This window comes from Phoenix dactylifera, chromosome 4 (genome assembly GCF_051530095.1).
Source record: "Phoenix dactylifera cultivar Ajwa chromosome 4, Ajwa_hap1_PhDact_Kaust_v1.1, whole genome shotgun sequence".
Taxonomy (NCBI): Eukaryota; Viridiplantae; Streptophyta; class Magnoliopsida; order Arecales; family Arecaceae; genus Phoenix; species Phoenix dactylifera.
Window position 1 is genome coordinate 32,198,309 of NC_143193.1, and position 72,089 is coordinate 32,270,397.

The 72,089-nt window shown below is 41.3% G+C and overlaps 1 protein-coding gene and 1 long non-coding RNA gene across 2 annotated transcripts; both read right to left on the minus strand.

Moving 5' to 3' along the window:
* Nucleotides 1-18,429: 18,429 nt before the first annotated feature.
* Nucleotides 18,430-20,324, minus strand: LOC148703836 (uncharacterized). Its single transcript, XR_015977114.2, has 2 exons — nt 19,851-20,324; nt 18,430-19,779 (listed from the first exon to the last, which is right to left on the minus strand). It is a non-coding gene; the product is annotated as an uncharacterized LOC148703836 (long non-coding RNA).
* A 7,063-nt stretch (nt 20,325-27,387) lies between these two features.
* Nucleotides 27,388-33,666, minus strand: LOC103695876 (cysteine proteinase 1-like). Its single transcript, XM_008777310.6, has 4 exons — nt 33,011-33,666; nt 32,761-32,880; nt 28,308-28,554; nt 27,388-27,883 (listed from the first exon to the last, which is right to left on the minus strand). The coding sequence occupies exons 1-4, from the start codon at nt 33,485-33,487 to the stop codon at nt 27,612-27,614; spliced, it is 1,116 nt and encodes a 371-aa protein (XP_008775532.4). The 5' UTR covers nt 33,488-33,666; the 3' UTR covers nt 27,388-27,611.
* Nucleotides 33,667-72,089: the final 38,423 nt, after the last annotated feature.

Consider the following 72,089-nt stretch of genomic DNA (forward strand, 5'->3'; position numbering starts at 1 on the left):
TTCAGCAGGTCCCAAGAAGCGAAAATGCCAGGGCCGACAGGTTGTCCCGCTTGGTGGGTGCAGAGGCGCACAACTTGTCGAGGGCGATCTACCTGGAGACCCTGGATGCCCCGAGCATCGGCGAGGCTGGAGCGGTGATGGCGATTGATCCGGAGCCGTCTTGGATGGACCCGCTCGTCGCCTACCTCGCCGAAGGGATCCTCCCTGAAGACGAAGATCAAGCTCGGCGACTTGTCAAGAAGTCCGCCCACTACGTACTCTATGAAGGGAGGCTGTATCGGACCTCGTTCACCGCCCCCCTCTTAAGATGCCTCCACCCCTCGGAGGCGGCCTACGCCCTTGGCGAAGTCCACGAGGGTATCTGCGGATCGCACTTGGGGGCTAGGTCCTTAGCGCACAAGGTCATGAGGCAAGGCTATTATTGGCCTACCTTGTTGGAGGACTCGAAGGATCACGTGCGGAAATGCGACGCTTGCCAGCGCCACGCCAACGTCCAGAGAGTCCCTTCTGTCCCCTTGGCACCGATCACCGCGCCCTGGCCCTTCGCACAGTGGGAAATGGATATCCTCGGACCATTCCCCGTCGCTTCAGCCCAGCGGAAATTTTTGATTGTCGCAATCGACTACTTCACCAAGTGGGTGGAGGCGGAGCCGCTGGCCACTATCACGGAGGCGCAAGTCCGGAAGTTCGTGAAGAAGAACATCATTGTCCGATTTGGGGTACCTCGGGTCCTCATCTCGGATAATGGTCGACAGTTCGACAACAAGCATTTCCGTGACTTCTGTGAGGAGTTTGGGATCGAGCATCGGTTCACATCTGTGTCGCATCCCCAAGCCAACGGTGAGGCCGAGGTCACAAATCGGACAATCCTCCAAGGAATTAAGGCGCGAATCGGTCGGACAGGGCAAGCCTGGGTCGAAGAACTCGAGAATGTCCTTTGGGCGTATCGGACCACGCATCGGACCCCTACCGGAGAAACGCCTTTCAGCCTAACCTATGGCACGGAAGCCGTTGTCCCTGTGGAGCTCGGACTCCCCTCGCCTCGGGTGGCCGCGCACCGACCCGAGGCCAATTCGGAGCAACTTCGAGGAAACCTGGACCTCTTAGAAGAAGCGAGGGAAATGGCGCAGGTTCGGATGGCGATGTATCAGCGGAGGGTGGCCCGATATTACAACTCCAAGGTCCGACCGAAACTTTTCAGAATCGGAGATCTGGTGCTAAGGCGAGCCAAAGCATCTCAACCCGCGGAAGGTGGGAAGCTGGCGCCGAATTGGGAAGGCCCGTATAGGGTTCGCTGGGTAAACCGACCTGGCTCTTACCAGTTGGAGGCCCTAGATGGTCGAGAAATTCTAAGGAGCTGGAATTCCGCTAACCTGCGGGTGTACTACCAGTAGAGCGACAAAGCCAGGAAGACAGTTCGAAAAATGTACAATTCTTTTCATTTCAATAATTCTTGGTTACAACGGTGTGTTCGTGTGATTACAAAGAATTCCCAGAGGAGAATTAGGGAGTAAAGAAAGCAAGGAAGAGGCGGAGACTCCGTGGAGCTGAAGATCTGGGATCCCTAACCCTCCATCCGAAACAGCTGCAATCCCGTCGGGCGTGAGTGCTTCTCCCCGGAGGCGCCATCGACGCCTCACGCAAAAGATGAAGAGCCGGCGCGGACGAAGAAGAAGTGGACGAAGGAGAAGTTCACGCCGCCTCCAGAAGAACGCCGCCTCCAAGGGATATTCCGGTCCTCCCCAGGGTTAGGGAGAGAAGGAATACAAGGGAGAAGAGCGCGAGGAGGCGCGATCCCGGATCAAGCGTCTGGCGCAGAGCTCAATCGGGAGGCTGAACTGCAAGGAGGGGAGATGTGATCCCGGATGAAACGCCTAGAGCGGCGTTCCGCCGGGGAGAACCTTCTTGTTGATCCCAGATGAAACGGCTAGTTGGCGGAAGTCGCGAAGGGCGCGCCTCCCGTTCCTTCGGCAGGGGTCTCGCAGCCACGCGCCGGAGAGGAGGTCCACGATCCATGGCAACCAGAACAGCTCCGGCTTGACAGGCTCCACCGCGCCTGCACATATATTTATAGCCAAACTGCGGCCCCCCGGTCGTTCCGAAGCGGGTGGCTCCAGTAAATGCGGGCGCACCGAATCCGGAGCCGTTCCGGCCCTCGAGGCGTATCCTCCCACGATCTCCTAAGCGTCATTCTCCTTAATTGCATTCTTTGTGCAGGACACTCCGGGTGGCATGTATCCCTCGGTCCACGTATCTCCGCTCGCGCCCAGGCCGCATCCGCCTCGAAGAACGCGCGTATCGCGGCCGCTTAACTGACACTCCTTGCAAGCAGCAACTGGCGGTCCGATTTCCCAGGTAACGCTTAAATTAGCATTTAATGCCCCTCTGGTGTTCCCCAGGCGACGCTTGGAGAGGAGGAGAAACATGATCGTAGCTGGCCCCGGAGAAATCCCGTCGAGCAGCAAGCGACAGGCGCGTGACCAACGAGCGGAATTTCCCGAGGCTCGGCCCTCGGATGCCAGGCTAACCCGATGACCATCCCGGGAGCAGACTAGCCTGAAGCCCCGACCGGTCGCCTCGGCTTGCGCCAGCCTTGGCAGACCAACGAGCGAAATTTTCCGAGGCTCGGCCCTCGGATGCCAGGCTAACCCGATGACCATCCCGGGAGCAGACTAGCCTGAAGCCCCGACCGGTCGCCTCGGCTTGCGCCAGTCTTGGCCGACCAACGAGCGGAATTTCCTGAGGCCTGACAACCCTCGGATGCCAGGCTAACCCGATGACCATCCCGGGAGCAGACTAGCCTGAAGCCCCGACCGGTCGCCTCGGCTTGCGCCAGCCTTGGCAGACCAACGAGCGGAATTTCCTGAGGCCTGACAACCCTCGGATGCCAGGCTAACCCGATGATCATCCCAGGAGCAGACTAGCCTGAAGCCCCGACCGGTCGCCTCGGCTTGCACCAGCCTTGGCAGACCAACGAGCGGAATTTCCCGAGGCTCGGCCCTCGGATGCCAGGCTAACCCGATGATCATCCCGGGAGCAGACTAGCCTGAAGCCCCGACCGGTCGCCTCGGCTTGCGCCAGCCTTGGCCGACCAACGAGCGGAATTTCCCGAGGCTCGGCCCTCGGATGCCAGGCTAACCCGATGATCATCCCGGGAGCAGACTAGCCTGAAGCCCCGATCGGTCGCCTCGGCTTGCGCCAGCCTTGGCAGACCAACGAGCGGAATTTCCTGAGGCCTGACAACCCTCGGATGCCAGGCTAACCCGATGATCATCCCGGGAGCAGACTAGCCTGAAGCTCCGACCGGTCGCCTCGGCTTGCGCCAGCCTTGGCAGACCAACGAGCGGAATTTTCCGAGGCTCGGCCCTCGGATGCCAGGCTAACCCGATGATCATCCCGGGAGCAGACTAGCCTGAAGCCCCGACCGGTCGCCTCGGCTTGCGCCAGCCTTGGCCGACCAACTAGCGGAATTTCCCGAGGCTCGGCCCTCGGATGCCAGGCTAACCCGATGATCATCCCGGGAGCAGACTAGCCTGAAGCCCCGACCGGTCGCCTCGGCTTGCGCCAGCCTTGGCCGACCAACGAGCGGAATTTTCCGAGGCTCGGCCCTCGGATGCCAGGCTAACCCGATGATCATCCCGGGAGCAGACTAGCCTGAAGCCCCGACCGGTCGCCTCGGCTTGCGCCAGCCTTGGCCGACCAACGAGCGGAATTTCCTGAGGCCTAACCCTCGGATGCCTGGCCTAGTGCCGGAAGAATTTCCTGAGGCCTAACCCTCGGATGCCTGGCTTAGCGCCGGAAGAATTTCCTGAGGCCTAACCCTCGGATGCCTGGCCTAGTGCCGGAAGAATTTCCTGAGGCCTAACCCTCGGATGCCTGGCCTAGCGCCGGACGAATTTTCTGAGGCCTAACCCTCGGATGCCTGTCCTAGTGCCGGAAGAATTTCCTGAGGCCTAACCCTCGGATGCCTGGCTTAGCGCCGGAAGAATTTCCTGAGGCCTAACCCTCGGATGCCTGGCTTAGCGCCGGAAGAATTTCCTGAGGCCTAACCCTCGGATGCCTGGCCTAGCGCCGGAAGAACTTCAAGAGTCAGGAGTCGGCGAGACGCTACCAAGAGTTAAAAAGAGGAAGGACGAAAGTGAAATGAAGAAACATTCTACTTGCATTAACTTTCATTGTCTCAGGGCCGAGACCCATACAACCTGGCAAAACGCCAACATACAAAGAGAAGGACAAAGAAAGGTACAGAGGGTCAGCTTGGAGGAACCTCCGGGTCGGAAACACCGGGCACATCCGCAAGGGGTCGGGAGGCAGTTGGAGAATCAGCGGGCAATGGCATCGGAGGGGAGTCGAGAAGGGAGACCCCACTCAGGTCAATTTCGGGGTATTTAGCCGACACCCTTGCCAGGCCTTCATCGAAGCCTAAGACAAAGGAGTCGGACCCCGCGTCCGACATGTCACGGACGAACTCGTCAGACTGACGATAGGCCCGTACCGCCTCCAACATGTCACGGGTGAACTCGGCGGACTGACGATAAGCCTGTATTGCCTGACGCCCGATTTCCGCACTCTTCTCGGCCAGCGCCGTCTCTGCTCGCTCCATAATCTGAGCTTTTGCCTCCAAGACCTTCGCCACGATCCGGTCGTCCGCCTCGGAGGAGACCCTCAGCAGATCAGCCTGAGTCTCCTTGTGCTTCGCCTCGGCAGCAATGCGAGCAACCTCAGCCTCCTCCAGGCGCGAACGAAGCTCCCGGTCGCTCGCGCGGGACTCCTCCAAGGCCGACCCCAATTCGGCCACCTTGGCTTCAAGAGACCGGGTTCGGTTGCGGGCGTTGTCGGCTGACTGCTGGGCCTTCTCCCACCTCTCCCGGAAGTCAGCAGCCTTCCGGGACTGCTTTTTGGCCCGCTCCTCCGCCTTCTTGATCTCGCCCTCGAGACTCGAGGCGACCTTGAGTTGCTCCTGAGTCTCCAACAGTTGCCTCTCGAGGGCAGCGAAGCCGAGTACCCGCTCTTCAGCCACCTGGAGCCTCGTCTCGAGGTCCCCGGTCGTCCTCCCCGCTGTAGCTCGGCCTCCCTCCTCTACAGCCTTCAGTCGGCTCTCGGCCCTCGCCAGGAGCCTCGCCTATTCCTCGTGGCTCTCCTCCAGACGGATCATGTACTGGGCGAGCTAAGAAACAGGAAAAATGAGGGCGTCAGGCGGGGATCAATAGAGCCTATAAACGATGAAAGCGACCAAAAGGACACTCACCGACATGAGACAGACGCAGCTGGCAGCTCCGACGTCAGGAATCCCCATCTCCCGGACCCGCCTACGGTCACTCTCCAGCAGAACCGTTTCAATGAGGTTTCGGGCGCCGGCAAAAGTGAAGGCCGACCCCGACTTCTTCCCGAAGCCGGACGGTGGTTCTGCAGCCTTACCCTTACCTATCGCCTGGGGGAGAGTCATGCTGACCGTGCTTGGGGCGGGGGCCGCTCCAGAAATCGACAGGGTCCCGCTCGGCCGGGGCCCCGGCGCGCTCCTCCTTGTATCACCCGAAGCCGACCGAGCCGAAGGCTGAGCTGGGGACCAATCGCGTCCGACCCGGCCGTCTCGGGCGCGCCCGGGTGACGCCTCCGGAAAAGCGGCAGTCTCATCACCGGAGGGCTGATGCGGCGTTAACTGTTGGTCCGAGCCCGCGGCGTCCCCCTGATCGGTGGGTCTGGACCCGTCTGTCGGCGTCAGAGTCGCCTGCTGACGGGACTTTTTCGCCGGGGGGACCCCGCTCGGAGGAGTCCGTTTCTTCTTCCGGACCGCTTCCAGTAGGGACACCCTACTGATAGCCTTTGCCTTGTCCGACCGCATGACGTCGTCGACTTCTGCAAAAAGGATGGGGTGGTTAGAAACTGATGGAAGGAAGAAACGAAAGAGGAGAAAAGAGCTGAAAAAGAAGAAGCGGTGGCGGGCTCACGGTCGATGGGCACCGAGCTCAGACCGACGTTCACCAAAGTATCCTTGAAAATAAGGCGAGCCACCGGGGGGAGCCGGCCCTCGGCGACCAACCCCTTCAAGACGGCGACGCCATTGGATTCCTCCCTCGACAACCTCGATAGGCCAATCGGGGACTTCATCGGCGTCTCCCAGGTTGCCCCGATTCCCCAAGAGGGATCTACGTCGATGAAGAAGAAACGCTCCTTCCAGCCATGAATGGAGGAAGGAGCCTCCTTGACGAGGCCGCACCCTCGCCGCGCCGCAAAGCACCACCACCCTCTGTCCTGCGGGTGGCCGTTCAGGCCGTAGCATTCCCAAAAGACATTCAGGGTGGCGGGGACCTCGTGCATGCGGCAGAGAACCTGGAAGGCCGTCAGGGCGCGCCATGAGTTCGGCACCAGTTGCGTCGGCGCCACTCTTAAACCCCGAAGCACCTGCACGACTAAGTCCGAGGGGGGAAAGCGGAACCCGGCCTGGAGGATGCCCTCATTGATGGCGACCTTCCCTGGAGGAGGATGGGACATCCTCTCCTCAGGCCCCGGGAGCGTAACGTTGCAGGCTTCGGGAAGGTGGTACCGAGCCACGAACCTATCTAAGTCTACGGAGGCCAGCTCCGACTGAATGCGGTCCGCTCTTACTTCGTCCATACCTAATGGCCAGTGAATCTACGGTCAGGACGGGGTCAAGAAGGGGGAAAGGACCGGAACGACTGGAGTACACTAATACGGAAGGAGAAAGTATGGAGAGCCCTAAATTGAAGAATGGGGCAACTCACCGGAAGGGAAGGAAGAACGGCTCCGAGAGCATCAAAGAAGGAGCGAGCAAACAGTCCGACGGCAACGACAGCAGCACAAGGGAGAAACTCGAAGATGCCTGTGAAGAGAAAAGCGGACGGGGGAGGGCCCCCGGTTAAATAGGCGGAAAGGCGGGTGACGCCTCGGTGACGCCAGGGGACGCCTGGCTGCCGAAGGATCGCTCGCGCCCCAAAGGCGAATCGACGCCATTAAGGAAGGATGTCCGCCGAAATCCGCAGACTGCCAGATCAGCGACAACCGCCATACGCCATAAAGAAGGCGGGGAGCTCGAAGCGCGCGCGCCTTTCCGAGGGATGGCGGCAATCTCGAAGCATCACTCCCTTCACCCGTTCCCCTCCTGGTTCCAGGCTCGGAAGTGGGGGGCTACTGTTACGGAGGAACTCAGCCACCATGCCCCACGTGACCGGCACGCGCGCCCAAGAAGACTACAGCTGCCCCTTGATCCAGTAACCCGACCCCGAGTCGGATATCTTCGGCCTCGCAGCCCGACCCCGAGTCGGCTGCCCCTTGATCCAGCAGTCCGACCCCGAGTCGGATATCTTCGGCTTCGCAGCCCGACCCCGAGTCGGCTGCCCCTTGATCCAGCAGTCCGACCCCGAGTCGGATATCTTCGGCTTCGCAGCCCGACCCCGAGTCGGCTGCCCCTTGATCCAGCAATCCGACCCCGAGTCGGCAATCTCTCGACAACGACAGGCTGTTCCCCTGAAGCACGCCGCGACCCTCTGCTCCACTACTCCCTGCAACGGTCGTATCCGGCGCTGCTCCACGATCTCCTGTAACAGCCGTACAAAGCGGAGCTCCACTACGCCCTGTCATGGCCGTACCCAGCGCTGCCCCACGACGCCCTGTAACGGCCATGTCAGTGGCAACTCCATCGTGCCACACGATGACCAACCCCCCAGAAGGACCCCCCAGCCTGGTATATATGCGGCTGGGGGGAGAAGGGGGAGGTAAGCAAGATCTTCCAGAGCATCCTCTTACTTGCTACTACTATCTTTCCTTCACCTTCAATCTCCTCTGACTTGATCGTCGGAGGGCCCCCACTACCCCAGTGGTGGTGCGAGGCTTGTTTGCAGGTCTCCCGGTGGAAGGTGGAGCGCAACCAACTCCAACCAAGGCAACACAAACGGAACCCCGTTCACACCGCTGTGTCAATCGTTCTCGGTTTGGACCACCAGCAACATATATATAAAAGGAGAAAGAGATGACAAGTCTGACCTCGTGGTGTAGTCTAGTTCGAGTAATTAAGCCCAAGGGGTGTTTCACCTAATGCCCTGAGCCAACTGGATCAGGAGTCATTGGTCGAAAACTCGCTACGTGGACCTTACTAGAGCCTAAGGGGGTTGGATTATTGTAATCGTCATATGTATTTAAAAATAAAAATAAGCATGAATAGGGTTGGTCGGACTGAACCCAGTGACATGTGGTAATGGTTGGTTTGACTCCATTAATTTGGAACTTTGTGAACTTTGGATGTTTAGTTGGGATTGATAGCTCCTTCTCTATATGCGAACCATTCTTGACAAATTTAGACAACATGAGATATTCTAAAAATTTGATGGATCAGGCTCTAATAAACTGTAGTAAACACTTATGAACTTGAGTAGTGCACCTAAAATTCAAGCGGTACCATGTTGTGGTGGAGGTATTAGTGCTCTAAGAAAATCATTCTGTTTATGCATACTACACTTTAGTATTACCCTTGCTTTGATAGTTGCCATGTTTGAGAAAAATATATATCACGTGTATTGACTTAAATGTTATTATATATCATTTTATGAATGATGTTTGTGGGTAACATCACTGCAAATCCTCACGAGACAACACTCATCCACTAGGATAACCTAGGGGTTTAACGGCTTGTTGCACGTGCTAAGTGCAATCGTGATTCCTACGAAAGTGAGTACTTATCTTAATTTTATGCAATTAGTTCTAATAAAACATCAAAGGATCAACCAACACTTTTTGTACTCTCATGTTATTGTTTACTCTTAATTGCTAGAGACTAGCAATAAGCTAGTTGGGGGGTGTGATGAGAGCACAAAAGTACGATCTAAGTACCAATTAACTTAGCCTAATGCTAGCAAAATAATGATAAATAATAGGTGTTAATATTTGCATGATTAAATATTTTATCCTTAGCACTTATTATAATTTTTATTATTATTTTATTCATCTAAAAAGAATGCATCTTCCCAACTGCAGAACAGAGTCCATGACTCTCCTTCCGTGCACCCGAGCGACTTCCCATATTCCGCGATGCAACCCAAGCTTCCAGCCATCTGCAGTCAATTGACTTTGTGATTCCAAATCAGCATCACCCCAAGCGCCAGCATAAGTTGTTTTCCATCTTCACTGTCCACGTTCAGCGCATCCATCTCCTCCTCCCTTGAAGTCTCCCAGCATCTCGTGCATCCCAGCTTCCTCCAAGCGTCCAACCGTGATCTTCACCTGCCACATCCCAGTGCGTCATCCAAATCCCAAGCCCATCGCGTTCGTCTTCTCCGAATGTCCCGCAAAGCATCCTCCTGCAAGCCTCCCGGGATGCTGGCTCACGGCATCCGCGATCTTCCGGAATCCCGGATCCACGGCGTCCGATCTTCTTCTCCCACATATCTCACGCATTCCATCCCGCCTGCAGCCATCCGTGAGCCAGCGATCAGCCCCCTCCAGCGTCCGCGGCTTCATCCGTCCGCAATCTCCCAGCCGAGATCAGCGTCCATGCCCTCCGCATCAGTTTCTTCAGCATGCGGTTCATCCGTCCGCGTTCACAGAGCAGATTAGTGCCCCATCTTCCGCGATCAACCCTCTCCATGAATCAAGCATCCCGTGTGCCATCCTTTCCTTCCGTTCACAGAGGCCATTCCTCCGCCCTAATCCTCTCACGCGGAAAATCGTATTCTCCACTTGATAGGTCGGGAAGGCTATAAAAGGGGGCGGAAGAAAGAAAGAAACAGGGTATGCCTTGTTTCTGAAAAGAAAAAAAAAAGAAGAAAAAAAACAAGGGAGTTGATGTCAAAGGATTTGATGTTTGTAATGGCTTGCTAACTCCCTTAGCAAAAGGTGATGGATGAACCCTTGTCATGTTGCTTTCTTCAAGTACACTCTAAACTTTTATTCTAGTTGATTTATATCCATTGGTATGTTTTGGATTCTTGCATATTTATTTATTAGATAGATCTTGTATGGTTTATATATATTGATACATGGATTGTTTTGATTTTTGATTTGTCGTAGACGTAACCGGCACGATAAATACTTGGATGTTGAATTCATATTTTCAAATTATATATTCCATGATTAGAACTATTCTATCTAATTATCCTTAATCAAGAATCGCAGAATTTAATTGTTGAAAACAACATTGTCAAGGGGGAATCCAGATCCCTAGCTCTCTCTATATTCTTGAACTTTGTTTAATTACCTATTATTCTTTGCTTTTAATTTCTGAAAATCAACGGAAAATTGCATCTGAAATTACACTAATAATTCATAGACCGCTCCCTGAGGATTCGATCTCGGACTTTCGAGTATACTACTTGTGCGATTCTCTTGCACTTGGGAGAGCATTTTTGCGAACGCATCAGTCACCAATGGTGACCACACTTCCATCCTTCGCCTTTAGAAAAATGAATTGTGATTCATCTCCCATCATGTATCTTGAGCAGCTATTGTCCAAGTACCATTTTCTATTTATGTCATAGACTGCTAGACACCTACAACACAAAAAATTAAGTCTTTAATTTAAGTACCCAAGCTTTCTTGGGTCCTTGAAGGTTAGTAATTATGGTTTTTTTAGGAGCCATACCTTTTTAATAGTTAATTTACCTACTCTTCTAGACTTGCAGGTGAAGAATTTGTGACCTATTCTACCCTAGTTGAACAAGTTATACTAGTAGAATAGTCATTTGATGATTTGACAAGTATTTTTCAAAAAATTTTATTTTTGCAGGGGGTTATAGCTAAGACCGGCCTTGTTATATACAACATGTTGGCTATCTAAAGTTATTTGCACTAAGCCTAAAATAAATTTATGTACAAGAGGTTTTAATCTCTCTACTTCTTTCTTCATATTTTTATTTTCATCAATTAGAAGAAAAAAAATTCTTGGAGAATGTCATCTTTTTCTTTGGTTAGATTTTGATTTATCTTTTTGAGTTTTTTGTTTTTCTGTCCTAGTTTTCTTAATTAATACATAAGATCAAGCATAACATCTTAAAGTTCTTCTATAGTGAAATGAGTTTGTGTTTTAAAAAATACCTCCTACTCATTTGCCATGGGGCATAGTTTTGCAGTCTCTTGTGCCTCTTCCTCCAAGCTTAACTCCAAGTCGCTATCATGGCCTTGTTTTTAAAATTTTTGGGATCCTTCTTGAGGAGAGGATAGTCTGCTCTGAACTGTCTAGGCTTCTTGCACTCATAGCACACACCATATGATTCTTTGCCTTCTCCTTGCTAGTTTCTCCTTTGGAGGTGGGCTTCTTCTTGAAACTTTCCTTTTTCTTCCTCATGAACTTCTAAACTTTTTCGTAATCAGGGCTATTTCCTCACCATCCTCAGCTCAGATTCCTCACTTCCCTCTTCATCCTTAGGTATTGACTTGAGGGCAATTATCTTCTTCTTTGACTCCTTATTGTTGTACTTCATTGTGAAATCGTGTGTCATCAGGGATCTAAGCAGCTCCTCCAATGGTAGGATATTGAGATCTTTTGCTTCTTATATGGCAGTCATCTTCTCTTCGCAGTCCTTAGTAGTGACCTAAAAATCTTCCTTACAAGATCACTGTTAGTATAAGCCTTTTTCTAGGCTTTTCAAGTCACTTATAATATTTGTAAATTTAGCAAATATTCTACTAATAGATTCACTAGATTCTATTTTAAATAATTTATATTTATGAACAAGCATATTTATCTTAGATTTCTTAACTTGGTTTGTTCCTACATATGTGATTTCTAATCTATCCCATATTTCTTTTGCTGAAATTCAGGTAGAGATCCAATTAAATTCATTTGCACCAAGAGAACAATAAAGAAGATTCAAAGCTTTAGTGTTGAGCTGAGCCATTTACTTATCATATTCATCCCACTCCCATTCGGGCTTAGGAAGGGACACTCCATCAACAACCTTAGTGCATGTGTGAGGTCTGCTGATTATGACACCCCACATGTCATAATCTAATGCTTGAATAAAAATGTACATGCCACTAAATAGTAGGGACAGTTGGTTGACTGACCCTCGGCAAAAGAAGATCTGATTTGGGCTGCCATTGATCCTTTTCTCTTTGACGATTAAGTCAATGGGGGGCAAGAGTACTAGCTTTGATATCCCATATTGCCTAGAAAAAAATTAACAAGCATGTGTAAAAAAAGTGATTTTTAAAGTGCAGTGAGTGTCAAAGTGAAAATGCAGATATGAGAGGAATGAGAAGACTCACACAAAGCAAGCAAACACACAATTTTTATAGCGGTTCACTGCCAAACTTAGCACTTACAACCACTTTTCAAGAAATCCTTCTTGAAAATTCCACTATAATCTATCCGAAGATTACAACCTTATTGTTTTACTTTGGCTTACAATCAACCCGATTGATTTTCTAAGGGAATCAACCAAACCCACCTCAATCAAACTCCTAGGCTTGATAGTAATACAATCCAATTCATGATTTGGATGGGCCTTTCTCCAAGTTTCAACCTTTGAAACTTGTTACAATAAAGAATAAGATTTTACAATTAAAACAACTAAAGCTCCTTAATAAGCTGATTGAGACTTGATGGAGCTCTTATGGAAGCAGTGGTTGGCCTTGAATAATGCTTAGAAACTTTGCACTTAATACTCTTGATATGTGGAAGATGCGACCTTTAAGGCTCACTCTTAATGCTCTCTTTTTTTTTGTTTTTCACCTTCTCCCTCTTTCTTCTTTCTTCGTGTTGTCTTCCTTAACTATTCCCATACATTTGTATCTTGAAAAATAGTTAGATTATTTATAACCATTAGAGAGGCTGAAATAGTTGTTGAGAGTTAAACAGTCACTTTGATTTTGCAGAAAAACTAGTTGTTATTATTGTTAGGCGCAGATTGGCGACTCGACTTCTTTAGGGGGAGACTCGACTTCTTCAGGGGCCGACTCATGATCTTCATGGATCGACTCGAGAAAGTACTTATATTTGTTGTGTTCTATCTTCTATCTGCGGCTGTTCTGAGGTCGACTCGACATATGCTGAGGTCGACTCTTACTCTATAGGAGTCAACATGTGATACTTCATGGTCGACTCGTAAATGTGCAATTTTTTATCTCCTTCTATCTTTCGCCTAAGACTATTCTAGGGTTGACTCGACTGATCCAGGGGTCAACTCACAAAAGCATGCAAGTCTTCTTAATTGTGCTAAAGTCGACTCGTGCTCTCCTGGGGTCAACTCCTAAAACTGCCCAAAACTAAGGTCTTTTGTTTAAGCATGTGGATGTTTAGGGGTCGGCTCCTACTGTTCTTGGGGTCGACTCTTCTTGTACTGAACTTCATAAATTTGAATTACATTCTTTCCACTTTGAGGGTTTTGGGTTCATAATATCTTATCTATCTATAAACATAATTGTACACTCCAAACATATGATTAGTGAACTTTTTACTCAAATATTTTGTGTCATCAAAATCAAACCTTTTGGGTCATCACCAATATTCAACACCAACCAGCCATGAAGTTAACTTCAATCAACACCCCATGGTCATTCGCCGAGACAAACATTCTTAGTCCCCTCCTGCAGGCTACTGGGTAGAGAAGCTTACTTATTGTCACCATCGACTACTTCACAAAATGAATCGAGGCAGAACCCTTAGCTCGGATTGCTGAGGAAAATTGCGAAACTTCATTTGGAAATCCATCATCTATCATTAAAAATTCTTTGGGTTCACATCACCGACAAAAACTAAAAATTTGACACTTTTTGAGTCAACAAATTTTTTTCCAAACTTGGCATCGACAACTGGCACCCCAGTCGACCATCCTCAAACAAATGAAGAAGCTAAGCTAACTAACCACACTATTTTGCAGGACTTAAAGACCAGGTTTGATTGATCTAAGGGCCTCTAGATAGATAAGTTGCCTAGTGTTCTATAGGTCAGTCGAACAACTCATCGGATCTCGACCAGGAAAACTTCTTTTAACCTCCCCTCTAGCACTGAAGTTGTCATTCTTGTGAAGATCGGCATTCCATCCTACTAGGCGGAGACATATGACGAGCAAGCTAAGATCGAGAACCACCACGTTGACCTGGACCTTCTAGATGAAGCCAGAGAATGAGCTTGGATCAAGATGGCCGCCTACCAGCAACAAGCGGCCCAATACTACAACTCTTGGGTCAAGGCAAAGCTCTTCCAACAGAAGGACCTCATCCTTAGAAAAGCTGAGGTCATCTGACAAGAAGACCATGGGAAGCTTGCACCCAGTGAAAGGGACCATACAAAATTGCAGAAGTCGTCCAACTTGGAACATACCAACCTGAACAACTCGATGAAAATCTAGTACCTCGAGCATTAAATTTTGATAACCTCCGATTGTTCCCCCAGTAAGAGTTGTATTTTTGAACTTTGTACTCCTTGATTGCTAATGATAAACAAAGCTTGTCTTTATGCTCCAAAAAAGATGAGTATTGCAAGTTGGATACATCACCGTCGACCAAGAAATTCTCAAAAGTGACAGATTGGGTGAGCTTGCTAAAGACCCCCCATCAAGATTCTCGTGGGCCTAGCTAGAAAGTCAAAGCATCGAAGCACGGACGGAATATTTAGTGAATCTCCCAAGAGACCACCAACAATGTCACATTCAAGTGCCGCAAATCGGATGAGTCTCCCACCCAAGAGACCAGCAATCCGTTATTCCCATGGGCCTAACCAAGATGCCAAATAGCCAAATCATGGACGAAATATCAGACAAGTCTCCCAAGAGTCCACCGACAATGTCGCACTCAAGTGTTGCAGGTTAAGACAAGCTTTTGAAGAAGCCACCGGCCTATTACCAGCCAAAAGATGATGAAAGACCTAGTAAAGGTTAGGCTTGTATGGGAGGAAGCACGCTCAGCTTGATCAACCGAGTGCTAGCTATCCAAAAAAACCTAATCGATAAAATACATGGCCAGCCAAATGACCCATCTTTTCAAGCGAGGGAAACCAAGCATTGGGACGAAGAGTCAAACTCCTAACAAACGACCAAACACCCGATGACCCAAACATCCCACCTTTTCAGGCGAGAGGAACCAAGCACTATGATGAAGAGCCGAACTCCAACCAAATACTCAAAGGGCTGAATAACCTGCCTCTTCGGGCAAGAGGACAAGGCACCAAGATCGAAAGCCGAACTACACAACATTGACAACGTAGGCATGACCCACCGACCAAAGATCAACTACGAAAAGGGGAGCAGGGTTCGAGCTAACCACAAACGCACCCCAGAAAATCTAACATCTTATCAAGTCCAAACAAGGACACAAAGAACTTCAACATCTTATATGTGACCTACATGCCTCTGCCGAAAAAAAGCCCAAGTCTACAACATTGGCAAAGCGATGCTAAGAATAGGGGCTAAGGTCCCCACACAAGGTAGGCAATTCTTGCCTCGAACTCTGGCACATCGGCCCAAATGAATGACGAGCTGCCAAGGCAGCCTAAACAAAGCTCGGCCAACTTAGGCACATGAAAATGAGCTATGCAACTTCCTACTATCTAAACATCATAGTAAACAAAATAAGAGGCATGAATAAAAAATGGTTTCATTAATATTTAAAAGTTACAAGGCAAAAGTAGCTTGACAACCTAGCAATACAAGCATGTGCTGAGTTATGCCCCGTTCGATGTGATGTTCGCAGCGGAATTCGAATGGAACGTCGTTCATCGCATGAACGCGCCTCGGATCGTAGAATTCAAAAATTTTTCTAGATCCAAATCCAGAAGATCTTTGAATTCATTAGGGAGGAGAGATTAGGATCTGAGGAAGGTTGATTAAGATTCACAAAACTGAAACTAAAATCAGAAGAAATTAATTTGAAGATCTCATCTTCAAAAATTCTGCAGGTGAAGAACACCGCAGCCTGATGATCTATCTAGGTTCCTGTTTGAGCCACACAATTGTCCGGCCTCTACAGGTATCTACATGAGGATCTAATCATCTGAGATAGGGTCTTACCGAAGTGCTAGCTCCTTGCAAAGACCTCTCATGACTATCATATAGATTAGAAGATAAAAATCTGCAACATACCTCCTTAAAGAAGAATCCTTTCTTCTTCAACCTTACTCGCGATGGAGGAAGAGGAAGGAGGAACCTTGCATGTGGATCTTCCTTGCCTTGCTACCGTGGAAGAAGAGGAGGATGAAGACCCCTTGCTGCCGTGGAGAAGGAGGAAGAAAGAAGAGGAGGCGTGGAGAGGAAGAGGAGAGAATTAATTCATAACTTCTCCCTTGCTACCCTCTTATAGATTGGGTTTAGGGCTCCTCCTAATCTTATTAGGAGTATGGGACTATAACTCACCCTTAGATTAATGCCAAGTGTTCAATCCTTGTGCTCATAGATGCATGACATGTGTCTATTTAATCAATTGATTAATTTTCTAATCATATTAGGATTCCTAATCTCATTAGGAGAATTAATTGATTTGGGAGCATGCATCCTACGACGCCATGTGGACTTTAAAGTCCGCATAGTGTGAACATGACTTAAGTCATATTCATCCTACAACGACATGTGGTCTTTAAAATCCGCACAAACTTTGGTTTAATCAAATTGACCCAATCATGAACCCAAATCAATTTGGGTCGAACCCAATTTGATTTGGCTCATTAAATCAGCCCAATTGCAAACCAATTGCAATCAATTCCACTTAATTCTTCTTCCATTAACTCACTAACACTTAGTGGGTTAATTCAATCACCAATCATATTGATGATTGATTTCTATTATGATTCCAAATCACAATTATGATAGTCTGACTAATTAAATCCTCTATGTGTATGATCTCGTAAGTTCTATTCTGACTGGTAGTGAGAAATATTGAGATCTTCATCTCAATATCACTGAAACTCCTTTCAGTGGACTGAAACGATTTCAGTTCTACTCTTAGAGTTCACTGATCACCAAGTGAATGCCTTCGAGTCTCACAATCCACTAGTGACACCTAGCAGTATGTGGTGGCAACCCAGCAGAATGGAATATCTGAACCTCTTGGTGCAGTTAGCGTATGATACAGTCCCTCTATCATGGATCCCGACGTGACGGAGGTTATGGATATCTCGTCAAACCCCATCGTCTGTCATATGTCAAATTTATACGACTTTCAGTTCGAGATATGGAAAACTCTTTTTCCAAAATATCTGGCCAGGAATTTATCGAACTCAGTCTCATAAATCACATAGGATCACTTCTAATCTATCAAGGTCGATAGATCCCATCTAGATGCAACCCTATTCCAAAATGAACCTACTGCAGCCAATTCGCACTACAAGGACCCGAATGACTAGGGCCCAAGTTCACATGCTCGTCAAACTACAGCAACCTCACAGTGAATAGCTGACTAGGGCCCAGGAATGACCGTCTATTCGAGGGTGGGCGGTCGACCCCACGGGTTGTGATGGAGAGAGCTCTGAGGCAGGCAGCAGAGATATCTATGATGACCACGTCGGATCCACCTGGGAGGACTAGGGACACCTGGGGTACCTGTACTGCTGTTTCAGCGTCCAGGTTCAGTTTCTTTTCTTGGGTACCCCCACCCCCTGGTTATCTTAAGGTGAACTTTGACGGTGGTATGGCGGAGGATGGTGCCTCTGGGGGCGTGGGTTTCGTTATCAGGGACCACCGGGGCACTTTTATTGCTGCTGGGGGACGGAGTACCTTCGGTGTTTCGGCGGTGGGAGCAGAGCTGCAGGCTGCTTGGGAGGGTGTTTGGTTTGCGAGACGAGTCCTGGGGGCCGAGAGACTCGTTCTCGAGGGTGACTGTTCTACGGTGATTGACTGGATGCGTGGTGTGGACATATATGGTGATGATCACCCTCTTATACGGGACACTCGGAGTTTGGTGCAGGAGCTGATCTCCTGTCAGGTTGCCCATGCTTACCGAGAGGCGAACAGTGCAGCAGACTGGGTCGCCTCTTATGTTGCCCGGCACTCTGGGGAGGTCTTTTGGTCTAGTTTAGATGGCGTTCCACACGCCTTATTTTGTTTGCTTTTCTTTGATATGTCTGGCTGTACTCACGTTAGAGGTATATGAATGAAATACCGTTTTGAACAAAAAAAAAAAAAAAAAATAGCTGAGGCATCGCAGGTCAAAGGACCAGTCATACAACTGCAGCATAAGTAGTCACTGACGAGTGGATAGACATCCATGTGACTACTATCTTTGGTCACGTTCAGTACCTTGTTCTCTAACAAGTACTTGCATAATCACTCCAGTGTCTCTACACCATGGACTCGAGACTCGTCCATCTGACTAAGTGATCTGTGCACTAATCTCAGCAAATCGATCACCGTCCCTCGTAATGGATCCATCGATCAGGAGCATTTAGAAATTAATCCCTAATGACACATGCCTCAAATTCTTAACTCCTTGAAATTATGTGTCATCATCTATTAATTTTTTGGACGATTCATGGACACATACAAACATGAATGAAAAATAAATTGCCCAATCTTATTTATTAATAAGTATCAAATTACAAATTTATGCCCCATATTACAAATATGCGTCAACCATGTTGGCTTCTAAGGCATACTTCTAATAGCATGAAGAAGATCCAACTGCACCAAGTCCTATGGGGCTAATGACTGCGAAGAAGGTCAAACTCGTTGGGGGTAGATGACACCGGTAAGGTCACCCGACTCTGGAAGCCATCCTCTGCATTTTCCCTTGCCTCCGTTGAGGCACCAAGAAGCCAAAGAAGAAGACGTGCACCAAGCTCTATTGCTCAGGACTTGGTGGGGAGACCTCGGCAGCTGGAGGAAGGTCAGTAGTACACATAGAAGGACCAGGGGCATCTCCATCCCACTGCACCAACTCGACGGTACGCTCCTCCCATTCTATAGCCTCGGCCTCATCTCCCTCCTCCTCGGCTTCCTCCTCCTCATCCTCGGGCAGGATAAGGTTGCTAATGTCGAACTTGGGGAAGCGCCCAGCAGTTATAAAAACTGTACAGGTAAGAATCTGTGGAAGCAAAAGCAAGGCCTTTTGGAAATATTGGAAGGCCTTGTAGACCTCCATAGCACGACGGACTCTCTCTTCAGATGAAGCTGCCCACTACTTAGACACCTTTTGCTTCCTCCTCGCCTTGACATCCTGGAGCTAAGCCACCTAGCATTGAGTCTTTGAATACTTCAGCTATGTGACAACAACCTTCAACTTGGCCCCTCGTTCATCCATTCCCTTCTTCGTCTTATCCTGCTCTAGATCTACCTTCCAAGCGTGCAACCGAAGCTAGCGGTATAACTCATGAATAAGTGTCGTCTGAGCAATGCTCTAAAGAAGAAAAATGGTTTGTAATGAAATAGCTCAGCTGAAGATCCATGGAAGACCAGAAAATGCTTGCCTTGATAGCAGCTTGGTAGGCCCTATCAAAAAGGGTCCCCGTGTTTCCATCCTCAAGCTTCTTTCGATCGGCGGGGAGAATAATTCCCCTTACCAGCTCCCAAGCCACCTTTGGCTCCATAAGAACTGAGGCAGAGGACTTCACAGCTCAGTTAGTGTGATAGACTTCCTCGTTAGGGGCAGAGCATGGGGGAGGCATCGGTGTCTTAGAAGTAGCGGACTAAAAAGTTGGCAGAATCTCCATGTCAGGGTCCGCTCGGGGGACTCCAAATGAAGCCCAACTAGCTCAGGGGGCTAGATCAGTTACAACTACGCCTTGACCCGGGCAAGAAGGCGAAGCCTCATGCGGCCTCTTGGGGAGCGATGGCAAGGTGTCCTCCAATGCCACCTTGCATTTGGCGATGGCCGCCTTCCTCACTAATGATTTGTCAACCATGTCTGCGAAGACAAAAGTAAAGTAAGAAAAAGTTAGCAATAACCAAAGAATTGAAAAATGAAGAAACTCTTACCCTAAGGTCAAGCAGGGCTTAGCCTGGCGTTGACCAATATTTGCTCGGCTAACAGCTCCCAAAGAGGAGGGGCTTTGATGTTGCGCAAAGAGTCCAAGATCTACTGCTTGGCATCCAAGACAGTAGGGACTCAATTCATACTTTTATTAGGAGAGCCCCAGTAGGTGTTGAATTTCAAGGCTTCTTAGACAAAACAAAAAAGAAGCAGCTCTTTTAGCCATGAACTAAAGGAGGACCACCCTGAATCAACTGAAAACCTTCCGAGCCAAGATGTACCACCAACCTCGCTCGGTAGGATATTTCTTGAGGATGTAGCATGCATGAAATAGCTCGACAATGGGTTGTATACCATACAAAGACAGAAAAGACAAAAAGTCAATGATGATCTGCCATGCATTTGAATCAACTAGGCAAGCGGTAACTAATAACTGCTGAAAAGAAGGATAACAAACACTACAACAAATGTTGGTTTTGCCGACTGACTTTTCCCGACGCTAAGGAAAAGCGTCGGTAAAGTTTGGCTCAGCGCCAACCTTTTCCGACGCTTTGGGTTAGCGTTGGAAAAGCGAAACAAACAACGACGCTCTAAAGCGTCGTTATAAGTTTTAAGAAACAACGACGCTTATAAGCGTCGTTAGAAAACTTAAAACCCCAACCCCTCGCTCGATCGGCCCCCTCTCCTCATTTCCTATCTGCGAGCCCTAGATCGGCCCCCTCTCCTCATTTCCTATCTGCGAGCCTCCCCGCTGCCGTCGACTTCCCCGCTGCCGTCGACCTCTCCTTCTGAGGTAAGCCACCTCCTTCTCCTCCTCCTCCTCCACCTCAAACTAATCTCACCTCCATCCCTAGCCCCGATCGGCGATCGAAGACTCCGCTACTCCGCCGCCGTCGACCTTGCCGTCGTCTGAGGTAAGCCTCCTACTCCTCCTTCTCTTCCTTCTCCTCCTCCTCCTCCTCTTTGTTTTCTTCTTGTCTTTAACTCTCTTCCGGCCCCGTCTCCTCATCCTCTGCCGGTCGATGCCCTAGCTGTGCGCCGACAGCTCATCTCCATCCCGAGCGAGCCCTAGCTACTCCGTCGTCGTCGACATCGCCGTCGTCTGAGGTAAGTGATCCTCATACTCTCCGTCTTGATCCTCATACATATTTTCCTGTTATTGGGGTTAGGCAAAGCAATGAACAATGGAAGAGACAAATGCTTTTGGGTGTTTATTCCGGATTTTCAGATATCGTAACTTCTTTGCTTATATTGTTGATTGAGTTCTTTATTATGTGTGACTGCATTAGCAAAATATTACAAGGATAATAATCATAACAGGAGTATTAAAATTTAGAAAACACATATCCAAGTTATAGACAAATGCAGCTTAATCCTTGAACCAACCTTTTGTCAGCAGCAGCAATGCATAGAAGCTCATTGGTATCTGCCGAAATCAGTTGTCTTACTCCATCAGACTGCAAAATCTCTTCTTTTAAGAATTTGATGTTCTCGTCTGAAAGTGACCTCCACAAATTAGCACCTTTGGCAATTGTATTTGCAACTTCAAATGCCAGTTTTGAAATTTTATTTCCTCGAGATGTAATTCCAGAGATAAATCCACTGCCAGCATTCAAGTTTGACATGCTACTTCCAAGGGTTTCTTGTCATTATTTTCTGCCAAATGTTGGAATCACTGAAACCCTGGAACCACCTTTTGCATGGTTGTTGGACTTCAAAGGGTTTGAACCTGTGAAAGCTTAATAGTTTGGTTTCGGCTCTGGCTTTGAGTTTAAACCTTGCTTTTGCTTGTACTTGTGCTGATGAATTTGAAGTGAATATAAACCTTGGTTCAACCATCTAATTTGGGTTACATCTTCAAGCATAGGCAGAAGCAAGTATTGATAAAGAAGATAATCCGTATTCAGGGATTGTGCACTGCCTTCCAGATGTTAGAAAATCTGTACAGCCTTATTACTACTAGTAAATGAGTCCCATTATTCATTCATCTTTTACTGCTATACACTTATATCCGTTGCTATGTATTAAATATGACAAGTGAAGGCATTTTTCTCTATCAAGAGTTGCTTCCATGCTGTGAAAATACTATTCAGATTTTACATTTGGATTCTGGAGGCGATTGGATTATTAGTGTGATATTCAAACTGTGCCAGGCGTTGAATTTTGCAACATAGTATGGCATGTAGGAAGCAATACATGTTACATGACCGGGTAGCTGAAATTGGTTTGGAGCTTGTGACTTATTTCATGCTATAGTTGTCTAAGAGCAATTCAGTAGGCAGGGATAGCATCAGATTTGGTTATGTTGTTCTGTGCATTTTTTTTCATGGATGTTTTTACTTTATGTGCATATCTTCGTAGTAATCTGGCTCGAAGTTTGAGCAGCCAGCAAGTTCATCTATAAATTGTCGTAAAGCATGGATTTGGATTGGGATTGCTGGTGCATCATCGAGGAGCTGCCATGAACTTAAAGAGTTACCTAGAAAACTTTAAAAATCCAGGCTGCGATTCTTGTTGCTACTTTGAAAGTGGTGTCATCACACTACTCCCAAATCATACCACTTTACCAGTAAGGCTACTCTGAATTTGGACTTGTATCTCCTATTATTAGTCTTCTTCTTGAAGATAAGTCAGCATTTATAAAGTTTGTCTACACTCAATCTGAAAAATAAATAAATATAAACAAGAAAGAGAACAGGGATTGTGATAATGGATTTGTGGGTGAACCACATGTTTTAGCAAATCTAATAGTTATGCTGCATCATATATAAACATTACTCACGCATAGATTGTTCAGAAACCCTGGTATATTATGTTTGTCCCATACATATGTGCAATGAGTTCTGGTTTCATCGTATATTAGTTCTCCCACAAATCAACAGCTTTAAGTGTGTTTCCTATCTTCACCTCTAAATGTTTTTGGCATCAGATTCATAGCTCCTATTTGCAATTAGAATTCCATATCTTACTATTCTGTATCAGGATAATGCTCGTGTGTTTGCATTGACAGTCGGTCTCTGCTCCAAGTAAGGTTTGCATGCGACATTTAAATTTTTCAAACTTCCAACAGGTGCTTAGTGACTCATTATTGTTGCAGGCTGGGGAACTGGTCATGTATTTAAAATCTGTTGCTTTATAAGAATATCTTAAATATAATTGAGAAGACTATCTTAAATATTCTCAATTCAGAAGAGGATGGTGGCAGTTATAAGAATATTAAAAGTAATGTACTTTTAATATTTAACTAATATTGATTCTTTTTTGTGCATACTAGATTACAATATGCCGCGAGGAAAACGTTTCAGAAATATTGAGTTTCAGCACACATCCGTGGGATCTACTTCTGAATGTTCCCAGCAGCCCGATGAGCCCCATACTCAATCCGGGTCCCAGTCTGAGCATGCCCCACCTGCAGATCGTCCAGACACGGATGACGTGGACGTCCTGAGTAATTTGATTTATAGTTTTTATATTAATTTCTCTTACAATCTAACTATTTTAAATCATTTACCTTTAATGGACTTGTTATTTTATAGATGGACTGGGGAGAGTGAGGAGAACACGAGGGCCCACTCGAGCACGGGACGTATGGAGCCTACCTGAGGATGAGAAGATTGTCGTCCATTGCAACGAACTGGGGCAGCCCATCAAGAATGCTGCAAGCATTTTATCCACTTTTTTAGGATCAGTTGCACGGAAGGGACAATTGTGTCCGCTCAACTATACGAAATGGAATGAAATGCTTCCTTCGTATAAGATTGAGCTTCTTAGAATTGTTGAGGTAAAGAATTGAAGTTGCTTACTATTTTCAATTATTTTTTGATTTAACATTGATATAACATTTTTGACTTTGATGTAGACAAAGTTTGTCCTTCCTGCAAATAGCCATGATTGGGTGCTGAAGTCCGTCAACCGCAAATGGAAAGAATATAAGGCAAAGCTAAAGGCGGATTGGAAGCACGAGGACATGACTGAAGAGGAGGTGGCCCGTGTTTGTCCTCCAGATGTAATCTCTCATCAGTGGAGGGAGCTTGTCCACTACTGGTTTTCCGAGAGAGCTCAGGTTGTGTATATTTTTTCAATACCTTAGATTGTATTTAATATTATTATAGATTAGAAATTTATACATTGTATAAATTACATTGTTTATTGTTTTTCGGGGAAGACATATTCCAATATTGGTAGAGCTGCTCGAGCATCGCAAACTGTTCCTCACACTTCAGGCTCCATGAGTTATGCGAGGCGTAGAGCTGAATTCGTAAGTTTTTTTGAAACTCTTTAAATTTATCTTAAATTATTCTATCATATAGCATGTATACTCGTGAAATATACTTTTTGTTGTAGGTGGATGATAATGGGAGGGAGCCTGGTAGGGTGGAGTTTTATAGGATGACTCACACCCACCGAGATGGCAGCTTTGTCCGGGAGGAGTCAAGAGATATAGTTGTATGTATTCATCTTTGACTTGTGCTGTATTTTTTTTTGGTTCTATTATTCGCATACATTAATTTGATTTTTTTTTTGAGAGATATAGGATAGGGCAACAAATCTTATTTCAGAACGCGTCGGGGGGTCATCATCATCCGACGCGAACAATCATATTGAAGCTCAAGTGCTTACTGAATTGATGGGCCCAGAGCGTTATGGTCGAGTGCGGGGTTACGGCGTTGGAGTTACCCCCACTCAGTTGTCTTCAGTGGGCACATATATAAGAAATGCCAGAGAAGGTAGTAACACTGCAGAAGTTCGTCATCTTCAAGCAACTATTGAAGAGCTGAAGCAAAACCAAGCAAATTTGCAGTCTCAGCTTACGAATATTACATCCATGTTACAACGATTTCTACCTTCTCAGGTAATTAACTTTATTATATTTCAATACTTTACATATTATCAATTATGATATATGAGTTAATGTATCACATTATTCCTAACTTTTATGTTTTCTCTTTTTTTTTTTTGTAGATTCCTGATTCTTCAAACGCTTGTAGACATGATGATGATGGAGCTGAATCCCGTCCCTGATGCATTCTAGATTATCTTTTATGAGTTTGATATGTATATGTTTCTTATTTTTCAGAGTACATTATAATTTGCTTTTTTAGAGTACATTGTAATTTGTATGGCAGATTTTCTGATACATGAGTTAAAAACATGGAGTTTTAATCAGATATATCAATATTCATATTTTGAATGATCTGAGTATTTGTGTCAATGTATCAATGTAATACAGGTTCATATTGTTATAATATATGTTTTGTAATTTGTATTTTATAATACTGATTATTGTTTTATTTTTTTTAAAAAAAGACAATTTCCGACGCTTTTAAGCGTCGGTAAAAAAGGTCGTGGCACCACCGGCACGCTTGTGCCGACGCTTCAAAAGCATCGGCAATTGAGCAATTTCCGACGCTTAAAAGCGTCGGGGAAAAGTTTCGGTAAATCAGGAATTGCCGACGCTTAAAAGCGTCGGGGAAAAGTTTCGGTAAATCAGGAATTGCCGACGCAAAAAAGCGTCGGGGAAAACGCTCTGTCGGTTTATCGCCGACGCTATATAAGCGTCGGTAAAGCCATGTTTTTGCCGATGCTTTACTCCTGCGTCGGCAAAAACTTTTGCCACACTGGTATATCCGACGCTTTGCCGACGCTTGGCTTTGCGTCGGGGGTATTTTAGCCGACGCTAATTAGCGTCGCCAAAGCTCCAAAAAAGCGTCGGGATAGGTCCTTTTTCCTATAGTGAAAGGAGGAAGAGGAAGCCCTAACCCAACCTTCAGAGTCTTGTCATAAAAGCTAACCTTGGCAGGATAATAGGCATTGGATATCTCCTCACCCCTAGGCAGCCTAAAAGAGAAGCTAGTCGAGACCAAATAGCCTTTTCGAAACCAATCCAAATCATCTTGGTCCAAAATGCACTGCTCAGCACCAGGACCGAAAGTCTCCAATTCGGTACTATTAGAGCCATCGAAATGCTGGGATGAACCCGTTTGGGTCAACTGGCTGGTGGGATGCTCGCTCTCAAAAGAAGCAGTCAGGATAGTGAAAAGAAGATGAGAAGGAAGAAAAAGAAGACAAAGCTCACCTATGGCAATTCGCCGGAAAGGATAACTGATGGAAGGATGCCAGAGAACGAACAGAGAAAGAAAGAAAGCAAAGGGTCAAAGCTTCTACCAAATAAAGAGCTCCAAGAGAGAGAACGGTGATTGCAAAGTAGAAGGCTCAAGCTTCCGCCCCCTATATAGAGCCTCAGATAAAGAGCTCATATTCAACTCAACTGGCTCACCCAAAGATTGGTTTAACTATTTCCTTCACTTGAGCCAAGCAAGCATATCTCGAGGTCAGAAGTGGGAGGCAAGTGATATGTCTTGGATTCGTCATTCTTAAAATCTCTCCTGATAACTCAGCCTACCGAATCAAATGATTACACATGTCCAACAAAATCAACGACCAATCAAATCTCCAAATAATCAGTGATCAGTTATAGCTCAACACAATCTCAATCCGCCCAAAAGAAAATATCGTAACCAACTAGCAAATAAGAAAAATATTCAATCACGACGAACCTAAAAAGAAATATTCTTACCACACCTATCAACGGATATGAAAAGAGTTCAACTACTTGTCCATGAATCTTGGACCCTAATCACATAGATTAACATCCTTTCCTTTATAAATAATAGGCATGAGGACCCAGGTACGATAAAAAAAACTTCTATAACCATATTTTAAAACTTCTATCATTTCTATCTCTGCATGACTCAAGCATCAAAAAATCCCCAGACAGACACGTTCCAGCAACCCTCTCATTGCAGAACTGCTCCAGTATCATGCTACACTTCTTCAACTCCACCGAGCAAAGCAGCTCACTTGTCAACCAGTCCACCTATCAAATCGACTTTTGAATAGGAATAGTGCATACGGATCAGACCCATTATCTGTTCTTTTTTTAAAGGCTATTGATATTGTTTTCTCAAAAAAAAAATCAATGAAATTAGATCCAATTTTATTTACATGGAAAGCGTTGAGAACAAAGAGAAGTGAATATTCGTTCCAACAGAAACGGATCTCTAAAAAACTCAGCTCGGATCTCTAAAAAACTCAGCTCCCTCCGTCCCTCCCTAGAGCTGTTGGATGTACATGAGTATCCACGGAGGTCTGAACGTATTAAATCCAATTATAGCACAGGCCTCCCATCTGCTCCTAGGATACAAGCCAGACTCTAGTTCACAAAAGCATATATGTGGGTTTTGCCTAGATATGCACGATACATATGGCATTTTATCCAAGAAAAGTTTAACAATTTTGCCTCATCTAGTGAAATCATGCTGCTTAAGGATGAGCAAAAGGGCACAAGCAATGATCATTCACAGCTTCCATGCAAAGAAGGACCAGTTACAATACTAATATGCACTTTCCAATCATTAAGTACCTTCCTATGTACTATAAAGACAAGGCAAAGCAAAAGGAGATCTAAAAAATCAAATTAACAATTTTTCACTAGCAGCTTGCAGGCATTGTATATACCAAAGCCAGATGAAAGCCTTCCAATAGCCATAAGCAGTGCACGGTTATCAGATACCTTATAAGCAGCATAGAGATCCAGGCAAAGTCAAATACCTTACAATAATTATATGCAGTTGCCAGATATCATATAACTGGCGAGAATGTTAAATGTCACAACAGTGGAGTACGCATGCCTGCTGCTGGGCCAGCAATAAGCATTGCACTATTTGCAAAGGGAATATGGATGGTTGCATAAGAGCCTAAGCATCTTATGAGCTGCGAACAGCAGCAACGGTAGAGACCATGGAGTCAACCCCACAGACATTGCGACCCCTGCAGATCTTATAGTACCCATTCTCACCCCAGTTTTCGCCCCAAGAGTTCTTTATGATCCAGTATGGCTTCTCCTTGAATCGAATAGGAGCATAAGCAGCAGAGCCATAACCGACCAGGAGCACCCCATGATCCAAATGCCTTCCACATATGTATGGGCATGACACACCGCCAATGTATGTCTGCATAAAGACTGCATTGATACCCACTGCATGCAAAGTGATCACAGAGATCAGGAACAATTCGCTTACCACATGAAACAACAATGGATAATATTTTCTACAGCCTAGTACATACAGATTACAGAGCAATTCATATCCCATATGACATCCCTTAGATATTTCACATAGCCAACTTTGACCCACTCATTTTTCAGATTTCCTATCTATCAATGCCCAGAATGAAAAGTTGACCGTCTGAATTCAATTGTCTATTCAGAATGCCAATGCCTCTGATAGAATTGTCCTGGAATTTAGAAAAGCAAGCACAAGCAGAAGGCAGGTTCTCTCTCTCTCTCTCTCTCTCTCTCTTTCTCTCTCCTTTATCTTTCCTAGTTGTGAAATTAAAATATAATGTAAAGACGCTTTCTAGCAATTGTAGCTTTAATAAAAGATTTTGAGAAACTATCCTACCTGCAAGAGGGCCATGTTTCACAAGATTAGCAGCAATTTGATCTTCATCCATGGAGACAACACTGAAGTTTTTAACTGAAGCAGCAATCTTAGACTTGTCAAATTTACAGCGACCACGGTCTGTCCCGGTATAAGGATAATCTTCCTCACGCTCAAGCCCGCCAGATTTGAGTAAGTACTCGAAGGCAGTTGTCATCAACCCACCATTGCATCCTGAGTCGCATGAATCAGGTTCGGATGAATCACACTGCAAATGATTACAAATGCCATGCATGAGAGTGGAATTCATCATAGAACTTTGCCGTGGATTTTTCATTTTAGCACGATGCTGTGTTAAAAAATGTTCTCACAATGCACCCCACACCTTAGACAAGCAGCCAATTGTCTTATTCAAATTGTTCTCAGCAATGTCATTTAGATCTTTTTTAGTCTTGTTATGTTAGTGAAATTACATGAAATACATCAAGGGAATAAAGAAAAAGAATCAGAAAGTTGCAAAAATCATCCAGGGATATTCTTAGGACAGCAACTTTAGAAGACATGCTCAGCACTTATAGTTTCTGTTTATGTATGATTCACATAGGTTAGGAGTTGACAGATGCTGGATTGTACCTCTAGGCTCCAATACCTTAGAAACATGAGAATTTTTGTTGAAGATAAACTGTAAAATCATATCCAAAAGATCTATTATCTTATATAATCTATTGAAAATCACTAGACATTTAAGTTTTTTCACAGCAATTCTAGTATTCTAGACTTATATCATCTTTTCATTTCTTTCTGCAAATTATAGGACATATCTGGTAAACTGATTCAGCAGTAAATCTTGATAGCAACATCAATTTGACCACCAAACATGGTTTATTTTGCAAAACTGAAAGTTATTCAGACCTAAAGTTCATGGTTTTTTTAAATTTTTACAGAATCCTTTCGTATTCTACTTTTAAATGAATAAAATTGTGAAGGGAAAAATAGAAATGTAAATTTGACTTGCATTAACTTGATAAATAGAGAACGGGAAAAAGGTTGATGTTGTTCGTATCTCCCAGCCACTATGCTTTAACTCCTAGATAGAAAGTCCATCAGGAAGATACTTGATTGATTATGTGGGTAAACAATACACCCAACTCAGGTTTCATTATTTGTCAAAACAACTTCCAGTACTAGACAAACTGTGATGTCATTGTCGGTGTCAGTGTTTGACAGCTCAGAGGAAAATAAGAAGTGGACAGACACCAATACCTAAGACATAAAACCTGGGTTAATGAAATGGCATGAAAATCCAGGCATCAGATTCTCAGGTCAATATACCAATAAAGAAGTACCATTGCAACCTGCCTATATTATGCAAATTGCAACCATATGCATGAAAAATTTACAAACTTTTGTCATACTAGAAAAAAAAGGCATATTTCACCAAGAAAAAACAGAAGATTTATTCAAGAATCTTTTGTCACGAATTAAAAGTTGAGCTGCCAGACCTGCAACAATTTGAAAAGTTTCAATGTAAGATGAGATTCAGTACCACATTATTCAATGATTTCAGAATTGATACAAGAATAATGGTTAAAGAGAACATATAAAGAAAAAAATAAAAAGTAAACTAAATGAGGGATGAAATTCTCAAACCAGTCATGATAAAGACATAATTTTACATGCAAGTGGGTCCTTAACAAGATCCATATCAACCTATGCCTCATTTAGGAGGACAAACAAATGATTAGGCTGAAGAGATACTTGAATTTGAATAAGCATCATTGGTTATCCAACAATGACAAGTTTTCTGATGTAAAAATTTATTGGCATGATCAAATGAAGAAAAGATGTCCTGTATCCTCTCCTTGGTTTATTTGCAGATACACTTTAACTTTTTGTTAAGAACCAAATAAATTCTGAATCAAAAATTTCCTTTTAGAAGTATCTGTTTGTTAATCACAACGAATGGCATGTCTGTCATTTTTCTAGCAACTTTCTAAGAAGAACAAGACATGCAGATATTGCTAGACCATTTCACTAGGTGTAAAAATGCCTAACTTCAGCTGTTAACAAAAGTTGGACATCTATATAGCCTTTCATAAAAATAATATTTCTGATTTCTTTGGTCTACAGTATCACACTTACACCCATCTCCAGTCAAGAGTCCAATAGGCACTACCACATTTAATTATCTGACAACACAAAATTTCAGATGCCCATGTTATCAACTATTTAGCAACAGTAACAACTGGAGGTAGTCAGCCAGTGTGTACTAACAACGCATCTATAGTTTAAGACAGATGAATGTGTCATTAGTGTCTTTGTAATCATCTCCTTGATATTTTATTTTGATCTCTTTAGATCTTATATCTTAGCAAACTGCATACAATTTCCTTAACAAATTAACCTGCTGCATGTCCAGCAGAAAAATAAGTTTATTTGGGACATTGAACAGGAGAAAATGTAAGGGATCGCTTGATCTCCATGATCATCTCAGGATGATCTTGCTTCAGTTCCACATAAAGGTCTCATATGTTCCAACCCTTTGCAATATGCTGTCTCTCCCGCAAAAGTTAGATATTGGAATCAACATGTTGCCAGGTGCGACACTACGACTGTGATCATACATATAGGTACTACTAGATTGGATATATGAAACAGAAAATATTACCATACACAATCTGTAGCCAACATATCCTAGTTGACTGTCCCCATATGACAACACAGTGTCCCATAAACTCCATACAACCCTTTAACAGATTCCAGCTACACACATGAAAATCTTATCCAATTGCACATTTAAGAAGAATCTAGTAAGAGGAAATCAATAATAGGACATTTAGGTAAAGGCAATAGATTTAATTAATTCATATCAATATTTTCTAAAGCTGTTTCATCATCTATATGAGATTGACAAAGTACTTTACTGTTTGCTACACTTTACTAGGGTTCCAATTTGTTAGTGATTTTCAAAATCACTCCTGATTTCAAATATTCCACTGCTTGTGATAACATTCACCAACTGGTGATGCTTTAGATAATCTTAGCAAGCAGCCAGAAGTATAAATCATAAAATATAAGATTGTTCATCTTCTATATTTAATTATAATAGAGATAAATGCATTAAGAATGATGGAAAAAAGAAAAAACACTATCAAGATAGTCAGTACTTTATCTTCCAAAATGCTTCAAAAGATTGGCACCATATAGCTTACAAACATCATTGTTATCAAAACCCATTTTCCTCATCCAAAATACAAATTTAACTAAAGTATACAACATGCACTGCATTATTCAAAGAATTTTTGGAACATCCGTCCTACACAAGCTCCTTATTCTAATTTCATTATGGTGGAAAATTCCTGAGAATAATGTCTCTCATTACTGAAAGAGTCCAACTATTCAGCACCCTTCAAAGTCTGCAACTTAAGAATTCGAGAGGTATCCATATATCTCATGCATGTATAAATTGGTGACACAAGTCAACACATACTCTTTGAGCTGTAAATTAGCATCCTTCTATGTCTGACTTCTGAATCAATTATTTGGAGGAATAGACGTCAATAATGGCTATATGATATCAAAAGGAACTACATCAAAAACTAAGACTAACAGATTAACCTGAATGAGCATTCAACCTAAACAAGAAGGATTTGCCAAGTAGAAGCAATTAGTTATTAAGCAATTAATTCTTAAAGAATTGGATCAGCATGCATCAAATGTCACTTGTTTAGCTTACTTTTCTTTTACACACAGTGATATGAAATCTTGATACAGGACCTAACTTGGATCTGTTTAAGGTCCAGCTGTGTAAATTTGGGTAAGTAACAGGCAATGCCAATATCAGCCCAATGAAAATGCTTGCCCGTCTGAACAGCATTGGTTTCCGTTCTGTTTTAAAGAGGAACCTGAATTAAGAGAAAGAGCATGTCTTGCTTAAATTAAAGTTTATCTAATATCTTAGACAATTGGTAAACTAATTAATCTAACCGCTATTACTGATGCACCAGTCTCCATGGCCCAGTTATTTGGCTACCTAAAAGCCTGATATTTCCCCAGCCTCATTTGCTCGCTCAAACACTACTCTACCTCATAAAAACATGCACTTCTCCTCTTACATCAACCCAAGCTTCAAATGTGATCTGCCGACTCTTTTGTATTAGTGTCGAAAAATCTTTAAAATACATCCTTTTTTCTCCCAGAAGATGGCAGATCATAATCTGCCAATCAGATAATTATTTATACAAATTTTCAGAATATCGTAGCCAGAGTGAACAACAAATCAAAATCATTTGTTAAAAGTCATTTGTTTAAAAAGAAGGAATCATAAGTAAAACAAGGAATCAAGCCAATCTATCTCAACATCACGATAATAATTTTAAGCAAAAACAAAACTCCTCCAGAACAGGCTCTAATCAAGAGAAACAAAAGAAGAAAAAGGAGGGGGAGAAGGGGCTGTGGGGAGGAGATGTCAGACCTCATGGTCGCAATCAACGAGCTGCTGCTCGCTGAGGCTTTCCAGTTTCCCGGTGGCTAGAAAGTTCGCGCCTTCCAAGGATCCTGCAGCACTGAAAGACCAGCACGATCCACAGGAACCCTTAAGAAAATTCAAAAAAAAAAATCACGAAGAAAAATACAGTTAAAAAGACAAATCATCAGGAAGAAAAAAGGAGAACCAAAAAAAAACAGCAAATCTGAGGGACCAGGGGAAAGGGCAAGGGCCGTACCTGATCCTTGACGCCGGTGACGGCGCCGTGGTCCCTCCAGTCGAAGTCGGTCGGGAGGTCGTTGGTGGGGAGGATGGGCGCCTCATGGGACGAGGCCAGCGCCCGGCGGAGGCGCCGGCCGCCGCGAAGGCCGAGGAAGGTCCGCCGGAACTCGGCGGGGGTGAGGTCAGAGTACTTGGTGATGCCGTGCACAGCGGTGGGGTCCATCTTCTGGTGCCGCCTCGCCCGCCGCAGGTTCGCCTTGAACACCGAGAACCGGTAAGCGTGCTCCTTCTCGTCCGCATACGACTTTCCGAACCGCCGGAGGAAGCTCGAGAAGTGGGCCTCCGCGTTCAGCATCGGCTCGTCCTCGTCGGCCTCCGAGACCACCTGGACGATCAGCGGATCATCGTCGGCATCGGACGGCGAGGAGGACACCACGGAGGCGGGGAGCGCTACTCCGACGAGGAGAAGGAGGAGGACGAATCGGCGATCCATTGTGGTGCGGTGGGTCTCTCTCCTTGGCTGGCTTTCCCGTTTCCTTCTTAATTTCTCCCCTCTCCCCTCTCCCCTCTCCCTCCAAAGCCGCCCGATCTTCCTCCCTCCCACCTAAATCTCCAATTGCGTGCTTTCGTTGGTGTGGTTTGCACAACAAGATTCTCGACACGTGTCCCCATCCCTGGGAAATATCTATTCTTGTGGTTTTCCTCCGTGCAACTTGCACACCAACGCAAGCACGCCCCGGAGCTGTTTCGATGCTGCTTGATGACACGTGTCCTCCTCGTGCTACATGAGATAAAATACACGGTAGGCCCACTAGTTAGGTAAGATGAAGACGGTGCAGGGCAATTTATATGCAACCCATTAATCCGGTCTGCCAACGGTCGGTATTTAAATTCAACGTAAACAAATTTCGGTCATAAATAAATTAATTCATTTTATTAAATAAGTCAGATTCACTTTTTTGATTTATTTAATCTATTTTTATATATTTAATTATGGATCAGATAATTATCCTACCTATTTAATCTATATAAAATTTATTTAAACTATTTAAATCTAATTAACCAATTTCTAATATATTTAACCTAATGCATTTAACCTATTACACCTATTTAATCTACTAAATATCTGTTTAATTCATCTAATCTGATTTAATTTATTTAATAAATAAGTTATATAGATCGAATTGAATTATCTGTTTAATAAATAAATAAAATTTGAGTTAATAATTTTTTTATCCAATTCATATTCCATCCGACCCGTCTCGATTCTGCCCGATTGGAGCACATGGACGATGGCCCCGTCTCTTTAAAGTTCTGATCCTGGGCCCTTGAGTGCACGGAGATCGAGCGGTCGGCAAGATGTGGATAGGATGAGCCTTTTCCCGTGGCGGTGGTCCAGATCTCACGTAAGCTGGTAAAGCGTGCACGGCTCTTCGGTTGTTCTGTTGTGATCCTACGGTCGAGAAAGGTTCCGTGCGACGTGGTCAGCTTGTATATTATATCAATATTGTATCAACTTTTCCACATCTGTCGGTCTCACGTGAACCGCACCTATCGCGAGGGTTGAAAGGTTTGCGGAAGAATTGTAGAATATCTATCAATGGAAAAAATAAGCAGAACTCTTTGCGCTGCAATACACCATTGACGTCCAGGTAACCACGTAGACCAAGTGCTTGAATGGTGGGTTTTCCATGGTTAAGAAGTTTGGCCTGCTGCCTCCGTTTGCTTTTTAATGGTTGGTGGTGACGGGAATTTGTCTTCTAGCATCATTTAGTATAAATTACTTGGGGTTACATTTTCAAGGCCTGTGTCACTATGCTGCTGTCCTGATAATGTCAGGGCGGCATCGTCTACCAAAGAGTCAAATAAAGCTGCATCTTACATGCAAAAATTTAGCATATACTTTTTAAAATATTTATTGGGGCCATAAAAAACTATTAAATATTATTATTATTACTAGCAAAAAGTACTACATGCAAATATATAAAAAACTATATAATTAAAAATTATATATAATTAGTTAATATTATTTGTATAATTTTAGAAAAATACATTTACATGTTAGTTAAGAGATCCATGTTAAAGTTACAATTTTCAAAATAAAACGACATGTACTATTGCCCCTGAGATTTGGCACAACTTAGACATCAAGCTGATAAGATTGTTGGAGAGGTCGATTTGTTTTTTGTTCCGATTGGAAGGTCTGGCTTGAAGGTCGTTACATGTCTCCAAGATGAAAAAGATGGAGAAGACTTTTCTCGGATGGTAGCTTTAACACTGGATCTAACCTAAAACAACATAAACAAAGAAAGTCTACTTACCGGAGAGTGTCTGATGGAGAATTCTCCGATACTTAAGCTAAACTCAACTCTCAGAGAATAGCGGAGATGTCGTAAGAGCGGCAAAATAGCAATGTAAGAAAAGATTTTGCACATCAGAAAAGTTGGCTTGAAGGTCCCTGCATGTCTTCGAGATGAAAGGGATGGAGAAGTGTTGCCCAGATAGACAACCCAAGAGGGGGGGTGAATTGGGTTTTTAAAATAATTTGGCTAATTAAAACTTTGTGGATGATTAATTAAAAACTATAGCAAGTTATTTAATTAAAGCCTAGTGCTGTGAGTAATGTGCGGGGAAGAAGATGAGAGACAATGCACTACAAACACAAAGTTTTATAGTGGTTCGGAGCTAACCCTTGCTCCTACGTCCACTCCCCAAGTCTCACTTGGGAATTTCACTATAACCCCCTTGGATTACAGCCGGTTGTTTTGCAAGCTCACAACCAAACTTGTTGTTTTACGAGCTCACAACGAACTCGGTCGGTTTTTCCAGGCTCACCGACTAGAACCAACCCCGATTGTTTTCCCGGGCTCACAATCAAACCCTTACACACGTTGGTTTTAACTTGGCTCACCAACCAACCTTAATCCCCTTGATTCAATCCCCTGATTGAACCAAGTAATACAAATGTGTAGAAAGAAAAACAGATGAACAAGCTTCTCTTAAGCAGATTTAAAGCAATATAAACAAGAAGGAGTTTAGAAGCCCTCAAACGCGTTTAAGCTGGTGAAGAGGCAAGGCTTCTTGAACTCCGGTCTCCTCTTGAAAGAGTGGTCGACTTGAATGCAGGAGGAGGAAGCTTTTAATGCTGGGAAGATGTTGTTGGAGCAGTAAATGCAGATCTTTCCTTTTTCGTTGAAGAGCACTTGGAGAGCTTGAAAGCTTGAGTGCTTTGAGTGGAATATCTGTTCTCTGCCTTGCTACAGTCCTCTGTGGCTATTTAAGCCAACCCCCACGGAAACTAGCCGTTACTCTGCTTTTTCTGGCCGTTCTGCACACTCTGCGCAGCCTGACAATATGACCGTTGGTGGGTTGGAGTCGACTCGCGCGATCAGGAGTCGACTCGGCTGTAGCAGGAGTCGACTCAAGCTTTTCCGGAGTCGACTCGGCAACTGTTCCAAATTTGAATTAAAGTTGCCGTCTTGACTGGGAGTCGACTCGTCTTGACCTGGAGTCGACTCGCCAACTTCTGGAGTTGACCTGGCAATTTTTGGAGTCGGCTCATCCACTGAAGTCCGTGGATCCAAATTTGAATTTTGTCCACTCGAGTCGACTCGACTGTCCTGGGAGTCGACTCGAATCTCAGAGCCCGAACTCTCGATTCTCTGTCTTTTGGCTCATCCAGTCTTGGAGTCGACTCGAACTTCCTTGGAGTCGACTCGGCTCTCAGTTTCCGAAAGTTGGTCTTCTGCCTTTTGACGTGAAGCTTGTCTTGGAGTCGACTCGAGCTGTCTGGGAGTCGACTCGAATCTCAGAGGCAGTAAGTTGGTCTTCTGTCTGTCGATGGTCGCTCAGTCTCGGAGTCGACTCGCGTACTGCGGGAGTCGACTCGAATCTCAGAGTCCATAAAACGCTCTCTGACTTTTTCTTTGTGTACCGCTGGGAGTCGACTCTTGCTTCCTTTGGAGTCGACCTGCCAACCATCGGAGTCGACTCGCGTTCCACTGGAGTCAACTCGAATCTCAGACCCGAAAACTGCTCTTCTGTCCTTCTGTCTGTTTTCAGTCGGAGTCGACTCGTACTGATCTGGAGTCGACTCGAGCTCGTGCCAGTGACCTTGATACGCTTGGAGTCGACTCGTGATACTCGGGAGTCGACTCGAGTCTCAGACATTGGTTCATGCAGACTTCTTAACTTATCCAAAATACTATGAACCAAGTCTAGAGACACTTGGACAGGATTTTCACTGAAACACTCAATTGAATTCATTAGTAATCACACGATATACTCAAATGCTTTGAGCTCATCAAAATCAAACGGGGTTTTAATCAATCACTCCACAATCTCCCCCTTTTTGATGATGACAAAACTTTGAGTATATGTAAAATGAATTGCTCAATAAATAATGAAATGAAATCCATAAATGAATTCAAATGTCTGATAATTTAATTTATCCAAGTTTGAAAGGAGTGAAACATTAAATTTCGGAGTTAGAGCTCCCCCTTTCAGTTGGAATTATATAAGCCTTCATATTATGCAATCAATTGTTTGGCTTATATGTCATTAATGATTTAGTTTGATTAAAATTCAGATTCTCCCCCTCAACATATGCATTCAACTATATTTTGATTTTCTGAATTTCCTCTTCATGCTTTGAAGTTTTTTTTGAACTGAATTTTATCTTTTTTTGAGGAAAAATCTGTCAATTTGTTCTTGAGTAGGATTCAGCTAATCTCCGAATATCCCTTGAATAGATTCTGGAGATTACTCCATTAGGAGCCCCAAAAGAGAGATAATGAGCCTCGAGGTACCGAATCCACTTAGAACAAATTTGTGTGTGTTTTTAAGAGTTTATCGTTTTATTTATTTCCATTGATTTCTTTTACATATTTTTTTTTTCAATATTTCTCCCCTTTTACATATTTTACCATATTTTATACATATTTCTCCCCCTTTTTGTCATCATACCAAAAAGGAGGTAATCACACACAATCAATGGCACAATCAACAAATGGCACATCAAATGGCACATAATTGAAGATAAAATGTCTACTCATTGTATTGATATGAATGTGAACACATTTGAGCATACAATAAGTAAGGTAAAACAATACATCACACAAAAACATCTATGGCCTCCTCGAGGATGAGGCTCCCCCTCTCGAGGATGCATCTCCTCCTCTGGAGGATGTGGCTCCTCCTCTCGAGGATGTGGCACCTCCTCTCGAGGATGGTGCTCCTCCTCTCAATCGGCTCTGCTCCATGAGGAGGGTGACTGCATCTGTCACATGGCCAAGCTGTGCGATGATAGACGTGGTGGCTCTGCTATGTGTAGTGGAGAGCTCTGTCACCGACGCCTGAAGCGCAGTCACCGACGTCTGAAGTGTGTCCAACTTGTCGATGAGCACATTCGACAAGCGCTCGGCCCCCTGGGTGGTGGTGCTCATGTCCTTCCGGATGTCATCGCGCATCTTCCGAGTGATGCCCGTGACTTCATTCATACTGGAGGACTGACCCTGGACCAAACTCCGGACATTGTAGATCTCTTCCCGTACATGAGCCGTCATGTCTGTCACGGCTGTCAAGGAAGGGACCAACTGAGAAGATACGGGTGCAGGAGTGGGAGCAGGCACCGAGCCTCGGATCTCCCGAAGCAGCTCGTCCTTCAGATCTCGGACGATCTCCTGCCGCAGCTCCCGGAGCTGCTCTGGATCAATACGGACCTCCATAGATGGTGGAACTGAGGAGGAAGGTCCGACAGAGGTGGTAGGAGCAGGAGGAGTGGATGGGAGGTCTGGATGGTCTGGAAGGTCTGGGTAGTCTGAATCTGGCTCAGGACTGGGTGATGGTCTGGTGTTCTGAGCAGTGAGAGTGGACTTCCTAACCCAGATTCCTTCTCTCTTCCGAAACCCCATCCTGTGCATAGTCCCCGTACATAAGCGATCAGTCCATCGCAAGGCACGAGAGGGTTCCCTCTCAGGAATGGGAATCTCGTACTGCCTAAAAAGAAGAGTGAATAACATCCCGTATGGGAGTGAGAGCCTAGGTCTATCTAGGGGCTCACACATATACCTATAAATGAGCTTTGGGAAGTTGATCGGGGTGTCCTGAAGGATATAAGACATAATAGCTAAGTCCCTCTCATTCACAAAATCAAATATCCCTGTCTTAGGAAAGATGGACCTGGACAGAATGCTCAAAAGGATTCTCACTTCAATAGGAAGTGAGCTAGCCGATACCTCATCTAGGGGGGACTGAGGTGGATGCCCTAGGACGACTGTAAGGGCGTCAACCCTATCCTCGGATGTGCAGGAGCCACCCCTACTAATGGAAGGTGGAGGATATGGGCAATGAGGTCCTCTGTGATACGCAACGGGACACCTACTACCGTGCCCTCGATACCTCCATCTCCCCGATGGACGGTACTGTAAAACTCTTGAACTAGGCCAGGATAGGTAGGAAGGTCCAAGGTGAGGAAGTACTCTAGGCCCTGGGCTCTAAGCCTATCGCCTATGGTGAACCCTTCCTGGGAGAGATAGTCGAAATCGACAAACCTCCCGGAGGTGACGGCCTTCCCAGCCAACGGCCTAACGAGAACCACCCTAGGCGGGGAACGATCCGGAGGTGGTTGCCTCGCGGGATCGTGCCGCGCCTTGGAGCGCCGCTCGGGACCGGCCTCGGGACGGGACCTCTTCCTAACGACGGTCTTACGAGGCATCTTGACCTAAACGGGAAGAAAAATACCTAGAGGACGGTGAAGGACCGACAAAGGAAGCTCGGGACGGACCGGAAATGACCTAGGAACGGACGGAAACTCAATGTCCTGCGAAGAATCGACGGAAAAAGGGCTTGGAGACGATCGGGGATGACCTAGGAGTCGGCTCTAGGGCTTTGTGAACAGTGGCGGCTTGAGGAAAAGTGTTTGCGAAACGACAAACCTAGGGTTAAAAAGTCGGATCCCGACTGCGAGTCGACTCCCCTGAGTCGCGAGTCGACTCGACCTCGAGTCGACTCCAGAATATGCGCGAGTCGACTCTCCTTATGCGCCTGTAGACTTCGAGTCGACTCCCGACAATATGCGAGTCGACTCCCCCTCAGCTGCCATCTTTGCGAGTCGACTCCCGCAAATGCGCGAGTCGACTTCCCCTTAGGAGCCGGCTCTGAAACTTACTCGAGTCGTCTCTAACCTTGGCACGCACCTAAAAATCATGTTATAACCGTGCCAAATGAGGGAAAATCACCTAATTGGGATCTGATTTGATGATCATTGAATAGAAACTCTATTTTAACCACATTCTAATCATCAAAATCAATTAATCTAGTGGAAACTCCCACTAGGATGGATCAATCACTCCTAATCCCCTTCTAAGCACACTAAATCTCTCTTCACTTAGGGGTTTTGTAAAAATGTCTGCTAATTGATTATCAGTACACACAAATTGGAGTGACACATCACCATTCAATACATGATCTCTTATGAAGTGATGTCTTATCTCAATGTGTTTAGTTCTTGAGTGTTGAATTGGATTTTTAGTGAGATTTATGGCACTTGTGTTATCACAATTAATGGAGATTTTATCTTGTTTAATGCCATAATCTTCTAATTGTTGTTTAATCCATAAGATTTGAGCACAACAACTCCCGGCTGCAACATATTCAGCTTCTGCAGTGGATAATGCAACCGAGTTTTGTTTCTTGCTAAACCATGAGATTAGGTTTTCTCCTAGAAATTGACAAGACCCGCTGGTACTTTTCCTATCAAGCTTACATCCAGCGAAGTCTGAATCTGTGTACCCTATTAAGTTTAGGCTAGATTCTTTAGAGTACCACAGCCCTATGTTCATAGTTCCTATTAGGTATTTAAAGATTCTCTTAATTGCAGCTAGGTGTGATTCTTTAGGATTAGCCTGATATCTAGCACACATGCACACACTAAACATAATATCAGGTCTACTTGCAGTAAGATACAGTAAAGAACCTATCATACCTCTATAAGATTTTTGATCTACAGATTTACCTGATTCATCTAGGTCTAGCTTGCATGATGAGCTCATGGGGGTGCTGATTGACTTGTTTCCCTCCATACCAAACTTCTTGAGCATCTCCTTGATATATTTGGCTTGATTGATGAAGATGCCTTCTTCAGATTGTTTGATTTGAAGCCCGAGGAAGTAGTTCAGCTCTCCCATCATGCTCATCTCAAACTCACTCTGCATCAAATCAGCAAACTCTTCGCAGAGGCGATTGTTAGTAGCACCGAAAATGATATCATCAACATAAATCTGTACTAATAACATATCCTTATTTTTCCTTTTCAGAAATAATGTTGTATCTACATTTTCCCTAGAGAATTCATGTTCTAGTAAGAATTTACTAAGTCTCTCATACCATGCTCTAGGTGCTTGTTTTAGTCCATAAAGTGCTTTGTTCAGTTTATACACATGATTAGGGTATTGATGATTTTCAAAACCAGGAGGTTGTTCTACATACACCTCCTCATTAATAAACCCATTTAGAAAAGCACTTTTTACATCCATTTGATATAGCTTGAAGTCCTTAGAGCATGCATATGCCAATAGAAGTCTAATCGCCTCAAGTCTAGCTACGGGAGCAAAGGTTTCATCAAAATCTATGCCTTCTTCTTGATTATAACCCTTTGCTACTAGTCTAGCCTTATTCCTTATAACAATTCCATTTTCATCTAGTTTATTTTTATATATCCATTTTGTACCTATTATTGGATATTCAGAAGGTCTCTCTACTAGATCCCACACTTTGTTTCTAGTAAATTGGTTTAGTTCTTCTTGCATTGCATTTATCCAATTTACATCATTTTCGGCTTCTTCTATATGTTTGGGCTCAAAGTGTGAAACAAAAGCTAGATGGTTATTCAGATTTCTAAGAGATGCTCTAGTCCTAACCGGTTGTGATGGATCATCTAGAATTAGTTCCTTAGGATGCCCGTGAGCATACCTCCAAGCTTTAGTTAGCCCATGATCCACTATAGGCTCTTGGTTTGATGATTCTCCTTCAATCAACTTTTGATTACCATCTTGTAATCCCACCTCATCTATCTTTTCTTCAAGTATTTCAATATCATCATCAAGATTAGCTTTCTTACTAGAGGAGATGTCACTAGAGTCATCAAATACAACATGTATAGATTCTTCTATAACTAGTGTTCTTTTATTAAAGACTCTATAGGCTTTACTAGTTGTAGAATAACCTAAGAATATTCCTTCATCAGATTTAGGGTCAAATTTCCCTAGATTATCTTTTCCATTATTATGTACAAAACACCTACATCCAAAAACATGAAAATAGTTAACCTTTGGTTTTCTGTTTTTCCACAGTTCATAAGGTGTTTTCTTTATGATGGGTCTTAATAGAACTCTATTTAATATATGGCAAGAAGTATTAATGGCTTCTCCCCAAAAGTACTTAGGGAGGTTACTTTCACATAACATCGTTCTAGCCATTTCCTCTAGTGTTCTATTTTTCCTTTCCACAACTCCATTTTGTTGTGGTGTCCTAGGTGCAGAAAAATTATGGGTTATCCCCTTTTTACTACAAAATTCATCAAATAATTGATTTTCGAATTCGGTACCATGGTCACTTCTAATGGCTATGACTGAAGACTCTCTAGCATTTGTTACTTCCTTATGGAACTTTTTAAACATGGAAAATGCTTGGTCCTTATGTGCTAGAAATATGACCCATGTGTACCTAGAGTAATCATCTACTATGACTAGACCATATTTATTTCCACCTAGGCTTGTTGTTCTAGTTGGACCAAATAGGTCCATGTGTAATAATTCTAGAGGCCTAGAGGTAGAGACACATTTTATGGGTTTAAAAGAATTCCTAGATTGTTTGCCAAATTGACATGCTTCACAGATTTTGTTCTTTTCAAATTTTAACTTTGGCAAACCTATCACGGAACCTCTTTTAACTAATTTAGTTATTGTGTCCATGCTTGCATGACCTAACTTACGGTGCCATAACCAACTAGCATCATTATCTTTAGTTTCATTTACAACTAGACATTGGTTATGTTTTGCAAGATCTTCTAGGTCTACAACATATACATTTCTACGTCTAATCCCTTTAAAAACTAAACTATTATCATTAGGATTTGTTATAATACATAGTGATGGTTTAAACATAACATCATATCCTTTATCACATAATTGACTAATGCTTAACAAGTTATGTTTAAGACCATCAACATATCTGACATTATCTATAAAAGTAGAAGGGGTGATTTGAACTTTACCAACACCAATGATGTGACCTTGGTTGTTGTCTCCAAACGTCACAGCACCTCCCTTCTTGGCTTCAAGGGTGAAAAATTGGTCTTTATCACCCGTCATGTGCCTTGAGTAGCCACTATCCAAATACCAGCAGTTCTTGTTGACCTTGGCTGCAAGACACTCCTACACAGGCAAATTATGTCATCTTAGGTACCCAAGTTTTCTTGGGTCCTTCATGGTTAGTCAAGTTGGTTCCTTTTGGAACCCATACCCTTTTAATTTTTCTTTTAGTTTTCCTTTTCCTATAGTCACATGCATTTGCTTTATGTCCTATATTTCCACAACAAAAACAGGTTATTTTCTTAGTTTTATTTTCCCCAGCTTTGACAAAGAAATTACTAAGTAGTTTTTGTTTATTTTTTGGTTTATACCCTAAACCCGCTTTATTAAATACGGCTCGTTGACTATTAAGTATCAAGTTTAACTTTTCAGAACTATATGTGAATTTTTTAACTAAGGGTTTGTATTTGTTTAGTTCTTTAGTTAATGTTTGATTTTCGACTTTTAGATCATTTAGTTCTTTTGTTAGATCCTTGTTTAAGACTTGTTTATGGTTTTTGAGTTCTGAAAGTTCCTTAGTTAGTTTTTCATTATCTTTCGTTAAGGTGTTAGTCTTCTTAATTAAGAGTTGGTTGCTTGTCTTAAGTTCTAGATTTTCTTTGGTAAGATTATCTTTATCCTTAATTAATGAATCATGCTTATGAATATAAGTTTGGTTAGTTACTTTTAGTTCTCTGTTTTTAACATTTATATTCTTATACTCAATCATTAATTCATTGAACGCATCATAAAGTTCATCAAATGTAAAATCAAAATGCGTATCGAAAGTTACCTCGTTTTCGTTGGCCATGAAGCAGAAATTGGCCTTCTCTTCTTGTTCTTCACCCGATGATGAAGATGATGCGTCGGAGTCCGATAGGGTGGTGACAAGTGCCTTCTTCTTCTTATACTTACTCCCCTTCTTCAGTAAGGGGCACTCTGCTCTTATGTGACCCGGCTTCTTGCACTCGTAACACCCAATCCCCTCATTTTTCCTTTCCTTACCTTTGTCCTTGCGGTAGGAATTTGAGGGGCCTCTCCTTTGATGGTAGGACTTCTTGTGGTTGATGAATTTCTTGAACTTGCGCACAAGAAGAGCCTCACCACCATCTTCCTCATCTTCTTCTTCTTCACTGCTGCTGCTGCAAGACAAGTCCTTGTTAGAAGAAGTAGATTTAAGGGCTATTACCTTTTTCTTATGGGAGGACTCTTCCTCGTTGTGTTGTTTCATGGTGAGCTCGTGCGTCATGAGGGATCCAAGAAGCTCCTCAAGTGGTAGCTTGTTCAAGTCCTTGGCTTCTTGAATTGCTGTCACTTTAGCTTCCCACGACCTCGGTAGACACCGAAGGATTTTCTTGACAAGCTCACTGTTAGTATAATTCTTGCCAAGGCTTTTTAGGCCATTGACAATATCAGTAAACCTAGTGAACATGGATGTGATTGTTTCATTTGAATCCATTTTAAATAGTTCATATTTATGAACCAAGATGCTTATTTTGGATTCCTTGACTTGATTCGTGCCCTCATGGGTCACTTCAAGTCTGTCCCAAATTTCTTTTGCTGAATTACAAGTTGAAATCCTATTGAATTCATTATGGTCTAAGGCACAATAGAAGACATTCATTGCTTTAGAGTTTAATTGTGCCTTCCTCATGTCATGTTCATCCCAGTCCATTTCTAGTTTAGGTACCTTAACACCATCTACGTAAATGGATGGGATGTATGGCCCATTTACTACAATGGACCACATCTCATAGTCTTGGGCTTGGATGAATATTCTCATCCTAGCCTTCCAGTATGAGTAGTCAGATCCATTGAAGAAAGGGGGTCTTTGGGTGGACTGACCCTCAATGTGAGAAGATCCAAATGGGGTTGTCATTTTGATCTTTTAACTCTTGAGTGGAAGAGTTTTTGGCTCTGATACCACTTGTTGCCCAGATAGACAACCCAAGAGGGGGGGTGAATTGGGTTTTTAAAATAATTTGGCTAATTAAAACTTTGTGGATGATTAATTAAAAACTATAGCAAGTTATTTAATTAAAGCCTAGTGCTGTGAGTAATGTGCGGGGAAGAAGATGAGAGACAATGCACTACAAACACAAAGTTTTATAGTGGTTCGGAGCTAACCCTTGCTCCTACGTCCACTCCCCAAGTCTCACTTGGGAATTTCACTATAACCCCCTTGGATTACAGCCGGTTGTTTTGCAAGCTCACAACCAAACTTGTTGTTTTACGAGCTCACAACGAACTCGGTCGGTTTTTCCAGGCTCACCGACTAGAACCAACCCCGATTGTTTTTCCGGGCTCACAATCAAACCCTTACACACGTTGGTTTTAACTTGGCTCACCAACCAACCTTAATCCCCTTGATTCAATCCCCTGATTGAACCAAGTAATACAAATGTGTAGAACGAAAAACAGATGAACAAGCTTCTCTTAAGCAGATTTAAAGCAATATAAACAAGAAGGAGTTTAGAAGCCCTCAAACGCGTTTAAGCTGGTGAAGAGGCAAGGCTTCTTGAACTCTGGTCTCCTCTTGAAAGAGTGGTCGACTTGAATGCAGGAGGAGGAAGCTTTTAATGCTGGGAAGATGTTGTTGGAGCAGTAAATGCAGATCTTCCCTTTTTCGTTGAAGAGCACTTGGAGAGCTTGAAAGCTTGAGTGCTTTGAGTGGAATATCTGTTCTCTACCTTGCTACAATCCTCTGTGGCTATTTAAGCCAACCCCCACGGAAACTAGCCGTTACTCTGCTTTTTCTGGCCGTTCTGCACACTCTGCGCAGCCTGACAATATGACCGTTGGTGGGTTGGAGTCGACTCGCGCGATCAGGAGTCGACTCGGCTGTAGCAGGAGTCGACTCAAGCTTTTCCGGAGTCGACTCGGCAACTGTTCCAAATTTGAATTAAAGTTGCCGTCTTGACTGGGAGTCGACTCGTCTTGACCTGGAGTCGACTCGCCAACTTCTGGAGTTGACCTGGCAATTTTTGGAGTCGGCTCATCCACTGAAGTCCGTGGATCCAAATTTGAATTTTGTCCACTCGAGTCGACTCGACTGTCCTGGGAGTCGACTCGAATCTCAGAGCCCGAACTCTCGATTCTCTGTCTTTTGGCTCATCCAGTCTTGGAGTCGACTCGAACTTCCTTGGAGTCGACTCGGCTCTCAGTTTTCGAAAGTTGGTCTTCTGCCTTTTGACGTGAAGCTTGTCTTGGAGTCGACTCGAGCTGTCTGGGAGTCGACTCGAATCTCAGAGGCAGTAAGTTGGTCTTCTGTCTGTCGATGGTCGCTCAGTCTCGGAGTCGACTCGCGTACTGCGGGAGTCGACTCGAATCTCAGAGTCCATAAAACGCTCTCTGACTTTTTCTTTGTGTACCGCTGGGAGTCGACTCTTGCTTCCTTTGGAGTCGACCTGCCAACCATCGGAGTCGACTCGCGTTCCACTGGAGTCGACTCGAATCTCAGAACCGAAAACTGCTCTTCTGTCTTTCTGTCTGTTTTCAGTCGGAGTCGACTCGTACTGATCTGGAGTCGACTCGAGCTCGTGCCAGTGACCTTGATACGCTTGGAGTCGACTCGTGATACTCGGGAGTCGACTCGAGTCTCAAACATTGGTTCATGCAGACTTCTTAACTTATCCAAAATACTATGAACCAAGTCTAGAGACACTTGGACAGGATTTTCACTGAAACACTCAATTGAATTCATTAGTAATCACACGATATACTCAAATGCTTTGAGCTCATCAAAATCAAACGGGGTTTTAATCAATCACTCCACAAGAAGACTTTGCTCAGATGGTGGCTTTGATGCTGGATATGATCTGAAATAATACAAATAAAGAAAATCCTCTTACCGAAGAGTGTCCGAAGAAGGACCCTCTGATACCTAAGTTGGACTCAACTCTCAGAAAATAGTGGAGGTGTTGTAAGAGCGGCATAATGGGGTCAATATAGAGCTTAAAGGACATAGAAAAGTCTAGAGAACTTACCTAGATAGTCCTCGGGTGTGGTTTATGTAGGCGAGTGCTAGCACCCGTCGCCGAGCAAATTGGGCCTGTGTTCTGGCTATTTTTGAAAACAGATCGCGTCTCGCCCGAAGATTATGCCCACATGGATTGCTTACATGTCACATGGTTAAGAAAATTGTTTGCAATCATGGCTGAGTTGTCGCCAGTTAGAGGGCATATCTTGAAATTCACAAGACTCTCTACAGGCCTCTAAGGTCGGCTATATGGCAGGCTTTTATTGGTTAACTTATGGCTATGTGATGAGTTCCTATTAGTTGGCCTACAACATTGGTTGTGGTCAATTTCAAGTTGTATCATTTGCTACCTACTTTCAAGGTCGAGCTAGCTTGCTTGGATCGAGCAAAGGAAGTAGCCTTTTCTGTCGAGCCAACTAATCGAAGAAAGCTATGAAGCCGATCAGTCGAAGTTGTCTTTTCAATTTCGAAGATCTTTTGGAAGCTACATTTATGATTGCATGTTAATATCTGCTTTTTTCCAAAGCAGAATCATTCCTAGTGGAATTTTTGGAGCAATGATTAATGCTTTTGATGGTGGCGATCCCGATGTCGCATGAGATCAAATGCTTGGGCGACATGTGGCAGAGATCAGCCCGAGCAGTCAAACCACCAGGTCAATTCGAGTCATCAGGGGCTTTATATAAGGCAGAAGACCCATGCATCTCCTTCATTTTTGACCCCCTACAATCCAGCGCTTGGAGAGAGAGACCGAGGGTGGATGAGAACCTCTTGGGGTCCTTCTATCCTATTCTTGATGGAGTTTTTCCTCCTCATTAGAGTATTTTCTTCTCTTAAATCTCTGGTAGGTTCTCTATCTTTCCTCTTGATTTTCTTTTGGTCCTCAGGTTTCCAAGGCCCTCTTTTCCTTTACTCCCCTTTTTCCTTCGTTTCCTCTTTTCCCTTGCAATGGATTTGTCTTTGGTGGAGGGGTCCTAGGATGAGGAGAAAGCGGTTCAAGGGTGAGAATGATAATGTTATTTTGATGATTAACACAACCATTGAGGCCATATCAAATTAGAAATGCAAATTAACTCGATACATCATTGATAAATGGCACACCCTCGATACATTCATGATACATTAGGAATATATGGTCAAAACCACTCTCAAGAATTGATAAACGAGATAAATTTGTAATAGAGAATGGTAGAAAGCTTAAGAATCCATTTTGGCAAAGTTTCACGTTAAAAATACCTAAAAGGGTAATTCGGTAATTTCTACTATTAAGGGTATGAAACTCTACTGTGCCATGCATTGTAATTTACTTGGAATATGTTTTATTGATCTTATGTGCAAGTCTAACCCTAAGATGCAGAGAATCATGATTAGAGTCGACCCCAAGAGGTTTGGAGCCGACCCTGGCACATTTGGCACACATTGGCATGAAGTGGCACACTTGGCACGGGGCGTAAAATCAACTCAAGAGCACTTGGGATAGAGTTGGAGTCGACCCCGAAACATTTAGAGAGGTTTGGAGCTCAAATGGCACAAGTTGGCGTCAAGTGGCACAAGGTTGGGTCGACCCCAAGGAAAGTGGAGCCGACCCCAGTAGAGCTGACCCTTGAGAAGCCAGAGCTGACCCCAAGCTTCCAATGCAAAAATTATGTTTCTTGAAAACACTGTAGCGGAGCCGACCCCAGAAAATTGGGGCTAACCCTAGTGGGGCCGACCCTAGAAATGTTGGAGCTGACCCTAGTGGGGCCGACCCCAGAAATATTGGAGCTGACCCCAATGGGGCCGACCCCAATGGGGCCGACCCCAGAAATGTTGGAGCCGACCCCAGCTTGAAACGCAGAAAACATGGTCTCTGGATTTTCTGAGAGGGTCGATCCCAGAAGAGTTGGGGTCGACCCGAGCAGAATTGGGGTCAACCCGAGCACGACTGACAGCTCAACGGCTAGTTGTGCAGAATTATTTTTTAAGCTCCCAACGGCTATAAATGGCTAGTTTCTTCAATCCAACGGTCAGGAAGGTCTATTTGGAGGTTGGAGGAGTATTTAAGAGGGAGTATTCATCAGAGGAAGCAACCTTTTGGAAATCATCAAGTCCATTCAAGAGAAAACCCTAGCAAGGCAAGCTTCATTCAATTGTTTCATTCAAGAGTCAAAAGAAAGTGGTTGAGCAGATTCCAAGAGACATTAAGAGCTCCACCAATCCTTGAAGAGTGAAGCAATCTTGACAAAGAAGAGAAGAGCTTTATTAAAGCGATAACTATATTTTAAACTCTTCTTTGTAGCTTATAATTGTTTTATTTGCTCATTTAGGAGCTTTAGATCCTTGTTCTTTATTCTTGTTGTAAGGTTTGTTGGTAAGCCCATAAAACCAATATTGTAGGTTGTTGGTAAGCCCGTAAAACCAACGTAGGTTGTTGGTCAATCCGTAAAACCAACGTAGGTTGTTGGTGAGCCCGTAAAAGTAACAGTTAGGTTTATTGGTGATCCCGAAAAACCAATTGTAAAGGTTTTAGATTGTGAGCCCGAAAAACAATCCTACTGTAATCCGAGGGGTTATAGTAAAATTTCTAAGAAAATGCTTGGGGAGTGGACGTAGGTGCCTTGGGGTGCACCGAACCACTACATATCGTTGTGTTTGTGTTGTGCTTGTTCTTATGCTTATTCTTGCATTATCTTTCATCTTTGCTTTAGTTTAATTCATTCAAATAATTTAAGAAAGCATCCACCGCACTTAACTAAGAAAACTTTTAAAGCACCAAAAATTTAGAAAAACCCAATTCACCCCCCTCTTGGGTTGTCATCTTGGGCAACAAGTGGTATCAGAGCAGGTACTCTCTTGTCATTTATAGTCTTAACCGACTAGAGCCAAAGATCATGGCAACCCCGCATAATGTGTTATTTATCGAGGAACTTTCCATAAACAGACCTCCACTGTTTGATGAAAATAACTATATCCAATGGAAAGCTAGAATGAAAATCTTTGTTCAATCACAAAACTATGAGTTATGGAATATCATAACAAATGGCCCTCACTCACTCTCTCACACTATTAATGAAAAAGACTTAGCACAATTGAATGCTAATGCTATGAACATACTATATTGTGCTATCCATGAAACTGAATTTAATGAAATCTCTACATGCTTATCTGCTAAGGAGATCCGGGATACTTTAAAAAATATTTATGACAAAATTCAGATTAGCTCACATGTGCTTCAATTATATACTAACAGTGAGCCTGCAGAAAAAGATGTTGAATCTCCCAATCAGGAAGAAAGAACAACAAATGAAGAATTCGGTGATGAAAACAAGGATCCATACCCAAACACCGAAAAATTCAAAAGCTTCCTAAAGACAAAGAAGAATAGGAAGCAAGAAGAAAGGAAGAAAGCAAGAAAGCCTTGACCAAGGAAGAGTCAAGCAAGAAAATGAAAGTTAGGAGCAACAATGATGATACTAGCTCCAAAGAACTACAAGAGGTAACTAACTTATGCTTTATGACACAAGAAGATAAGGTAAAATCTGAATTTGATTTTACACCTAATGAATTTCAAGAAGAATTCTCTTATGATAAACTATTAAATGCTTTTCATGATTTGTATGGTGAATGTAGAAAATTAGCTATAAAAAATAAAAATCTTAAAAAGCTAAATCTGAAAATGTCAGAAAAAAGAAATTCTTACGCTGAAATGAAAGACAAATTAAATTCTGAGAATGAACGCTTAAGGTTAAATTCAGAAGAATTGATTCAGAAAAATCAGAATTTAATTAAAGAAAATCAAAACTTAAGTGAAGAAGTTAACCAACTGAAATCTTTTATTAATAAATTCACTGTAAGTTCAGAAAGATTAAAAACGATGTTTGAAAGGCAACATTTTGTTTTTGATAAATCAAGACTTGGCTAGATTCCCTTGCTCAACAATAAACCCCTAAAGAAAAAGGTTATCAATTCGCCAGGCAAACCATCAAATAAGATAACTTATTTCAAACATAAAAAGATTGGGTATAAAAACTTTACCTATGGTTCTAATACGAATAAATCAAATGGTAAAGTTATTACTATTAAACAGATTTGGGTTCCAAAGGAACCATATGCACTAACCCTCAAGGATCCAAGCAAGTTTGGGTACCCAAAATGAAAATATGATGGTGTAGATGTAGGTGTGCCAAGCTACCCATGGAACAAATGAAACTTTCATACAAATGAGTGCGTTGACACATAATTAAAGATAAGTCTCAATTTATTCATTAAATCTAGTATAAGGTTTAACATTCTACATCGTGTATCGAAATTATCTTTTTATGAAATTACGATACTCTCTGCATCAAAGTTTTTAAATGCCTCTTATGTTAAATCTTATCTCAATGATTTTAGCATAAAACTTTCTAGTGCTTGCATCATGATAAGAAAACAATGAATGGATATATATATAACCTTCTTCTTCAAGTTTACAAAATCTAAATTTCCTCTCTAGTATAAATGTTTGATGCTAATTTCATGCCTTCATGTTAAAACTTTATTGAGCATAATACTTATGAAATCTTATTTCATCTTTTGTGAAGGTATGAATATAATCTATCATTATATCATTCATTCCTTATATGATTATTCGAAATATACTATAAGTCGCATGTGTGCATCATATGTTAAATCATCATCATCTCAAATTGGTTCAATCATAAATGATTAATGTGTTATGATCATAATGAAAAACTCACTTAAAAGTCTTACAATAACGAATTATTTTTCCTCTTACAAGTAATTTTCAAGACTATTCTAAAACTAAAGTCAATAAATCTGATCTTTAAAGTGTTTCATTGAGCATAATCATTGTATCCTTGATTGAATGATTAATACCCTCTCCTAAAATGATCTCAAATTTTACTGATTAATTTTTAACTCATCATGTTTAATCTGAGCATAAAAATCTGTTAAAGCATGAATATTAATTTTCTTGAACTATCTCTCATAAGTCAAAAATATTTCTTATTTGCTCTAAAAGAAGATTGCCTGTCTTCCTGAAACAAGAGTATCTGTGTTGAAAGCTCATAATCAAAATTTTGATAGAAACAACTATTTAAGATAATTTGATTAAAATTCAACTTGTATATTTTATTGATAATTATCTTAAGCAAATAGAATCTAAGTTAAATTGATTCTGAAAAGAAAAAATTGATTTAACTTTAATGAATCTTTCTATTGCCTCACATGCTTGTCCTTGAACTATTTTACTTAATGAAGTTATCTCTTTAGTTCAAGTGACTTGAGCTTGCTTATATTTAGGCAATCTCTTGAGTAAAGTGACTCAAATTAAATTATTGTCGTGTCTCATGTTGAGTCATCTAGTTAAGAAATATGTTGTATGAATGTTTTTGTATCCTAGAAAACCTAATGAATTGCCTTCAAGAAAAGAAAAAGATTTTGCTAATGATACAGAATTTATGAGGAAGAAATTTCAACTTGAAGGACACCTCGATGAAAGATACAATAAACATTCCCTTGCAAACAAAAAAAGAGAGATTTTCTTCAGCTAAGGGTGTAAAGAATCTAAAAGGTATTTGGCTTGAAGAATGCTAAATGCACTGGTAATCCAAACTGTTGCCCAAGGTGACAACCCAAGAGGGGGGGGCTGAATTGGGTTTTCTAAAAATTATGTTCCCTAATTTTTACTTTGAATAGAATGCAGTGGAATGATAAGATGTTATTTACTTAAGCTCTAGGCAATTACAAGTAAAGCAGTGGAAAATTAAGCTAGAACAATTATACTATGGCTTTTGGGTGCAATTGATCTAAAATTAACTTATAGTTGTATGATCAATTTTAATCTATGTGTATGGTAAGAATGGAGTGGAAGCTAAGCAAGTTCTAAACAATCACTTATAACTCTATAGAAAACAAAGCTAGAGATATTACACAATCAAGCATGAATGTAAGGCATGAAACACAAGAGATAAGGCATCACAAACACAAAGATGTATAGTGGTTCGGTGCACCCCAACACCTACATCCACTCCCCAAGACCTCTTGGAAATTTCACTATAATCCCTCAGATTACAGTCGGTTGTTTTACAAGCTCACAACCCAACTTGTTGTTTTGCGAGATCACAACGAACTCGGTCGGTTTTCACAGGCTCACCGACTAGAACTAACCGATTGTTTTCACGGGCTCACAATCCAACCCAGTTGGTTTTTCCAAAGGCTCACCAACCACAACCTTACAACGATTATTTTCCGGGTTCACAATCAACCCAGTTGGTTTTCCCAAAGGCTCACCAACCACAACCTTACAACGTTGGTTTTTCCTTTGGCTCACCAACAAACCTTAACCCCTTGATTCAATCCCTTGATTGAATCAAGTTACAAGATATTAGAACAAGAATTTAAAACAAATACAAGCTTCTTAAACAAGCAAATATAGCAATGTAAACAAGTAGAGTAAAGAGAAGAAGCCCTCAAACAAATTTGTAGATGAAGGAACTCGGCTTCTTCTTTACTTGACCCTCTTCTGATTTGGCACAAGGTAGAAGATCACTGAGGCAGCACACAGTTGAAGAGGAAGCTTTGGGATTCACTTGGATGCTCTTCTTCTCTCTATTTTGCTTTGAATGGCCCTTTTGTGCTTTTGGGAGATTTTTCTTTGAGATCTCTTTCCTAAGTGTTCTCTCCCACTTCCATACCTTCTTCCCTAGCTCTCCTCTTGATTTTATAGCTTTAGAGGGAGTGGAAACAAAAATCTAGCCGTTAGAGAGAAAAATAGAGCCGTTGGAATCAAGAAAAAACTAGCCGTTATGCCTCCCAGCGTGCTCGAGTCGACTCTGCTGAAGTAGGAGTCGACTCGGCTGAGGCAGGAGTCGACTCGGCTGGGAGTCGACTCGAGCACTGCAGTGCTGAAAATCAACTCTCTGTCTTTTTGTCTGTTCTCAGTCGGAGTCGACTCGCAGAATCCCGAAGTCGACTCGAGCACTGTTCCTTGAAACTCTAGAGTGCCAGAGTCGACTCGGAACTTCCAGGAGTCGACTCGAGGACTATTCTTTTGAATCTTTCTTTGAATTTGCTCCTCCAACTTGAATCCTTTGAACTTGAAACTTGGGCCAATGAAGTGTAGCTTCTTCCAACTTTTCTTGAGAGCTTTTGAAGCCTTCTTGTATTTTTCCAACTTGATATGTTCCTTGCAAAACAAATTATCTTTCTTCTTACAACACAAGCATTAGTAATTATACTTCAAGGTTTTGTGATCATCAAAATTAATCTTTAAATCAATTTTTGGGTCATCAATCTTCCCCTTTTTGATGATGACAAAACTTGGAGTATATGCAATATAAAATATATTGTGTTCTAGAAGTAATGCATAGCTAAGTTGCATGAAGTAGAAAATATATATCTTTAAAATATACTTCATGATAATGCTTTAGATTTAATCTTAACATAATCAACACATAAAGCATTATGAGCATATACTCAGATATTTCTCCCCCTTTTTGACAACATCAAAAAGGTTGTAAGATAATGAAACATTAAGCACAAAGATAATGGTACTCAAATATTTTTTTTTTATAGTACTCTGATTTTCAGTTAATGCATGTCAAATTATTGCAAGAATATGAATCATATAACTCAAGGCAATAATGTCAGAATAAGATTAATTAGCATAGATCAGAGCCAATTAAGATGATTTCAGAGCAAATTATGATGAGAGCACATCGAATGTGATTCCAAGGATAGTTTTCAAATCAAGTATAGGTGGAATCTTTTTCAAGTTAATTCAAGGAGTATCAAGACTGATATTCAAAGAAGGCACGAATGGAAATCTAACCTCTCTTCAATAATAAGTATGAAAGCTTGTTCATTTAAGATCTTTTGCCCAATATATTAAGTATTTTATCAACATGAGAGCAATTTAATTTTCAGAGTATAAGATCAAAACTTATATACTTGAAAAACATACCATCATGTTGGATCATTAATTCTTAATGACTTCAAAGTTCTTTTATGATAATAAGAGCATTGGGGCACAAATACCAAAATATGGATTCATGCAATTTTTGATACATCTTAGAGCTCTTTTAAAGACTTTCTTTTATTCCTTTAGAGAGAAACACATTTTAATATATATAAAAATAAATTGGCACAGGATTGAAACTCTAAAGAGCAAGCCAATAAGAACTCATTAGTGAATTCCAAAATAGATTTTCTAATAGAGACAGATGAATTTTTTTTTTTAAAAAAATAATTTTCAAAACAGCTGATTTTCTGATTTTAAAATCTATAAATTTATCATATGTAGCAGCTACTTTTAAATTTGTGTTCACAAGAGATACTCAAGAAAATTCAACATTATTCTCCCTTAGAAAATTCAACACATTATTCTTCCTCTTTTTCATTAAACTAGAGGCTCTTAAGATCAACTGTTTGAATTGTAATTTGGTTCATGATTGATGCATAAGATATACTAACCAAATAACAAGCCTCAAGGTGTATCATAAAGATTTTCATATTTAAATTTCAAATGATACATATTGGAGAGTATTAGGATCACTTCTTATTTAGTATTCTTTCTCTTGCCTTTAGTTATGGATTTATGCAATTAAGTTCCATATGATCTCTCATTCTAAAATTTTCTTTCTCCCCCTTAATTGATCATTCCACTTAAGAGTTTAGAATTTGAAGATAATGTTCAATAAAATATTCAAGTTGTCAATCTCGAAAATATATTTTTTCTATAAGTTTCAGCACAGCTTACACTAATGAGAGCATATTTCTATAAAGCTTAATGTTTGAGATAAGACGAACTTTATAGAACTCAACTCAAGGCAAGCAATGGCAACACAAAGAGGTTTATCAAAATCAATCCATAAAACATTCAAGATATTCATCAAATGGATGTAACCTTTTGCATTTAGATTGAATATCTAAAGCTCCCCCTCACAAGATGCATTCTTCTTTAATCATTCTTTTCTTTGTTGAATTTCAGATTTTGATGATAAGTATGAATAGAACTGAAATTCTATGATATCAAGAATGTAGAGTGATCTAGAATTATTCAAAATTTATAGCAATCACTCTTTTTTAATCTTTCAAGAGCAAGTTATTCTTTGTCTTAATCTTTGAGAAGATGTAATGAAATATTAGTCACAAAATAATTCTTTTGAAGCTCAATTTCTTTCAAAAGCAATTACATTTTCTTTCTTTTAAGAGTCATTTGAGTGAGTTAAAATATTTCTAGCTTTAGGAGCATTTACTCTACTTTTTTTAAAAAATAGCTTTTTCCTTTAATGATAGAAGCACAAGACTAAAACATATAGAAGATCATTCAAGTATATATATTTATAGAATTCAATGATTTTACAGCAAAGTATACATGAAACATAATAAATCTTTTTAATATCAAAATAAAATCATATATTTAGAAACATTTGTTCGCAATCAAGATCGTTGAAAAATACATCACTTAAACCAATTTTAGTATATTTTAAAGATAAGAAATGATATGTTTCGGATGCGTATCGGAGCAATCAACCAAGGCATCAAAATTAATTCTGTTTTTCTTAAGTTAAGATTTTTTATTTAGGAATCATATTGAGCTATTCTTCTGAATGTTGCGATCATTGAAACATATGACTAAGGTTACAAAAATGTAACGATATAAGCATTTTTAAATTAAGTTTAAGCTTTTATACAAAATCGGATTCTGAACTTCATAAAGATTCTCAAGGAGGCTTTCAAAGTTGTAATTTGAGATACGTATCTTCCACATTGTAGCTCATCTTAAATCATTACGATTGAAAACACATATTTCAAACATATTAGAGCATATTTAGAATCTTTGTATTTAATGTTGAGTTTTGGTACAGATTAGAACATTAGTGCCAAAGTTAGACAAGTTGAAGGATAAAACAAAATCAATTCATTTTTTCTAAATAGAGATATCCTTCTCTTCTCCTTTTTACAAATTTATTCAACTTTCAAAGATAATCGTGAATGATAAAACTAAAATTTCTTTTTAATATTACTTAAAAAAAAAACTTTATGTAGTATTTCAAACATTCAAGCATTGGAACACAAGTTAGTTTGAGGCAAGGGTGAAGCAAAGACTTGTGAGCAAAGTTAAGACATATTCCAAGTTAAGACATATTTCAATCAACTTATCCAAGCATGGAGCATTACAAAATATTGAGAACCCATAATTCAAAACATCATGCCACATGCAAAATATATTATGTGTTAAGTCATGCATTAAAATATTAAGAACAAGCATGTCAAGGATCAAAATCAATTCTTTTCAAATAAACTCTCCCTATTTAAATATAATCTTGCACTGATTTCATCCTTAAAGTGTGTTTTTAAGTGATTAAAAATTTGACTTGATTCTTCTTATATACTTTCATTTACTTTGTCTTTCATTTTTACTTTCTTATGCTCTATACTCTATTTGCTCCCTATCCGGTGAAGTTGGAAGGGGCACGAGGTACTACCACTAGCCTCCCTCTTGTGCCGTCCCTAATATACCCTACACCGAATAGTTGGGTCAAATAGTGCCGGGTACTACCACTAGGCTCCCCATTGGCACCATCCCTATGATGAGCAATATAGAAATGTTAAAATGTTTGCTTCAAACTCTCCCTGTTTAAGTGTAATTAATTACGGATTTTATCCCTTCCAAAAGAATGCTCACACAAGTCTCACAAATGTGCTGAATATATTATGCTTGTTTTGCTTTTCCTTAAGATTGGAGTATTTGCCTTTACTTAGATTTTACTTCTCTTGAATAATATCCATTTTCTTTTTCTTTATCTCTCTCTCTTTTTGTTATTCTCAAGTAATTTACATGAAAGAGCAGAATAAAGAAATAATCTTATGTATCATATAGATGTATATCATGCAAACAACATTTTCATTGTGCTCAAGGATTCATAACTTCTCACAAGTTATTTTAAATCAAAATTTTAAGCATAAACTTGTGTATTTCATGGTTATGATATAGGCAAAGAAATATTTTAGTTTGAGCAAACCATGAAACAATTTCTAAAAGCATAAGTCAATTAATGCATATATAGACATGATATCTAGAAATTAATATTTAAAGATTTTAATCATGCCACAATAAGATTTAAGTTATTGACTTTGCTTAGCTAATTTATGAGAGAGGTATCTAAAATTACCGATTCATTCTGCATTCTTCAAGTCAAATACCTACTAGATTTCTTATGTATGAACTTTTGGCTGAAGAAGGTCCTCTCTCTTGTTTGCATGTGAATGTTTATTGTATCTTACATGGAGATATCGTTCAAGTTGAAATCTCTCATTTTCTTGCTCAAGGATTCTGCATTATTAACAAAATTCTTTTCTTTCTTGAAGGAAAGTCATTAGTTTCTTCAAGATACAAAACATTCATATAGCATATTTCTTAACTAGGTGACTCAATCATAAGATATGACAACAATTGAATGTTGAGTCATTTTACTCAAGAGATTGCCTAAATATAAGCAAACACATGTCATTTGAACTTAAGAGATAGTTTCATTAACCAAGAAGGTTCAAGGACAAGCATGTGAAGCAATAGGAAGATTTATCAAGGTCAAATCAATTTTTTATTTTCAGAATCAATTTAGCTTAGATTCTATTTGCTTAAGATAATTATCAATAAGACATGTTAGCTAAGTTTTAATCAATTTATCTTAAACAGTTGTTTCTATCAAAATTCAGATTATGAATCATTAGAGTTAGATTGAAGTCTTGCACAAGGGCACATAATGAGCATACAATCTGGTCTACTAGCTGTATGATAAAATAATTATTCTATCATGCTTCAATACAGCTTTAAAACAATAGATCTACTTTGCTCATCCTTTTCAAATTCTACAAGATGGGGTCATAGACATACCTTCTTCATGCCAATCTTCTATAAGAGTTTTCTTGTGGACTAACTTTGGTCAATGAAGATCCCCTTTCTTGTTTGTCTTAATTTGGAGTTTGAGAAAAAAATGTTAATTCATTCATTATACATATTTCAAACTCACTTTGCATGAGCTTAGTAAAATTTCCATATAAATCTTCATCAGTAGAACAAAAATGATGCCATCAATGTATGCTTTGAGCAAGCAAGATATCACAGATTCATCTTTTTAATGTATAGATTTATCATTATTATTTTTTATCAAAAAGTTACTCAAGCTTTTATATATCATGCTTTTGATGCTTGTTCCAAATCACATATTGCTTTATCATATATGTAATGAGTGTTTTTAAATAAGGTGGTTATTTTACATAGATTTTTTCTAATGAAATAACCACATAGGAGTGCATTCTACACATTCATTTGACAGAATATAAAGCTCATAAAGCAAGCAAATGATAATGGTGATCTTTACTTCTAATCATGCAAGAATTTCATCAAGATCTAATTCATCTTTTCTTGATTGAATCTTTTAGTAGTCACCAATTTTTCTTCATTAAGTGCATTTCTGAAAACTCAATTTGGTTCTAATTATTAACAAGTTTTTAGATTTTATCGGCAAGATTTCAAATTCTCTCTCTTTTAAAAATGATTTAGTTTAACTTGACCAATTATAATCTTGTTCATTCTTCTTAAGGTGTTTTAGTTTTAGATTGTTATATGTAAGCAAAAAGATTAACATATACATATATAATCTGATTTTAGTGACTTGATGAAAGATCATTAGTCTCATAAAGAATAAAATGAATTGATATTTCTACAACTAGGATCTTTTCATTGAATATTCTATATGCATTGCTTGATGAATGATACCCAAAGATAGAAGTATCTTTATCAGATTTGGCATTATTTTCAAAAGACCATATCAAGCATAACATATACTACTGAAAATTATGAAAGATATGCAACAGATCATTTTCTATTTTTCAGAAGATCAAATGGAGTTTTCATCAAGAATAGATCTAATAGAAACCATATATATGACAAGCAATGATGATAGCTTTTAACAAAAAATCATTTAAGTAGATGACGATCATACAACATTGTCTTTTTCATTTCTTCAAGGATTCTATTAATCCTATTTTACTTATGGTGTTCTTGGTGCAGAAACAATTGTATTCAATATTATTTTCTGTGCACAACTTAATAAGAAATTGGTTTTCAAGACTATGCCATGATACTTCTTTTACTTTCATAGTTTGCAAACCTTTTTCATTTGATCCCTTTTTGTGAGTTTGTGCCAATGCAGAAAATATTTCAATTTACGTGCCAAGAACAAAGCCAATGTAAGCTTTTGAAAACTTAGTGTTGGAAACAACATCTTTAGATTTAGAAATTGATTTTTGTTTGTTTCCTTAGTTAACATGCATAGCAAACTTTGACCTTTCAGAAGATAATCTAAGTAAGCCAATGGCAAGGTCTTTTGAAATTAAGTCCATACTAGCATAAGTTAATTTTATATGCCAAAAAGAATTCTTTGATCTTAGTATTTATAATGCATATATTCAAAGGTATACCAAGTATACATTCTCATGTTTATGATTAATAAACAATAATGCCATGGATAAAAACTCTCAATCAAGCATATAGAGAATTCATAGAGTTATTCTTAATAAATTGATTAATCATTTAGCAGCTTATCCAATAGTGAGTAAAGCATACTATAAAATGAAGTGATTTGATTATATTTCCAAAAGTATTTTTTATATCACAAAATTGATCAATACTTGCAATTCAGATTTTAATCAAATACTAAAGCAAAAAATAATGATGAGATGCAAGGATTACTGATTTCATTATTATTATTATTATTATTTATTTAAAATTACTTTTTATAAGTATATTTTAAGTTTCATTTTTTTGACGTGTGTCTAGAACACCCATTTGTATGAAAGTTCTATTTGTTCCATGGGTATCTTGGCACACCTATGTCTACATCCTCATTTTGGGTACCCAAGCTTGCTTGGGTCCTTGAGAGTTAGGACATATGGTTCCTTTTGGAACCCAAATCTGTTTAATAGTAATAACTTTACCATTTGATTTAATTGTACTAGAACTATAGGTAAGGTTGTTATGTCTATTCTTTTGATGTTTGAAATACGTTATCCTTTTTGATGATTTGCTTGACAAATTTAAAACCTTTTTCTTTAGGAATTCATTGCTAAGTGAAGGAGTTAAGCCAAATTTTGATTTATCAAAATCAGCATGTTGGCTTTCAAACATCATTTTTAATCTTTCTGAACTTATAGTAAATTTGTTAATAAAAGACTTCAATTGGTTAATTTCTTCACTTAAGTTTTGATTTTCTTTAATTAAATTCTGATTTTCCTGAATCAATTGTTCTGAATTTAACCTTAAGCTTTCATTTTCAGAATTTAGTTTGTCATATATTTCAGCAATGGAATTTCTTTCTTTTGAGATTTCGAGATTTAGTTTTTTAAGATTTTTATTTTTGATAGTTAATTTTCTACATTCATCATACAAATCATGAAAAGCATTTAATAGTTCATCATAAGAATATTCTTCATGAAATTCATTTGGTGTAAAATTAGATTCAGATTCTACTTTATCTTCTAGTGCCATAAAACATAAGTTAGTTACCTCTTGTACTTCATTGGAGCTAATATCATCATTGTTGCTCCTAGCTTTCATTTTCTTGCTTGACTCTTCCTTGGTCAAGGCTTTCTTCCTTTTTATCTCTTTCTTTCTTTCTTCTTGCTTCCTCTTCTTCTTTGTCTTTAGGAAGCTTTTGAATTTTCTTGCTGTTCTTTCTTCCTCGAGTCGACTCGGGTTTACTTGGAGTCGACTCGACTGACTTGAGAGTCGACTCGAGATCTTCGGGAGACGTCTCGTTCTCAGAGGCCTAAAAGATGATTCTCTGTCTTTTGAACTGTTCTGCCTCGGAGTCGACTCGGGTCTTGTTGGAGTCGACTCGGCTAACTTGGGAGTCGACTCTGAAATACTTGGAGTCGACTCGTTCACGGGATCTCCAAGACTGAGTCTCTGCCTTTCAGACTGTTTTTCTCTAGGAGTCGACTCGGACAAACTGGGAGTTGACTCGGCTAATGTGGAAGATTCTGCAGTCTCATTGTTAGTATGCAATTGAAGCACATGTGAGCTAATCTGAGATTTATTATAAATATTTCTTAAAGTATCCCAGATTTCTTTAGCAGATAAGCATGCAGAAATCTTATGAAATATAGATTCATGGATAGCACAATATAGAAAGTTCATAGCATTAGCATTCAATTGTGTTAAGTCTTTTTCATTAACATTTTGAGAGTGTGTGTGAGGGTCATTTATAATGATATTCCATATTTTATAGTTTTGTGATTGAACAAAAATTTTCATTCTAGCTTTCCATTGAATATAGTAAGTTCCATCAAACAGTGGAGGTCTGTTTATGAAAAGTCCCTCGGCAAATAATATGTTATGTGGGGTTGTCATAATCTTTAGCTCTAGTCGATTAAGACTATAATTAATAGAAGAGCACCTGCTCTGATACCATTGTTGCCCAAGGTGACAACCCAAGAGGGGGGGGGGGTGAATTGGGTTTTCTAAAAATTATGTTCCCTAATTTTTACTTTGAATAGAATGCAGTGGAATGATAAGATGTTATTTACTTAAGCTCTAGGCAATTACAAGTAAAGCAGTGAAAAATTAAGCTAGAGCAATTATACTATGGCTTTTGGGTGCAATTGATCTAAAATTAACTTATAGTTGTATGATCAATTTTAATCTATGTGTATGGTAAGAATGGAGTGGAAGCTAAGCAAGTTCTAAACAATCACTTATAACTCTATAGAAAACAAAGCTAGAGATATTACACAATTAAGCATGAATGTAAGGCATGAAACACAAGAGATAAGGCATCACAAACACAAAGATTGTTGACCCCCTAATGGATTTTGATGAATACAAAATACTAGAGTATAATTCCCTTTATATTAACAATTTACTTGAGCATTTCAGGTGTTTAACTAAGAATATTGTTAAGAATTGTCAAGGCATGTTCCCATATTTTTCGAGAATTTATTGAAGATTTTTTGAGATGAAGAAAACGGATCAGGGGCAGCCGAGACGTCTCCGGGTTGTTCCAGAGACGTCTCTGGCACGTAGAGGAGGAACTGGCACGTCTGGAGACGTCCCCGGCACCTGCCGAGGCGTCTCGCAGGGTCGGAGTCGACTCCCGACTTTTTGGAGTCGACTCTCTCAGAGACGGCAGAAAGGCCGATTTCAAGGGATGCGCGCGAGTCGTCTCCGAAGGACGCGGAGTCGTCCCCACGCATAAAGCACAAACATCCCGAGACGTCCCTAGAAAGCGCGGAGTCGACTCTCTCAGGGATTCCAGAGGACTTGTTTTTCGTTGATAAAACTTCGGAGTCGTCCCCGACGTCGCGGAGTCGTCCCCATGCATAAAGCACAAACATCCCGAGACGTCCCCGTAAAGTGCCGAGCCGACTCTCTCAGAAAAACAGAAAAACAAGTAGTCGAGCTGTTCTTCTTCGGAGTCGTCCCCAGAAAGCGCCGAGTCGACTCCAACATCGTCAAAAGATTTTTTATACAGCCGAGACGTCTCTCGTTCAAGCGGAGACGTCTCCGGAGCGCCTGGGACGCGACTGACACACTTTTGCAGGTTTGTTTGAATTTCAAACGGTCATATTTTTGTGTCTAACGGATCTATTGCTTGTAGGACTATAAAAATGAGCTTTTAAGTGCCTTTAAACAACTTCTCACCAACCAAACACAAGATCATTCAAGAGAGAAGAAAGAGAAAGAGGTTCAAGGGAGTTAGTGCTTTCAAGAGGAGAAATCAAGTGCATTCAAGTCTTCCTCATCTGATTTCGTGCTCATCTACTCACTCCCACTCGGCAATCAAAGCTCGCATTCAAGCCAACGTGATCCACATCGGAAGAACCACCATCATCCACGCTTTCAACGGCAAAAAGGGTTCTTCCGGTTTTGTTGTTTCTCATTGTTCTATTTGCTTTCATAAGAGCTTTTAAATCCTTGTAAAACAATCAAATATTGTGCTTGTTCCAATCAAGGAATTTGGAACAAGGGATAGGCGTCCCAAGCCTAGATTAAATTGGGGGATTGTAGGGTTCGTTGTTAGCCCGGGGTAAAACAACGAGTTGGGTAGTTCACTCGAAAAACTACCGAACTGTAATCGCTGATTATAGTGAAAATTCCCAAAGGTGTTTGGGGAGTGGATGTAGGAGCAGTGGAAGCTCCGAACCACTATAAACCTTTGTGTTTGCGATTGACTGTGGTTACAACTTTAGTTTCACTTTTGCACATACACTTGTGTGTTTTCTTTTAATTAGACAAAAAGTTTTTAAAACACCCAATTCACCCCCCTCTTGGGTGACCATCTCTGGGCAACAAGTGGTATCAGAGCAGGTGCTCTGTGTATTCTAGAAGACCTAACCGTCTTTGCCAAAGATCAAGATGGCAACACCCTTCAACAATGTTCCTGCTGAGGGACAGGCTACCAATAGACCTCCACTCTTCAATGGGATAAATTATTTCTATTGGAAGACTAGAATGAGAATCTTTATTCAAGCACAAGATTATGCCTTGTGGAGGGTTGTAATCAAAGGACCACACGAACCATCTCATATAGTAAATGGCGTTCAGGTTCCCAAACCTGAGGAGGATTGGGATGAGAATGATAGTAAGTTAGTTCAACTCAATGCTAGAGCGATGAATTCATTGTTTTGTGCTCTAGATGTAAATGAGTTTAATAGAGTCTCCACCTGTAGTTCCGCCAAGGAAATATGGGATAAGCTTGAAGTTACCCACGAGGGTACTAATCAAGTCAAAGAATCTAAAATGAACATTCTAGTTCACAAATATGAGTTATTTAAAATGGAACCCAATGAAACTATTTCATGCATGTTCACACGCTTCACTGATATAATAAATGGTCTAAAGAATTTGGGTAAATCTTATACTAACTCAGAACTTGTGAGGAAAATTCTCAGGTCCTTGCCAAAAGTTTGGGAAGCGAAGGTCACGGCGATCGTAGAAGCTAAAGACCTCAACACTTTGGCACTTGAAGAACTATTGGGCTCATTGATGACGCATGAGCTCACAATGAAGCAACATGAAGAAGATGTGCCAAAGAAGAAGACAATTGCCCTCAAGGCTACTTCAAGTGCTTGTGAAGAAGAAAGCAGTGAAAGTGAAGAAGAAAGTGAAGATGAAGACTTGGGCTTAATAGTAAGGAAGTTCAAAAAATTCATGAGAAGAAAGAAGACCTTCCCAAGAAAGAAGTTTGGAGGGAGAAATGATTGAGAAAAGAAAAAAGAAAAAGAAAGAGACCCAATCATATGTTATGATTGCAAGAGACCGGGACACATCCGCTCCGAATGCCTTCAACAGAAGAAGCACTATGGAAAGAAGAAGAAGAAGGCGTTGAAAGCAACTTGGGATGATAGTGACACATCCTCCTCCGAGGAAGAGAAGGATGAGACCGCCAACTTGTGTTTCATGGCATTCGACGACGATGAGGTATGTCAAAGCTCAACTACAAATTTTACTTTAGAAGAATTATATGAAGCTTTCCAAGAACTCATGAATGATTGTGGTATGTTAGGAGCAAAAAATAAAGAACTAAAGGCCTCCAATAAAAAACTAAAGGATGACATTAAGAACCTATTGATTGAAAAGGAGAGCCATGAAAATGATAGCATCATTGACCTAAAGGATAAAAATTTAAAACTTATCATTGAAAATGAAACGGCAAAAACACTCATTAAGGAATTAAATCTAAGAGTCAAACTCCTACTCAATAGTAATACTTCACTTGCACAAAATGTTGAATCCCTTAAAAATGATAAGGAAGAATTAGCTAAAGAAAATTTGAACCTTAAAGATGAGCTACATAAGTATAAACCAATTGTGCAGAAATTTACACATAGCTCGGAAAAATTAAATCTTATTCTATCTAATCAAAGAGCTGTTTTTAATAAAGCCGGATTAGGATACAAAACTAGCAAACAACAAAAATATCTAAAGAACTTTTTTGTAAAAGCAAAAGATGTCAAAACTGAAAAACCTACATGCTTTTATTGTGGGAAAAGTGGACATAAAGCTTATTCTTGTATTCAAAGAAAGATTCAAACCAATAAGAACACACTTGTAAAGGGTAAAAACACAACTAAAATGTGGGTGCCTAAGGGAACCAACTACACTAACCAAGAAGGACCCAAGAAAACTTGGGTACCTAAGAGCTTCACATGACTATTTTGCAGGTATGCCTTGCAGCCGGGAGCAAAAAGAGAATGTGGTATCTTGATAGCGGTTGCTCAAGGCATATGACCGGTGACAAGAGCCTTTTCGTCACCTTGAAATCAAAAGAAGGAGGAGTAGTCACATTTGGAGACAATGCTAAAGGTCAAATCATTGGCGTTGGTAAAATCTCCATATCACCCTCCTCATTTATTGACAATGTATTGTTAGTTAATGGATTAAAACATAATTTATTAAGTATAAGTCAATTTTGTGACAAGGGCTTTAAAGTGTCATTTGAATCTTCCCTATGCATAATTAGTAGTCCAATTGACAATGAGATCATACTTATGGGACATAGACTTGGAAATGTTTACATGGTAGACCTTGATGATCTCACCATGAAGGATGGCCAATGTCTTGTAGCCACGGATGCCAAGGTCAATGAGACTAGCTGGTTATGGCATCGTAGGTTAGGGCATGCTAGTATGGATTTAATTTCTAAATTGATTACAAAAGATCTAGTCAAAGGACTACCAAAAATAGACTTTGAAAAGAACAAGATTTGTGCTGCATGTCAACTAGGGAAACAAACAAGAAGCTCTTTCAAATCTAAGAACATAGTCTCAACATCAAAACCCTTAGAACTAATTCACATGGATTTATTTGGACCCACTAGAACTGCCAGTCTAGGGGGTAAGAGGTTTGGTCTTGTAATTGTTGATGATTTTTCACGTTATACATGGGTTTCATTTCTTGCCCACAAAGATGAGTCCTTTTCCGCTTTTATCAAGTTTCATAATAGGATTTCGAATGAACTTAATCTTAAACTAAAAGCAATTAGGAGTGATCATGGTACCGAGTTTGAAAATCAGCATTTTGAAAAATTTTGTGAAGAAAACGGTATCAATCACAATTTTTCGGCCCCTAGGACACCCCAACAAAATGGGGTAGTAGAAAGGAAGAATCGCACACTAGCAGATATGGCTCGTACCATGTTGTGCGAATCGGATCTACCAAAGTATTTTTGGGCTGAAGCAATAAATACTGCCTGTCATATTTTAAACCGTGCCTTAGTTAGATCTATCTTAAAGAAAACACCTTATGAGTTGTTGAAAAATAAGAAGCCCAATATAAGTTATTTTCATGTTTTCGGTTGTCGTTGCTTTATTTTAAACAATGGAAAGGACAATCTAAGTAAATTTAGTGCTAAATCAGATGAGGGGATCTTCTTAGGTTATTCCTCATCTAGTAGAGCATACAGGGTCTTCAACAAGAGAACTCTCGTTGTTGAAGAATCCATTCATGTTGTTTTTGATGAAGCTAATGGAGATTCTTCTAGAAAAGAAGAAGATGGTGATGCAGGTATACTTGAAGACAGAATGAAGGAGTTCTCCATACAAGACAAACAACTTGAGGATGAAGTTAAGGAAGATACAATTCAGCAAGATGAAGAAGATCAACCCCAAGCAAGAGATCAAGATCTTCCGAGGGAATGGAGGTATGCACATGGTCATCCAAGGGATCTAATCCTTGGTGACCCTTCACAAGGGGTAAGAACAAGATCCTCTTTAAGAAATACTAGTAATTATCTTGCATTCGTTTCACAAACAGAGCCTAAATCACTAGAGAAAGCCGAAAAAGATGAAAATTGGATAAATGCTATGCAAGATGAATTAAACCAATTTGAAAGAAATCAAGTTTGGACTCTAATGAAAAGACCCCCTAATGTTTCAATTATAGGCACCAAGTGGGTATATAGAAATAAACTAGATGAAGATGGAGTAGTAATAAGAAACAAAGCTAGGTTGGTAGCCAAAGGCTACAATCAGGAAGAAGGCATAGATTTTGATGAAACCTTCGCTCCTGTTGCTAGGTTAGAGGCTATTAGACTACTTTTGGCATATGCATGCTTCATGGATTTCAAACTCTATCAAATGGATGTAAAAAGTGCATTTTTAAATGGTTATATAATGGAGGAAGTTTATGTAGAACAACCTCCAGGTTTTGAAAACCACTTACATCCAGATTATGTCTTTAAATTGCATAAAGCATTGTATGGACTTAAGCAAGCCCCTAGGGCATGGTATGAAAGATTAAGTAATTTTCTAATTGAAAATAAGTTTAAAAGAGGAAATGTAGACAAAACACTCTTCATTAAAAGAAAAGGGAATGACTTATTGCTTGTGCAAATTTATGTGGATGATATAATTTTTGGTGCTACTAATGATAGTCTTTGTCAAGAGTTTGCTAAGCTTATGCAGGGAGAATTTGAAATGAGCATGATGGGTGAGCTAAACTTCTTCCTTGGGCTACAAATAAAACAATCAGAGGAAGGCATCTTCATCAGTCAGTCCAAATACATCAAGGAAATGTTGGAGAAGTTCAAGATGAAGGATGCAAAGGAAATCAGCACACCCATGGGCTCAAGTTGCAAGCTTGACAAAGATGAAAAAGGTAAAAGTGTAGACTGCAAATTGTACAGAGGTATGATAGGGTCTTTACTTTACCTTACTGCTAGTAGACCAGACATATTATTCAGTGTTTGCATGTGTGCTAGATACCAAGCATGTCCTAAGGAATCACACTTGCAAGCTGTTAAAAGAATATTCAGATATCTAGTAGGGACATCTAATGCAGGCTTATGGTATTCTAAACAATCTGATTTAAATTTAATTGCTTATTCCGATGTTGATTTTGCCGGGTGCAAACTCGACAGAAAAAGCACAAGTGGCACATGTCAATTCTTGGGTGCTAACTTAGTTTCTTGGTTTAGCAAGAAACAGAATTCAGTTGCCTTGTCCACAGCTGAGGCTGAGTACATTGCAGCCGGAAGCTGTTGTGCCCAAGTTCTTTGGATTAAGCAACAACTTGAAGACTTTGGTATCAAAATGGACAACATTCCAATTAGATGTGATAATACAAGTGCAATTAATTTAACAAAAAAATCCTGTACAACACTCTAAATCAAAACACATAGAGATTAGGCATCATTTTATAAGGGATCATGTGCTGAAAAATGATGTATTGATTGAGTATGTATGCACTGAGAATCAATTGGCCGATATCTTTACAAAGCCCCTTTGTAAAGATAGGTTCAACTTTTTAAGGAATGCCTTGTGCTTGTATGATCCTAGCAAATAGATTGAATTTGTAATGCAAGCATGAATTGATTTCTACACTATAGCTTGAATGATTTAATTTGTCAAGCATATGCAATGCTTTGTAAGCTCTAGAGATACATGTGAATGCTACTCAAACTAATAATACACTTCAAGGTCACATATAGCAAACCTAGTGCCTAATAAGTAAAAACATGAATCTGTCAAAGTTAGATGACGAATTGTTTGACTTTCCGGAGGATGGTTACCCTCCCTTGAACTCTTCATGGAGATATTTTCAGAGCCTATTCCATATGCATTCGAAATTTGGTCAAACATTCCTCATTTCAATATTGATAATTCAAAAATCATTGTCAAACTTTTATAGGATGTCTTATTAAGGGGAAGGATCACAAGCAAGCTCACTTTATATTCGCCAAAAGAAATTAAACGAATCATTGAGGTTAAATAAAACAAATTGGAAAAAGATAGGAATCGTTCTGAAATTTTTCAGTGCCGGAGACGTCTCTGGCAAATCACAGAGACGTCCCCCCGGCGAGACGTCTCGCATTAGTCGCGGAGACGTCTCGGGGACAGAATGAACTTTTTTTTTAAATAGGTCGAAACAGCTCGAGCCGTCCCGAGCTGCTTTCCTTCGTCCCCAACGAAACCCAAAACCCTAGCACCCATCTTCTCTCCACCGCAAATCGAACCGAAATCTCTCCCCATTTCCCTAGATTTCCAATCCATGGCTCCTAAGAAAGCTAGGCGTACGGGTGGGAGGCGTCCTAGGGTGGCAAATGACGAGGAACGGAGGAAAGAGTCCTCCGCGCCGTCTCCTCCGGTTGCTCCGCCAACCGTGACCCCCTCCTGTGCGAATCGCACAGTAACCACAGGTAGATACATTGATTTTAATTTCCTAGCTAGTGAGGGGTTCTCTATTGGAGAGAGACTCCGTGCCCAAGGTTGGGAACACCTATGTTCCCTAAATATGTCAACCTATCCCGGCCTAATGAGAGAAATCTTTAGCAATTTGGCCTTAGGGAGCTCGAGGTACACCGGATATGTCCGAGGCACATTGGTAGAGATCAATGAGGACATCTTATCTAGCTTGTTACAAATCCCCAAGTACGGTGAGGCTCCGACCTCACATCCCCAAAGGGAAGTTGCCTTAAACCTAATCCTAGGTAGAGAGGACTGCGGTCCTCTTGACATAGTTAAGTCCCAAGACCTCAATGCTGAAATGAGATTGCTCTTGAGCATAATCAATAGGGTCTTGTTCCCAAAAACCGGTCGCTTCGATTTCGTTTCGGAGCGAGACTTAGCCATTATGCACCACATCTTGCTAGGGATTCCCCTAAACCTCCCTAGGCTCATGTTGAACTACATCTCAATATGTCATAGGTATTCCAGATTTAGCATACCATATGGGATGGTGTTCACCCTACTATTCAAGCATTTTAAGGTTCCTATCCCTGAAAATGAGCCGGAGAAACCCTTGAGAAACACTGATTACTACAACGAGAGCACATTACATAGGATGGAGTTTCACAAGAAAGACGGGTCTTGGGTTAAGGTCTCTAAAAGAAAATCCCAAACTATAGAGCCTGAGATCCATCATCAGGAGCCTGTCCACCTCTCTCCTCCACATAGCCCTATGCCTTTTCCAGATCATATGGAGAGCTTTCCTGATGTACCTTCCAGCTCAGCTGGACCATCCACTTCCATGCCTCCTCCTCCAGCTTGTGGGTCGACACTCTTATCAGATGAGTAGATGCACACCCTGGCATCTATGATGTGCCAGCAGATGAGGAAAGAGATGAGATCAATAATTTCTGCTGAGTTAGCTCCCATCCGCACCTCACATGAAGCACTCCTAGAAGAATTGAAGGAAATCAAAATTCAGATGGAAGCTATAGGATCAGAATTGGTTTGTGTGGCAACAAACCAAACTAGAAGATCATGTGAGATACAAGCTGAATTGAAGATCATATCGGATGGTCTTCAAGAGTTGACGAGCCCTGAAGGCAATGTGGGCAGTGTGGCTGCCCAACTTAGAGGAAGGATTGACAGGGCAACTCATGAGTTTGAAGCACTAGTGACAGCTCTAAATCAATCTCAAGGAGATCACTTTAGAAGCCTAATGGATGCAATAAATAGATTTATAGAGGCTGCTGCTGGGGCTATTGAGCGTGGTCGCCGGTGAGGCACAGTTAGTGGACATCTAGGGTTTATCTTTTTGTAAAACCCTAGTCTTATATGAAACTTTTTCTTTTGTATTAGCAATCAATCCTTGTACTGACCTTTTATCCTTGTAATGGCTTCAAATGATTGCAAAGCTATATGAATGTCATAACCCTTCTTTTTGAATCTTGGTGTATGTTTCTAATTTTGTGATGTGCCATGGAAATATCATAACATACTTTGAATATTCAAACTTGACAATGTGCAACCATTTTACAATTTTGCCAACTTAACAA

Excerpts from the sequence above, each read along its gene's own strand:
- LOC103695876 (XM_008777310.6), bottom strand. The coding sequence starts at position 33,487 with ATGGATCGCCGATTCGTCCTCCTCCTTCTCCTCGTCGGAGTAGCGCTC. Across the intron at positions 28,555-32,760 it reads TCGTTGATTGCGACCATGAG|TGTGATTCATCCGAACCTGA; the intron begins GTCTGACATCTC and ends AATCATTTGCAG. Across the intron at positions 27,884-28,307 it reads GAAACATGGCCCTCTTGCAG|TGGGTATCAATGCAGTCTTT; the intron begins GTAGGATAGTTT and ends CTTTGCATGCAG.